The sequence below is a fragment of the Corvus cornix genome, chromosome 1 (assembly GCF_000738735.6).
Source record: "Corvus cornix cornix isolate S_Up_H32 chromosome 1, ASM73873v5, whole genome shotgun sequence".
In the NCBI taxonomy this organism is placed as follows: Eukaryota; Metazoa; Chordata; class Aves; order Passeriformes; family Corvidae; genus Corvus; species Corvus cornix.
In genome coordinates, this window is record NC_046332.1 from 47,331,469 (window position 1) to 47,392,416 (window position 60,948).

At 44.5% G+C, this 60,948-nt stretch overlaps 2 protein-coding genes across 5 annotated transcripts; one reads left to right on the forward strand and one right to left on the reverse strand.

The window, feature by feature from the left end:
* The first annotated feature begins 29,946 nt into the window (after positions 1-29,946).
* GTF3A (general transcription factor IIIA) lies at positions 29,947-34,821 on the forward strand. Of its 3 annotated transcripts, none has more exons than XM_039565657.1 (9): positions 29,947-30,108; positions 30,348-30,448; positions 30,843-30,939; positions 31,128-31,216; positions 32,145-32,218; positions 33,451-33,534; positions 33,910-34,139; positions 34,232-34,291; positions 34,545-34,821. In XM_039565657.1, exons 1-9 carry the CDS (start codon positions 29,959-29,961, stop codon positions 34,701-34,703), a joined length of 1,044 nt encoding a protein of 347 aa, XP_039421591.1. In that variant the 5' UTR covers positions 29,947-29,958; the 3' UTR covers positions 34,704-34,821. The 3 variants fall into 3 exon arrangements, with proteins under 3 accessions (XP_039421591.1, XP_039421598.1, XP_039421606.1); XM_039565664.1 differs by having other exon boundaries at positions 34,235-34,291; XM_039565672.1 differs by lacking the exon at positions 34,232-34,291.
* MTIF3 (mitochondrial translational initiation factor 3) lies at positions 34,759-39,836 on the reverse strand. 2 transcript variants are annotated; one of them, XM_039565684.1, is made up of 4 exons: positions 39,754-39,836; positions 37,307-37,770; positions 35,910-36,055; positions 34,759-35,043 (listed from the first exon to the last, which is right to left on the reverse strand). In XM_039565684.1, exons 2-4 carry the CDS (start codon positions 37,767-37,769, stop codon positions 34,831-34,833), a joined length of 822 nt encoding a protein of 273 aa, XP_039421618.1. In that variant the 5' UTR covers position 37,770; positions 39,754-39,836; the 3' UTR covers positions 34,759-34,830. The 2 variants fall into 2 exon arrangements, with proteins under 2 accessions (XP_039421618.1, XP_010398564.1); XM_010400262.4 differs by lacking the exon at positions 39,754-39,836 and adding an exon at positions 38,177-38,724.
* Positions 39,837-60,948: the final 21,112 nt, after the last annotated feature.

Sequence of the window (60,948 nt, forward strand, 5' to 3'; positions counted from 1 at the left end):
GCTTGTACAGTCTCTACCACTGCCTCACCTTACCTAAACACAAATTATATGCCAGGTGCCAAAATAATAAAAAGCTTAAAAATCACAGTATTTGAAAGTATGAGTGTTGTTTACTTTCTATTCACCTTTGAATTTGACCCTTTGAGTGGTGTATTTACCACTTTTTTCTTTATGGCTGCATTGATAAGAATTTGCAAGGTTCAGTCTTGTGAAAGAACCTCATGAAAGGACATGGAGCAATACTGCTCCAGCTCCAGCTTTCCAGTGCCCACAGCCAGGCACTTGGTGAGTTGTATTCAGCCAGGGCAGTTTGTTGAGCATGGATCCAAGTGTTATAACCTGGAGCTTAACTATAATATTTCATCCAATACCAATACAGCAAAAGCCACCAGCCTGGAACTATTTCTTTTAAAAAGGATACAAGTATTTAATTTTTGAAAATATGTGTTGGATTAGTTATTATTCTGGGGTTTGGTCACAGCTAGGCAGGTGGTTTCTTTTTTTTTTTAATTTTACCTTCTACTCTTCAAAAGATAAAAAATATTAGAGAAATGGCCATTATTTTGCCATTCTCAAATAAATCCTAGGATGAGTGGCAGCAATTTTCTTTAAAGAAAACTTCACTAATTTTATTTCATATTCTTAGTTTCGCTGTGGACTGGTTGTGAATTTTCAATTAAAGAAACAGATCCAAAATCTAATCTTAATTTCAGGGGAATAAAGTACAGGGGAATAAGCTCCATTCGTGTTTAAAGATTTCCTACGGCTTTGCACTGCTTCATTTGAAGTCTCGGCCTTTTGTCAAACCCCAGAGAAGGTCCGTGGCATGGGACGCACAGCCTTCACACAGTTATTAAACTAATGTATTGGCTTTGAGCCTGGCGCAGTTAACGAGCAGTTAGAACAGCCTCGAGTGGCGCTTTCTTGGCACCGGGTTTCTTAAGAGTCGTAAAAGCACAAAACGAAGCTGAAGACACGGCCGGTAGATGTCACCCATGCACCAGGCACCAAGCGCGCAGACCTCGCTCCGTAGCCACCCAAAGAGCCTCCCAAGGCAGGCAAGGAGGCTTGAAAGGATGGTTTTCCTCAAATGCAGTCCATGGCTGCGGCAGGGCTGTTCAGAGGGCAGCCGCCATGGGCATCCTGAGTGGGGACAACTCCTGTGACCCATGCTGGGCATGGGGAGAGCACCCAAACTTCTGCCTCCACTGCCGGCATCTGTGCAAGGGGTGAGCCCTAGAGGGAGGAGGTGTTACTGTCAGCTCTGCTGGGCACAGGGAGACGTGCCCCAAGCAGAGTGCCGGCACCTTGGGGAGCTGGTCTCCACCATCACCTCGTCTTCGTCACCATCTTCATCCCCATCTCCTGTCACCATTCTCGGGCTGGGGATGTCCCTGGCAGAGTGTCCTCTCCTGCAGTCCTGTGTGTGTGCTGAGAGACTTGTGCTCCCCAGCATGGCTGGTCGAGACAGCCAGCCCCTGTCACTCCTTTTTAGAATTGTGTGTTATGGAAATGAAGATTCCAGCTTGTTTTTTCCACTCTAAAAATCAATTGAAAGTAGCTTGGTGCTATCCAGCTTAATCATTAATTAGCACTGAGCTGACTAATGGTCCTTGTTCAGGTCTTCTATAAAACATCTAAAACCAAAACCCTGCAACCCTCCCCCAAACCCTGCACCCAAGAGTCTTATTAATCCCAGACATACTGACACTGCTCGTCCCTGCATTTTTATTGCAAAAGGTTTAGAAATAGTCAAGCTTACAGCCTAATCTTCTTATCAGTAGGGCATTTGGGCACAGCCCAGGGTTTTGCTGCTGCTTCTCTGCTCTGGTAGAAGGCAACTGCTTTGGCTGAGCACCTCCTGCCTCACACCAGTGTCTGGCACTGGTGGGGAACTTGGCTGTCTAACCCACTCTCACATCTTACCAGCGAATAGTGATTCCTGAACAAAAGACTGGGAACTCCCAGCCTGGACAATTGGGAACAACATCAGATATACCAGTGGCTCTGACTTTTTGTGTGCTCTGGAGCTCTGTGCTCCAGTGAGACAAGTCATGGGCTTCTTAAGTCACCTCTGTGGTTCACAGGAATTTGGGCACTGAAACATAGGATAGAAAAATATGAATTTAAGAGAGAAAATCAGCCAAGCAGTGAGAAATGTGATCATCCCTAATTATGGCAAATGGATCAAAGAACATCACTGATGTTTCTAGGGGTTTTTGTGTGTCAACCAAATGAAAAGAAGAATTTTAACCATGCTGACTCTAGACAAATAATCCCTTCATGATCCCTAACCACACACACTGAGGGCAGCAGCCACAGTTACGTGTTGGCTGCAACAGGTAGCTAAGTATAATTTTTTCTAGAAAGAGTAACAGGTCTTGGAAAAAAAAAAAAAAAAAGAGAAGAAAATGAAAGAGAAATATCACTCTTCTGACCTGTCTGCCAGATTAGACTTCATTTTCCAAATCAGAATCTTTGGAAGGGGGCAAGTTCACTTTGTTTTCTTGACAGGAACAGAACACTGTCAACAGAAATCAAATTAGTCTGATGGAGCAGCTTTAATCCTGTACCTCTTCACACGGGTGCAGGAGTTCCTGAATGGTTGTGTTACCTGTGGGTGCCACTGAGTAATTATTTCAAAGCATGGCACCCTTTGCTTCAGTGCCACAGGACTTTCCTGGGGGGCTTCCAGAAGGTGGAGGAAAATGAACTGTTGTTAGTATCACACTCTGTGTATGAAAAAAGTGGGTAGATATCACCTTCCCTGAGTACAGGTGGGAAAATGAGGAGAGGGCCATTTCTACAGAAACTCAGCAAGTACCGGGGGGTAGCCAGGGTTCGAAGAGCTGCTGACTTGTAGCCTCTCCTGGGCCATACCCTCCTTGCTTGCTGAGCAGCTCCCCCAGCCAGTGCTCCCCTGGCAGCTGACCTGGCTGTGGGCGACCCCTTGGTCCTCGAGGCTGCTCTGCCTGGTGCCTTCCCATGGCTGCCTGGTTGGACCACTTAAAAGGCCATTTAATTTCTTTGCTTCAATGGAAGATGCTTGGCCTGGCCTTCAACCAGCTCTCCCACTGTCTCTAAATCAGAGATCTGCTGTAATGAAAAAACCTTTTTTTCTTTTCAATAGTAACACAAGTATCACTACCATCCACATGGGCTGCACAGAGTATCTTGAGCTATGGGAGAGGAAGACCCAGGCACCACCCCGTGCCTGTGCTGTGTGTGGTGTGACTGTGACAGACACTGAGATAAAACCTCTTATTAGACTAATTAATGTAGCAGCAGGCAGGATATGAGGCATGAGGTCCTGCTGGGGCTCACAAGCCAACCCACAAAAGCCTCTGGTAAGCAGGTCCTGAGATCATTTCCACGAGGTGGGGCTCTGTCCCCAAATTTTGCAGGTTTTCCTGCTTTCCTGAAGGCATGTGCAGATTTCCCCTCTGAGGTGCTGAGGGTCAGGGCAGTGGTGGTGGTTCCTGGAGGTGGGAAGGGAGAAACATGGTATGAAATTTTGATGGGACAGTGGTTTGAGGTGCTCAGCATGGAGATGCTCAGTGTCATCCCCCTGAAAGATGCTGATTCCCAGGAAGTGCTCAGCACACCCCACCTCTGCAGTGCAACCCTGGGGGCAGCTCAAACCTGCACCCAAAATCGAAAGCAATAATATTTTTGCAAATAACCACTGAGCTGGTGCTTGGAGGGGGCCTGTGAAGGCCGAATCCTGCTACATGCTAAACACCTTCTCACCCCAGGTATTGAGAATGTTCAGTCAAGGCAAGATGCTTTTGTGAAATGGTTTTCCTAGCAGGAATTATTTGCTTCAAGTGGCAATCTCACAGACACAGGCATTTTCCCCATTTCCCTGCACTTGATACGAGTCATGTTAACATCCCAGTAAACGTGTTTTCTTTTCAGCTACATTGCTTGTAACAGTATTTACCTGAATTAGAGCGAGTTTGCTCTGCAAACGGCATTTACCTTTCCCAGATACAGCGCAGCTGTTCCCTGGACATTCTCGCAAGGTCCTTGTTTGCACAGACTTTTGTCAGCAAATACACCCCCCTGAACAAGCCACTCACTCTGACTGCCCAGCGCTGATAGGGGAGTTGTAAGTCCTGCAAGACACCTTCACACTTGTCTCCTCCTTTCATTAATAGGCACCTGCCTTCGAGACGGCGCCAACAAGGCTTTGCTCACGCCATCAATCACAGCACTGGGGTTGAGTGGGTCCTGCAGAAGTGTGAAGGAAAGAAGCAGACATTATTAATCCTTCCTGCAGTGAAAGCTCTTCGATAACTCAGTGCTGACACCCACATTGTATCCCCATGAGCACAAACACAAAGGTCACCACCTCCCGTCAGTACTCAACAGCAAACATGTCCCACAAGCCTCCCACATGCATGACAGCATGGATGGCCACTCAGGTGGAATCATGGTCTGTGGAAAACAGCAAAGCAGTGGTGCCTGCTGTGATGGTGGAGGCACAGGGAACTGTGCAGGGGCTGTCCTGATCCCGGAGACCAGGACTGAGGGCAGAGCCAGGGCAGCCTGCAAGCTCTGCAGTGACAGGGGTTTCCAGGCTTGAACGTCAATCTGCAGGAGTCAGAACATTCAGCAAATACACTCATTTCAATGATGTGTGGGCACACATCCATCAAATCTGACTGTGAGATGCTGCCTGCTTGTCTTGCAGGCAGTAAAGCAGCCTGGGCTCCCAGAATCTGCTGAGCCAAGGCTGTCTGTGACGCACCAGGGAATTGGTGACTTCCAGGGCTTGTGGTCCTCTGTTGCAGAGCTGTAAGGTGGAGCCAAGGCTCTGGGTGAGACAGAGCTCTGGTGTCCAGGAGAAATCATCTTGAGCATGGATCCTTCATATAGAAGTGTCGGTGTGACTGTGGGAGGTATGGGAATGCTGACATGTTGGTGTATGCTGGGCTCCTCATTGCTCCCATGGTTCTTGCTGTGCTCACAGGAGCCTGTGCTCTTGGTTCTCAAACCGGCTTTCCAGTCCTCTTCTTGTCTGCTTAGACTTCAGCCTGACTTTTAGCCTTTGAGGAATGTATTGATAATTTGGATCTGATGGGAAGGTATGAATCGCCAGAGAGTGTCGCTAGCTTCAGACAAGTGTCATCTTTATACAGCTCCTGAAGAGAAAAAATGTCATGGATATATGTGTGTAGGGAGGAAGCTACAGAAAAGTGAAGAGGGCAAAGGCAACCACCAGGGGCTTTTCACCATCTGACATGTTCTGAGATACACACTGGGGGTCCCAGAGAAGGCCTTCTCCTCCCTTCCACCAAGGTCAAGGACTGCTGTTCTGGACATCTCTGGGAAGAATAGCTCTAGCTTTGCTGACAAGTAAAGTACCCAGCCACTGGTTTCCTTCATTTTTCAATCTGCCACTCAATTCTTACACAGAATATTCCAGTATTAAGGTGGACAAAGCTGAAATACCAAGCAGGGCTTCATATCATATACTGTGGGCATCCCAAACTGAAATTCACAGCATGGGTTGGAACCTGTTTCTTACAAAGTCTAGGATATGGGTAGCCAGCTGGGGATCTGGATTTCATCTTCCTAGCCCTAAAGAGGTCCACACCAACTGCTTCTGCTCTCAGGGGCAGGTACACCTACAAACTTACACACCTGTGCTCCTCTGACCTCACCCAGATCTTCTGGATGCTCAGGCCAGGTCGCAGGGTTTCTTTGAACTGTATTTAAAAACTGAGTCTTCATCACAGCCAAGATGTTGCCTAAAATAAGAATGCAGTTTGTTACAGCGTCCACATTTTCATGCTTATTGCAACTAATTTAGTTGCTTTCTCAGAGAGCAAAAGCAGGTGTCCTGGCAGGTGAGCGCTTGGGAGAGATCTTCAAGCATGGACCCAGCTTTCAGGCATATGCAGGAGGTCTGCACCAAGCCTGACAGAGTTCAACAAGCATTTGGACAATGCTCTCAAACATATGGTGTGATTCTTGGGGTGTCCTGTGCAGAGCCAGGAGTTGGACTCAATGGTCCTGATGGGTCCCTTCCAACTCAGCATATTCTGTGATTCTATGGTTCTAGGTCTGCCATTCCACATAGTCAATACCCAACCAATCTTCCCAGAATACATTATTTTCCTTGCTCAGAGTTTCTTGTCACAGGAGATCTCCACCTTTTAGCTGGAGGGCTGGCTGTAGCTGCCTTTAAACTTCAGAGGGGATAAAGGCAAGACATGGTTGTCTTCCTGGAAAGTGCCTGCGGCAACTCCACCCTCTGAGCTGGCTTGATCCTATCTGCAGTCATTTAAGCAGACATTGAATGAGCAAAGACTCTTACACATCAACCACACACTAAAAGACAGAGTCTGAGGAATGGTATTTTACTTCATTGCCAATTTCTTGAACTGCTGTTTCTGACTTATCCTGGTCTGGGGACACATCCCTATCTCTTTGAAAGCAGTCAGGCACAAAGTTTTTTCTTTAGTGATTCATGACCTCAGCTAACTCCACAGTCATGTCCAGGTCCAAGAGTATTAATCTGGACTGCTTTTAACTGGCCAAGGCTATTTGAGACACCCCCTCTGGCCAGGATTCATTGAGAGATGAGCATATGGGATTCATTACAGACCTGGATGCAGACAGTTCGCAGATAAGGGTTGTGATCTGTGATGCTGTGCTAAGAGTCGGGCTGCTGTGTTAAGAGTTGGACTGAGCTCAAAAGTGCAAGTGATTAGGGCAGAATGACAAAGGCTTTCTGTCTGCATTGATCATCCAATGCCGGGAGGAAACCAGTGGCAACTTTGCCCCTATTCAATGAGCTTGAGCTGGTATCCAGAGGCATTTCTCACTGGACACTCAAGGCTCAAAACAGTTGGGGTCAATAAAGAGGGATAATTTTTGCTATCTGATGAAAGCTGAGTAACTTCAATCCAGTTCCTCTGGGCAAGTGTGTACTACCACCACTAACATCTGCAGGTGATTCAGCTGGCTCTCCACACAGGTCAATTACTTGTAGAGGCTTGCAGCTTGCAGCTCAAAGTTACCTGGGACCCCCTCAGGGCTGGAGTGTTTTAGCAAGGACTCACTCTGGTTCACGTATCTAAATCTGTCAAAGGATGTTTTTGAAGCAGCACAGTAAGGTTGCATAAAGGTTGTGTGGCATCTCTTGCTGTCCTGAAAGGTTAGCTCAGCTGCAAAACTCTGACTTGGTGCATTTCCAATTAATACACTTCTGTGCAAGACATATAACAGTCCACTAGATGAAGTCTAACTTGCTACATATCTTGGTACATTTTCAAGGAAGTTTGAGTTCAACATTAAGAGAGATTCTGTCTATAGTTATTATCACTGCATTCTGACTATGCAGACTGAGCACCAGAGAGACATTAAAACCAAATGACCATGACGTATGGAGCCAATCATAGTTTAAGGTTGTATCACTTGAATCAAGCATTCTGTGAAAGAAGCACGGAACCTGCTTAACATGCTATTGCTTCTTATCAAACTGGGATTTGCTTTGATGCAGCAACTCAGTTCATCATGATAGTCAATGGTGGAGAAAGCTGGGAGAATGTGAGCATAGTCACATTAGCCTAGGAAGGTATTAAGATAAACCAATGAAACCAGACAAGGAGGATGGCAAACTAGGCAAGTACAATGTGGAAACATGAACTGTTTGCGTGGTCTTTAGGAGAATTGTATTTACCAAGTAATCCTGGTTAGCTAATGCACATGGGCAGGGCACGTCTCTTATTATGTGTCTGTACAGCAACTGGCTAAATGACACATAAATGTCATTGATGATAATATTATATTAATAACTGCAAGAATAAAAGCAATGGAAGATGAGATCTTCATGCAAGAAATCTTTCACAACAGCAACAGGCAAAGTTCAAAGTTCATGTGGATGTAGTCAGCATTCAAAAGAATATATGGAAGCTGTGCATTGGTGTTAGCTTACAGCACAGCTGTAAAAAACTTAAAATGAGTACCACAAGGTTTCAGTTTAAAAAGGAATAGGATTCCCATCTAGAACAGAAAGGAAACTAATCTTTTTTCACTCATTTTTGGGAAGAAAAAAAAAAAGAAAGATTACATTTTTCCTAGTAAAGGGAAATTTTGCAGTTCTGAATTGTGAATGTTAACACAGAATCATTTTAGTCCAGTAAAGGATTTTAATGACCAGACAAATGCCAGGCAATTTTTATCATGTAAGTGTAAAGACAGAAAGTCTCAGAAATATGACTATTTTTTATTCTTTTCTTGTGTTTTTATGACATCATTTGTAGAGAGTGACTAGCTATCAAAGGATGTCTTGGAAACATCACAAGGGCAATATTCAAGCTCATCTGTTGATCTTTAGCAGTGAACAAGTGTGGTAAATTCACTGTGTAGCTTTCTGAAAGTGGGAAAAGCTTTCTTGGGTTTTCAGTAGGTAAAGAATTGCAGTTGCCATGCATAAATTCCTCCAATCTCACTTCACAGAGTTTTTAAACTTCCAAAGTTATTCCTGCCTAAAAACTTATGGTTCGTGCCAAAAGGAGACAAAGACACAACTGAGGGGTTTGAGTCTTTAGGGCTATGGTGAAAAATCAAGAAACTTAACATTTATCACCCCCCTCCTTCCAAAATCTGACATATCCACATAACAGCTTGCATCATTCTCAGATATGCTGGTTTAAAGAGAAAAAACACCAATCCATTCTAAATACAGCACTGTGTCTATTTGCTTTCCCATGTAACAGGAGAAATAAAGTAGTGCTTGGGTGATTGAAGAAGTCTAGGGAGATGCTTCATAAGAAAGGGAGCTAGATAATGGAATATCAGGCTGGTTATGTATGACTGCTGCCAAGCAGGCAGAGATATGATGCTTATGGCCAGAAATAGCCTGATTTCTTCCATACAAGAGCTTGAAAAATGTAGGTCCTGGATATTGTCATCTAAAAGGTGAATGAAATGGTGGCAGCCTGCAGTGACAATCACATAATCACTCAGATTGGAAAAGACTTCTAAGATTATTGAGTCCAGCCCAGCACTGCCAAGTCCACCCCTAAACCATGGCCCCAGGTGCCACATTTACATGGCTTCTAAATACCTCCAGGGATGGTGACTCTACCACTTCCCTGGGCAGCCTGTTACAGTGCTTTACAAGCCTTTAGGGGAAGAAATTTTTCCTAATATTCAATCTAGATCTCCTCTGGCACAACTTGAGGCCATTTCCTCTTATCCTATCTCTTGCTATCTGGAAAAGAGACCAACCCCCACCTCACTAGAACCTCCGTTCAAGAAGCTGTAAAGAGTTTTTTTACTAGCTAATAAGTGTTAGCCCATGGATTTACACTTCAGTTTGAAATTAGGTTCTTAACTTTTAGATACTGTGGAGATGGGACCTCCTGACATGGTCTGAGTGCCCCTCACAGGCCACCAAACCACTTTTCTGGAAGTGGAGGCATGGGGCAGTTCAAGGAGCCAGGTCCATGGTGAGCTTTGCCTCTGAGATGCAGTGCTTCATTCCCTGTGTGCTGTGTCAGATGCTTGATGCATGCAGAGATCATAAAAGAGATAAGCAACTTGCCCAAGGCACAGTAGAGTCTGAGAGGCAACATGACTTTTATGCAATTAATTTGCGTCCAAACAACTAGTAAACACTGGTAAATACTGGCCCAAAGACAGCAATAAAATAAATGCTGTGACTTGAACTGTGAATTTTTGACTACTGTAATCCTGCAGGAAGATCACAGATGGAACTGTTCACCAGCTAACATCCCACAGACAATTTGGAAATGCCATATGATTCAGTGTGGAATGGTCTCTCGAAATGTATTGATCCATCCTTTTTCTTCTTCTCAAATGCATTTTTGTAGCAACTCCAAAAGCAGCTCATCCTGTATCATGCAAACAAGAAAATAAGCATGGCCTGCCCAACTTTTCACTGCAGAACTGCTTTTGCTGAGTAACACCAGATCACTCTGGGGTAATGTAGTGAGGGAATCACACCCACAGGAATAACACACTTTATTTGAAGACAGCTGTGGTAAGTTACGTGAGCTCTGCTCTTTGTGCATGCCAAGTCTCTGTGGACGGCACACAGCCAACAGTTCTGTGGTCTGCTCCCTCCCTCCTGCACACCCATCTTCTGGCTGCAAGCAGGGACTTGACTGCTGCAGGAATCTGGTCCCATCCTGCAGCCCTGGAAGTTCATTCCCAAAAGTTTCTTTAGTTGTAGCACTACAGAATGAAGCCCTTATACCGCAAGGTGACTTAGAGTACATTGTGAGGCACTTGGAGTATATTGATCTGCCCAGGAAAACAAGATAAAATGGAGACTTGTGGAAGCTGGCCAATGTGGCAGCTGCCTCCTCCTCTCAAGATACGGTTAATACAGTAAAGCTTCTGTTTGAGCATAAGAGAGCTGAAAAATAGGAACAAAGTCTGAAAACACGTAAATTGAGAAGCTGTTTGAGAACAAGCTATGCAAACAGAGGATTTTTATTACCTCTGATTGCAAATACAAGGTAGAAATTGTTAATTTAAAGAGTGTGTGTGTGCAGATACAACCAGAAAGAACAAATAAGCAGAGAGAAATCCCAGAAGTGTTGGAAAAGCATGAACTAGGAAGAAAAGTGTAGACTGCAGGCTGGAGAATGGCCAAAGAAACACCAACAGAGGTCTTGTTCTCTCAGGCACCTCAGTCCCTGTGCTGATCATTGGGTATTGTTTTAGCTTCTTTTTTCTAAATTTAAATTAGTCAGGAGAATTGTATTGCAGAATTACCTGACTATTCCTTGTCCTAGTGACTGTATGAAAATGCCCTGCTTGGAAGTGGCAGCCTGATTCAGGCTGCATTTGGTATGCTCACCTGAGAAGTTGTGGACAAGAAAATTCTGCTAAGTGATGTATGTTCAGGGATATCACTTTATTAGGGACCACAAAGTTTTGGAGTCATGGTACTTCAATATATTTATCAAATAATACTCAATCACTTTTATTGCCCTTATATATTTGGGTCCCCATGTCAATCAGGACATCACCCTTACCAGTCCCTCCTACCCCTGGGAATGGTGCTCCTGCAATTTGCATTACCAGGGCTCCAAGAGTACTCAAAAGCTGGAGATGGCTGTAAGGTGCATCAAGTCAACTTGGCCTCACCAAGCCACTTTTTAAGCTGCTTTGGCCTTTTCCTGGGAGAAATCACAACCACCTTTCACAGACTTTCCCACCCAGGGCAACACCTCAGAAAACAGGTTTCCTCTGATACAAACAACAGTAGAAAAAAGAATCACTACTGTACATAAAAGCAGACATATAAAAATCCACATAGAACTAGGATGAAGGGAAAAAGCTCCTATACATCCAACTTCATTAGATGAATTTTATTCTTAGCAGAATTGAAAGTCAGTCGGATGAGCTTGCCTAGAACAACCAGCAAGCAAACAGCTCTTGAGCTGCTCCAGCAGACGTCATCCCAGTCAGCAGCTTTCCTGCCAGCCTACCTGCGGCAGCTGCGTGCAGCTCAAGCACCTCTGAGGATTGAGACCTGCAGAGTAAATAGCTGTCCACAGCTGCTGGGAATGGAGTCATCACTTAATGGTGCTTGAAGCCACCATCATCTAGAGCGGCCAAACATGATTTTTGGACATGTGGAGTTGTGTAGGCATTTTTTTTTTACTTAGTGTTTGTCATTTTACAGGTTTATACTGTTCTGGCAGGTTCACTTGTTTGCACAGGGATTGAGGCCATTGCCTGTGATTTGTGGGGTGCACTGTGGGTCTTTCCCCCTCCCACACTCTCCACCACCTTCTCTGAGCACAGCACAGCTGGAGTTATGATCCCACACATCTTGGGGAAGGGCAGGCAAAGGAGTCATGCCAGGAATTGGGTACTGCCACTCTAAGCAGGGCTATGCCTGAAGGTTATACGTTCCCCTTCCTTTAGGAGGGAAGTCATGCACCACCACCTCACCCCTGTGGCTGAGTTTTGGCCACTCCGCAGGAAAAAGTGACATTTCAGGAGGACAAGCAGGGCATCTACATAGAAGCCTGACACTGTAGCCCAGGGTGAAGTAATTTTCCTGAGGGAAGTGATGGGTTTCCAGTATGACTTGTATCAATCTGCAACCCTCTGAAGATGGTCTGCAGGACCAGGGAGCAATGAAGGGGACCTGAAAGCAGTTACATTAATATACCCTTTTTGTACCCTGTCTATGGTTACAAAATGGAGATGATACATCGTGTCCCCAAGAAGTCAACTTCTTGCTGACATTTCATTCAAAATATTTGTTTTGAGTATCTCTTGTGTAGTTGGAGGCAGGTCTGATGAAGGTGTTGACAAACACCAAGAAGAGTTGTGTTCCACTTCTGAAAGTGGAATTTGTGCACTTGCACAAAAGCATGGGGCTAAAGCTGAAACTAAGGGTAAGAAGCTCTGAGCTGTGCAGTGCAGGTCAGTCTGGGTGGTCTGCATCATTTGTCTAGCCTTGAAAACCTGTGAGCATGTCTCGGGAGAAAGGTGGAATTAGGGTTTGTCCAGTTCATTGCACAAAAGCAATGATGATAATTGTACTGACACCCCAGTTTGCACTGGAAGAGCCGCCCAGTATTGCTTGTTATGAGAACCCACCTCATGAGCCAGTTAATGCTGAACTGACCCACAGCAGGCTTACGTGATGGCAGAGAGGCTGCAAATGGCCTCGTGCCCCAGGTTCCTTTGTGATGTCTTTCCTTGTATCCACTGGATCAATTTTACCTGAAATGTTTGCTGCCCCTGAGCACAGAGGAGGAGGCAGGAATGCTAAAGATAACTCTGTAAACAGAGAAGGCACGGAGGGGTCAGAGCCCAGGGGAAGGATCAATACGTTGTCTTAGCCAAGGGGATGAGTGAATTGTAACTGAGGGACAGACATCATCAAAAGAAAAAAGAAGGTGCTTTCTTTCTTTAAGACAAAGCACAGATGATTTTCTTGCCTGCATGAGGCAAAAGTCCAGATTCCTGGGAAAATCAGGAAATAATAATAATAGTAATATTATTAATAGCAGTACTACTATTACAACCAGTAATAATTACTTTAATAGTAATAGTAATCCAGACATGCCCCCACAGAAGAGGTGAGTAGGGTGTGGGTTCAGCTGCCTGTGCCCTTTGGCGTTGAAATGCAGTGTGTCTTCAGGGACATGCACACCAGGGATGTCCCGTGCCGCCTGCAAAAGCCTGGCACAGGAAGAAATGCTGACTTTCTGCAGTACTCAAACAAGCTCCCCAGCAGCTCTTTCTGGCTGTACTTTCTCCTCCTTTCAGGCACCTCTTTGTTCTGTTCCCTGGCATCTGTAGCCCCAACTCCTTTATTCCCTTTGCTGCCTATCCTTCCCCTCGCAGCTCCTGGTTTCCTGTTCTGTGTGGGTCCCAGGCTCTCACCCAGCCATGATTAAATGGGGAATGTCAATATCATGTGAGGTAGGAGAGGCTGCAGGGGCCAGGGAAGGCACCCCTGATGCCACCCAGTTTGGTGTGCAGCATTGTCCCTGCAGGGAGAGAAGAGAGCAGGAAGAAGAGTGGAGAAGCAAGGTTGGAGGGTCCTGGTCTCACTGATCAACTCCTGGGACTGGGAGAAAAACAAAACATCCATCTCTTGGCAGAGTAAGGATTTCAGGTTCCCCTTTCAGTTAACTGGGTACTAAGAGGTCCTGCTGTCTGATGCTCGGAAATGTTGTGTCTTCCTGGGCTCCTCTTCATTGCAGGGGTCTCTGCATCTCCAGAACTGTGTCCCCAGTCCAACCACCTTTCCCAGACCTTGTTGAAAGCATTCCTAAAGTTTTCTTTCATAGCCTCTCATCTTTCTGCAGCCCATCTCGCCTCTCCCTAGGAGCTCCACTCCTGACCAGTGCTTCTGTTCCTCCTAAAAGCCCCAGCTCTGATGGCAAGGGAAGCACAAGTGCCCCGGGGCACTGACAACAGCCACTTCCCAGCTCATTTAGCCACCACTAATCCATAGTGAAATCACTGCTCTAATGCCAAAAGGGTCTGTGTTTTGCATTTTGTATTTAAGAACTTGATGAAATGTCAAAGCAACAAGTGGCTGGTTCCCCCCTGACTGGGCATGGACTCTCAGCTGTGAAGTCATCATCACTGTCCTTGCTTCCAGATTTCCAGCTGTGTCTTCATTTTTTGCCCCTCCTGCTGCTGCTACCCCATGCAACAACAAGTCAGATTTTCCATCAAGGATTTCTCCTGCCCATCTGTCAGGTCCTCCTTGCCCTGCTCCATTTGATTAATTGGCAAGGCACCAGCGCTTGTAGCAGCAGACATCACAACCACTGACGCAAGAACTTTGTTTATCCACTCTCAGCTCTGTAGTATGACACTGAATAAACAGTCTGGGCACAAAACTGGGTTAAGGCTCCTTTCAGATATCAAGATGCTGCATTGCACTCCAACATTAAACTCTGTGGGAGGGGGTCCACTAACACAATTCTGCAAGGTACACAGTCATGGGTGGTGGGAGAAGGGACTGTCTTGCTGAAGAAGTACTCAGAAAGCCTGTATCCATCAGCTCTCCAGCCCTGGCTTGGAGAGTCACCCTGACATGCCTCTGACAGGTTCTGCCTCTCCAGGCTCTGGTTACCCAGAAGAGGAAAATCTTTCCCCAAAGCTTAGTCTTGCTTAGTTGAATTGGAAGCTGACTGGGTTCAGTGGGCTCTGGGCTCTCAGCTGGCTGAAGAGCCTCAACACATTGTCACAGCATCCTGCTCACTGAGCTGTGTGTGCAGGTTAATGCGCCTGCTGGTGCCTATGCTTCTGTGAGTGTGTCTGGTCAGGAGCACGTCTCCTCCTATACCCCTTTCCCTCAGCCCTTCTCCACCACATGTGGAAGGAGGGAGTGGACAGAGAGCACCCCAGCCCTGAGACAACGTATCTGCATCGTGGCTCACAGCATGGAAAGACTGTGTGCCAGGACTAAAAGATGAAACCTTTAGTCTGGGGGGTACTGTCAGAGGCCATTTAGTGACTGCTTGCCTAATCTTCAGCTCCCACTTTGGGGGGTGTTTTGTGCCTCATCAAGTAAGAAAAGTGTGCATTTGGGATCTGTCCATCACCCTTATACAACCAGGCAGCAAAATACTTCATTCAGGAAGAAAGCACCTTCCAACATCTGACATTGCCTCTCCAGAGGAGAATGAGAAAACACGTGAATATTTTAGATCAGGCATTTGTTTTATCTGTTGAAAATTGTGGCTCTTCCTCTGGTGGAAAAGGATCTCATACAGGGGATTAAAACCAGTTGTGCTGCTTTTAAAGTCATCTGGAGGCAAGTAAACCTCTACTTCAGGAAGGATTCAGGGTTGCCTGTGCAGAAGCCAAGAGACCATGGATGGCAAAGACCTTTAAGAAAAACCAGCCCTCGGAAACAGAAGAGATGTGGGGCTGTTCACTTCCACAGCAGCAGCAGCAGCCACGCTGCTCAGAGAGCATCCAGGTGATTCCAGCCCTGGGAAAATGGGGACGTTATAAGCTTCTGTGTAAAAGTAGCGTCTATCTTTGCTTCCCTTTTAACAAGATTAGTCTTGCTTTTCTCTCCCTCTTTCTTTTGCTGTCTGCTGGCCACCTCCTTGCTCTCCCACTAATGTGATTAGCGGTGCATGGGGACCATACTGGCAGCAACTGTCACAAAGATCTCTGCTTACTTGAGTGCACCTCTTTCCTCAATGAAACATCTTGTGTTTATGGTCACAGGGGGTATTGTTAACTCCTGGATTCGAATAGAAAGGGATATTTACGACCCTCCCATAAAACTTGATTCAGGGAGACATTTAGGAAAGAAAGGGACAGAAGACAGATGTGTTTCCTACCACAGATGCTGAGGAGGTTCAATTGTTCTGCATATGTAATGACTTTTTATGGTCCCTTACAAACACTTTCCACACTGCTAGAAAGGTGCCTAAGTCAAATACGCGTAGTTGCTTACAGAAGACAATTTAGTGATCATACAGGACACTACAGCTTTATATCTTGTTAAATATGTCAGAGATGGGCATCACTACATGTACAACACGAAGGGGAATCTCTGCCTGCACTGAGTCATGGCTGCCGTGCTGCCTTCCCCACTGCAGCTCTGCTTTCATTTAACATTTCCTGAGGCTTTCTGAGCATGTTTGCTGTCATGCCCATATGGTTAACACTTACAGCACCTATTGATTTTTTTCTAAGTGAGGCACATTATCGGTGTTATGTTGACAGCTGCCGTTTGTATCTTCCCAGAAGAGCAGAAAAAGAAGCCTAAGTCTTCCTAACGGGGCAAACAAATAAGTACTTATAGGTGACAGGACCGGAAAGGTTGCCAGATTAAAGGTCTGAAGAGAACAGATGACCAGTGACTAAAGCATAATTACAGACAAGAGAGGAAAAGGAAGATGGCAAATTGCTATGTTATCCTAATAGCAGCCAGAGGATTCTTGGTTACATGGTGCTTCTGCTGCAGGCTGGCTGGTTTTACTTTGTGATGTGAGCTCCTGCAGGGTGATAAGAGAGTTAAGGTGAGTGTACAGGGGGAAATTTGTATCTCAGGTGGTGAGATGAGCTTGTGAATATTTACAGCAGTGGAAGATCTGGCTGAAGCCACTGACTATGGTTCCTCTGTGCTCCTGTGACAGAAACAAAGACATTTCCCAAGAAGTCTTATGCCAAAATGTTGTGCATAAAGTGGCTGTGCATTGAGATGTCTACAGAGAGAAATGCAGCTCATCCCAGCTGCACCCACCATCCTCCCACTGTCATCCAAGGGATCAAGACTGACACTGACTGAGGACAAAGTCCTCCGGTCTTGATGCAAACAGAAGAAATGGGAAAGATTGGCAGCATGAGATCATCAAGGAGCTTGTGCACCTCCTTTTGTTCTCAAACACAAATATTTCCAGCTGGCCTGGGGATTTGCAGCATAACAGAGCTAAGGAGGGTTTCACTGGGATTGACTCACACACTTACCAAGTTAGCTGTGAACTTAAATCCCAAGCAGGACAGGCTCGCGTTGGGAGTGGATGGTTAATTTTCAAATGTCCAGATGGAGTCCAGCTTGTTATAATTAAGAGCTGAACTGCCACTATGTGGGCAGTGTTATCAGGGTATCTGTACCTGCCAGACTGATTTCCTGCAGTGTGCAATTCTGCATGGCAACATCTCAAAAAGGGTTATGACCAGGTTCCCTGCACAGACAAGTAATTTCTAATGATTTTGTATCAATGGATTCATCTTTGTCTAGCAGCTGGGAATACCAATGTCACTCCTGCATTCTCATGTCATTACTGTCCACTCAGTACCCTGGGAAAATATAACATTCCCAGATGGGGAGGATTTCTTTGTCTGGTAAATAATTAATAATGAAACTACAAGCTGCCGCTTGTCTCATATGCTCACACAACAAATGGTATTTTCTTTGCCTGTGAGCAAGCAAGGTAAAAACCTCATGGGATACACAGCATGTCTGCAAAAGCCAAACCTTACTTGCTAGAAAAATCTGCTAAAATGACTGGGGAACAGCCAAGTTTGGTAAATGCTGGAGTAAAAAAAATGTTATGACTCACAGAAATCCCTGCTCAGGGGAAGGCAAGCTCAGCCACAGCAATCTCATCTCATCTCATCTCATCTCATCTCATCTCATCTCATCTCATGTCATCTCATCTCTCAGGAGAACTCAGGTATGCTCCATCCAGAATTTCCTCTGACATGGATAGTGGGCATCCACTGGGATTTACCTAACCATGTGAGTAGTGAAGGCAAGAGCAGAGGTTTGCAGTCCCCCTACCCCATGAAGCTGAAGCGAGACATCAGTGGAGCCTGGATAGAATGCAGAGAGCATCAGACTCCTCCTGCCAGCAGCACAGTGCTGCTTAATGTGACCTTTGTTAATGTTTAACTGCCTTGGGAGAGAATAAGGTCTGGCATGTGTTTCTGGTTTCCAAGCATCTTGCATTATTTCTGGAACTGTAGGGTCTTACCTCATCCTCCAAAATGCTGCATTTTCATTACCAACTCTTCCCACCACAAGCTTTTCAGGCCAGACCCTGCCATTAGGTCCTCTACCAGTGTTACTGACTTTTTAGGAACAAATCCCTTTATTTGAGAACGTATTTCTGCATTTCCTTCCTTTTGATGTGAGCAGAAGTATTATAAAGTACCTACTGATAAGGAAAACCCCTGGCCACCAGCCCAGGAAACCTGACACTAGGGATACCAGTGACAGCAGCTTTGCATGCATCTGCTGGATGTACCTTTGCAATAGCTCTAAAGACGGTACCACACAGGGCAGCACTGGTCTGGAGCATATCAGCTCAAGCACTGAAAGCCATAGAGACCATGGTGTCTGTCTGTGTTTGATCATGGTCCCAGCCCCACACTGATGGAGCCCTTCCCAGCGTCTACTCAAAGTCACTGGTGCCCTGCCTAGGTGGCTATGTACCTTGATGATGCTGGCTGTAAGAGGAAGCTCTCAGTTGTTACCTTGCCCAGACTAGCCTTGTTTTAACTCACATAGGGTTTTGAATCCCAGCTCTCTGCTGCGCCAGTGATTCGACTGAGTCCAGGATGTGGCCTTGGGTGTTGGGGTGAGGCACAGCCCTGCCATAAAGAGGGAATGCTGTGAGCAGTGAGGAAATGAAGCCAGGAACGCTGAGAGTTCTTGGCCATAAAAAACATGCTGCAGGCTGTGTCTTGCTGGGCAATGTTAGTTCCCAAGGTTTTTTTCCATTGTTGTTGTCATAAAACTTCAGTGAAATCACCTACAAGCTTCAGAAGTTGAATGTGGGAGGGGGTATAAGTGTAGAGCCCATTGTTAGAGCCTATAGAGACTCTCCTGCTTAAACTGGCTTGTACTGGTATGGCTTTTCTGGGCTCAGTGGGATGGTCATCAACTCAGACCCCAGGAATTAATTAATCATAATTTTCTTCCTTGTAAACAGATGACTCTGCTGAAAAAGTTTTGAAAAAGGGAGCCTGTGCTGGGCTCCAAAACCTTGCTGTTTCATCCCTCTCATTAGGGACAAGGCATCTATTTAGCAGGACTGTTTCATGTGGGAGGCAGAGCTGCAAGCTGGTGGCAAACCAATGGGCCAAAGCACAGAAAACAAACAAACAAACTCAACCAACAGGCACTTTTACAAGGGCAACTGCAAACACCGCAACACATCACTGCGCACACGTACACGACCCTGCACCTTCTGAGTATGGCAAATATGTAAATGTGCCTCCCAGTGAATGCTTAATGATTCAACTGACCCTCCTGCTTATCATTAGCTAACTGATGCAATCTGTCCTTCTGCCTGCAAACCATCCCCAAGCTGATAGTAGCTCTCCCTGTCCTGATGCCATCTCTCCCTGCCCCTCCTGGGCTGCACATGGCTCAGCATGTGTTTGACACTTGACACTAGAGCTGCAGAGAGCATTGGTCTGATGGGCACCCAAGTGACACAGATGTGTGTGTTTTTGGATCATTGAAACATAGAACCTTAGAATGGCCTAGCTTGAAAGTGACCTTAAAAATCATCAGTTCCAACCCCCATGCCATCCACGAGATCAGGTCACTCGAAGTGCCATCCAACTTGGCCTTGAACACTTCCAGAGATGGCACAAGCAAAGACATTAGGCAGGACTGAGGGGCAGCATGGACAACAGGAGAGATGCAAGAGAAAAAGGATGTGGTCCAGATGTGCTAATTACAATTAAAATCTGTAAAGAGAGCTAGTTCTCTTAATGAGGAAAGAAGACTTCTTCCAAAAGCATGAGCTGAATAATTCAGCCCTCTACTCCCCAAAATCTGCTACAGCAGGGAAAGGCTGTTTCCTCTGAGGCAGATGATGTATTTAAGACACCTATCAAAGGTGTGGCAGCTGCTTGCTATGGAGCAGAACAACATCTTTTAGGTGAGCAGGGAAAATGGAGGCCAAAGTAGGGAGGCAGAGAGCCTGATGAGTAAATCTGTTGGTGACTTATCATCCAAGTTGGTTGTAGTTGGACTTATTAACAGATATGAGGTAGAACAGTGAAAAGCATTTGGTTTTGCCAGTTTGATGCAGAGTGAAGAAGGGTTTTGTATTTTTCTCTTTACTGTGATGGAGATACGGAGACTTTTGAAATTAAACAGAAAACTGTTTTGTTTGGAATCCTTTCCAGAAAGCACAGTGCATATTTGCCCAGCTTCCAGCAGCTGGGGGGTCTGGTGGACTACATCTTCACGGAGAGCTTTCTGTTTAAATTCATTCAGAATTAGGCCTTTAAATTAAATGTTGACCTGACTAAGTGTCACAGTCAGCACTGTGAGACAGCTACAGTCTTTGCACCTGTCTCTAAAGTGATTAAAGTGACTTGACTGAACGGACTTGTCACTCCAAGGCTCACAATCGATTAACCATGACCGGAGTAACACCTTCAGATGAGATGGTAAGGGAGAACCATGCACTGCTGAGGCCCTTGTTCTGTGTTTCTAACAGCCCAGTGAAAGGCTGGAATCCCTGCTGGGGGATGCCAAGGGCTGGATGAACATGTAGCACAGCCTCTTGCCCCACACTTTAGTACGCAGATTTATGAATAAGTACAAAATGTGGGTGAATTTTTCATCCACAAATGGACAAAGGGAGCTGAGAGGATCCGGGAAGAGGAACAGATTACAAAACAAACAAAGCAAAGATAGAGATTGACCATAATCAGGTAATAATTGTAGGGAATTCTTGTTTAAATGATAAGCCTACACAAAAGCGTTTTTCTTTCTTTGTTGACTGCATTGTCCTTGTTCTCCTTCCACACCCTTCCACGCTCTGGTAGCTTATTACATCTACTCATGTCACCTTAGCTTTATTAGGGATGTGTGAAACAACCAGAATGTTAATACTGAGTTTCTGGCTGGGACTGGAGGTATGAACAAACCAGTAAGTAGAAAATGTCCAAAACCTGCCACCTGATAGAAACAAACCTTTCTGTGGGAACAACAAAAGCAAAATTTTGGCCTTTATTTTCAAAAGAAAAGCAGCAATCAGAAGCTAATCCAAACAAGTAGATTGATCCCAAACAGATTACTTTGCTTTGGGGTGTTTCGTGGTTCAGACAGTGTTGAGTTTTTTTCCATTCTGAGTCAAACCAAACTTTGTAGCTGGAACTTCCCCACAAAAATGGAGTTCAAGTCCTTTCCCCTCCCAGCACAGCTTGGTATAGCTTAGTCTGTCCTTACTTGCCCCAAGCTAGTCTGCTGCCGTTTCAGTGCAGACCAGGTGTGGTGGTCCCAGCTCAGCATCTTCAGACAGAGTCATGCCACACTCCCACAGGTATCTCCATCCTCATGCTATGAAAGCACCACTCCAATGGGCTACCGTGCACCCCTCATCCATTTCAGGTGCTTGGAAGTGGTTTCTGCTCCCGGCACAAGGTGACAACCCTGTATTTTGTTCATGGGGAAATCTCATGGTGTAAGGAGACGTGAGCTTGAGGGCTTTGTGGTTGGAACACAACCATTTTACTCAGGGGTCCATCCCTGAGAAGCATGGATACAGCCTAAGGCATACAAACGATCTGTGTTTTGGCTCTGCTTTCAGCACACATATGGTCTCTCTCTCTAATCTGGGGAAAGTGGCGTCACCTCTGGGTCTCCAGTAGGAGAATCCCTTTCTTCCCAGAAGTGCTAGGAGACATGGACTACGCTTGGGAAGGGTAACATAAAAGCTATGGCAGCTACCTTATCTCCCACTTTATAAACTAAGTGTATGGAAATTACCCAAGGAACAAAACCTGCAAAGTAACCTCATTATCCCTTTCTTTGTGGAGTTTACTGTAAACCGGCAGGCTTTGGGTCTTAATGTGCTGGGAAGTGCAGTAATGTAATTAGCTAAACTGATAACAAGATGAGTTATGTGAATTCTTCAGAGGAAAGGAGAAATGTGCTAGACAAAGAGAGAACTAAAAGGAAGAAGAAAAAAGCTTCCTTTGCCAAGAAACAAATTTTTTTCAATATGTTAATGATATTATGGAAGACTTTTGTTTAGGTCAGAGGGAATGCCATATACAAGTACTTTCTTACTTACAAAGGACACAATTTCTACAATTTCTAGAATCTCTAAATTATTTTTAAGAAATAAAATTCATGCATATTTTGAAACAAAGTACTTTTTTTTTTTTTTTTCTCCTAAGGAACATCTTCCCCGCCCTGAATTTTTCCTTGCTTGCCTACAGCAGTTAAAAAAAAAGTCTTGGGGAAACTACCTCCCAACAAACACAAGAGCCCCACTTCCCACTGTCAATCCCGGGTCAAGCTCTGCCTGCGCCTGGCCCCCTCTACTGCCTGTGAGGCACCACGGGCTCTTCCCAAACACAAACCTTGTCAGAGATCCAAGCATCATTCTGCTTGGCACTGCCATCTCTGCTCGCAAAAGCTTTGCTGAGCACCATGCAAAGCTCCAGCGGTGTGACCCTCATGAGGCTCAGCCATGCACATCCCTGGGCGAGGGGCTGCCCGTGCCAGTCCTGGGGGCCAGCACAGGCTTACGTGGGCTTGTGAAAGGAAGAACGGAGCGAAGAACGGAATGAAGAACGCGTTTCTCTTGTCACTAGATGGCCCCATCTCCTTTCACTAAGCGCACACGGTTTTCTTTTTACAGCTTCACATCTGCAGCCCTACAGCTGTGTGCTTGCAGGGTCATCAGCCACATCTGGGAAGGAAAACCTCGAGGAGGTGGAAAAATTCACCTGGGCTTTTGATGATGATTTTCATCATGTCCTTGGTAACTTCCCTGAGTAAAATGAATACTATTGTAAGAAAACTCATGCTTTGAGATTTGAAAATATGATGATATCCTGATATGAAATGATATCCTTGAAGAGAAGTTCTGTGATTTCCTCCTCTCAGACTCCTCCAGCAGCTATGCTGTGCAGATTTAAACCAAAAAGGGAGGAATCTGAGTAGCTGCTGGGCATTTAACTCGGGTGCAGGCTGGTGGAGGGACAGGAACTTCTCTTCTTCAATCCTTTATTAGGTGGGAGACAAAGAGGGGCTGTTTCCCAGCACACTCCTGAGATGACACAAACTGGTGGGATGAGGCTTTCCAGGTTCCTTGTGCACCACCAGCCACCCCTGGGGTCACCTGGCCCCTGCCCAAGGGATGCTGCCCCCATGTCAGCAACTGCCATCCTGTCCCACACTCAGCCCCTGGGACCTGCTTCTGTGCTGCATCTCCTTGGGGGCTGCGGCTTCAAGGCACAAATTTACCTTCTGAAGATGCTCTTGTTCAGGGACACGGAGCTCACTGCCACAGCCCATGCACAGCAGCCTGGAGGAAGGTCTGAGGCGATGGAGGCAGTGGGGGACAGAGTGTTGCAGGGAAGCCATCCCATTCTTTGGCCCGTGACAGTGGCAGGACATTCTTCTGGGATTTTGGCTTCCATGAGCTGGAGCAGGCAGGCAGCTCTGCCTGTTGGAGCAGAGTGTTGGCATTTAAGTGAAGGGACACTGAACCCTGACTGTGCAGTAGGCAGAGGACATGTGCTAAAGCCCTGTGGACATCTGCTGCCCCAAACCCTTACACTGACAGCCACATTTTCATGTTTTGGATGTCTCTAAGTAGCTGAAAAGCTACTGCAGGTCTGAATCTGGACAAGCAAGCAAGTCAGATTGTTGCTTTCCCCAGGAAAAATACTCTTATGTTGGAAAAAAACCCAGTATGTTCAGGGATTTCACTGTCTGTATTGGCTTAAGGCTGAGTATTTTATGAACTGCCAGATCTCCCAAGTGTATTCAAGCGATGTTTGAAACAAAATTCCTGCCTGGAAAAAGTTATTATCTGAGGGTATAATCCAAACCTATGAAAGACTGGGAGCATTTTTCTACTGATTTCAAAAGGATTTGGATCAGGCCCTGAGGAACTAGTCCGGCATCTCTCCCTCGTATTAGCAGCCTCTGTACTTTGAGAACACAACCCTTGTGATAACAACTATTTGCAGGGGTGTTTGAAGGATCACAGCTTCAGCTGCACAAATGACACAAGACATGAGTGACCATGGTGGGAAAGGAAGCAAATTTGCTTATTTAGATAATTAACAGGCATTTGAGACAAGTGTTGCTGTCTAACACATTACTGACAGACTAATAATTCTGTTTGATGAAGCAGCAATTATAACAATAGTTATGGTCCACCAAAACAACCATCTCTCCTAGCCACTGCTGCCAGGAGAGGAGGGGTAAGACTGTGCTTCTCCTTCATCTGAGTGAACAGACCACGTGCCAGAGAAGCATCCCATGGGGCCTGGCTGGGAGAGGAAGGGGCTCACTGAGCTACTGAGTGGCAGCTTCCGAGGATGCCTTGCTTTTATGGCCTCAGATAGCTGCAGGCATAATTTTGGACCTGCAATTTTGGTCAGACGGATAATTGCGTCCCTTATTGACCCACATCATGTGATGCCTCAAGAGGCCAGTACTGTGAGCACAAATAGTTGTGGCTTATTAGGAAAAGCACTGTTTGCAGAGCAGACATAATGCTGGGTGTTATGTCCCTTCTGAAAACTGGCTGTGCCATGAGTCAGTACAACCCTATCAATCACAGAATCACAGAATGGGTCAGGTTGGAAGGGACCACAGTGGGTCACCTGGACCAAATTCCCTGCTCAAGCAGGGCCATCCCAGAGCACATGGCACAGGATGGCATCAAGACAGTTCTTGAATGTCTCCAATGAAGGAGACTTCACAGCCCCTCTGTTCCAGTGCGCAATCACTGCACAGTAAAGAAGTTCTTCCTCATGTTCAGCTGAACTTACTGTGCATCAGTTTCTGCACATTGCCTTCTGTCCTATTGCTTGGCACAATGTCCTTCCCGCTCCTATCCAGAGCTGAGCTGGGGAACTGAGGAGTAACTCTACTCACTTCAGAGGACTACAATGGTGAAAAGGAGAACTCAGGCCCGTTTGTTTTAACCTGGTTTTGTCTGACCCTGTGTAATGGCTGGGTGAGCTGAATGTATGGGTAAGCAAATCCACCAGGGTGAATGCAGGAATGGGGTGAAGAGAGGTGTTTTCTAGAAGAGGGTCCGTCCATTATCCCACAGCCCATGGAGGGGTTGTGCCGAAGTTCTCCTTTCCTCCATCCCGCCCAGAAGGAGCTCATGGGGAACCAGCTTATGGAGTCAGGTTTATCCCTTCTTTACATGCAAGTCATGGGAGATTGGTAGAGATCCAGGACCCAGGCAGCAATATGAACTGACTGGCCTCAAACTGTGTAAGGAACACCTGGGACTTGGCTCTAATTTGCTTCGTATGACATACAGAAAATTTTATTAAAACCAAGTGGGTCAGGATAGTCGATGGGGGGGTTGATGGGCAGCAGAAGGCTCTGCATGTTGTTCCCCACAGCTCTGCTGTGGAACTTCACCATTGCTTATACCCCATGCTTGCCGGAGACAGGAGGAAAAATCAAGTAATGCAGATTTTCTCTGTTTCTTCTCTTCAGGGAATCAGTCTATTGCGAAATTCATTAAAATCCACTGTGCCCAAGATAGAAAAACATCACCTGACAAGAAAATGCTCTTACGGAAAACAAGTCTTGATAGCTTTACATGCTTCTTGAACACAGTGAAAGCCAGTCAATAACATTCCTTGTGGCCTAAAAGCAGAAACATCTGTCAGAGGCGGCTTGCTGGGCTGAATATAGCAGCAGGAAAGCCCAACTGATTAACTCCATCCTCTTCCTAACATGTTTTTGTGGTTCCCAGAAATCCCTAGAAAGGGCTTCTGAGGACACTGGCACCATTACAAGCCAGCTATAATTCAGTAAACAGAGAGATGAAGAAAACATTATCCTGGCTGCAGTTCACCTCTGGCATCCAGGTTGCATAATTCACATGTACTTCATCCTACTCTCTCTTAGCTGTGCGGCAGGCTGGTGATTTAGGGAAAATGAAGAGCGAGCCCATACTTGATGAAGGAAAGTATAAATCCATTGTTGTGAGGAGGAAAAGAGCTGGGGTCCATACAACCTTGCAAGTAGACTGAAACAGGGAAGATTGTCAGAGAAGATCAGAGCATTAATACAGTAGACACAGGAAGTACTTCCAGTGTGCCTAGGCTGATCCTTCTTGGTGCAACCACCCACCAGGGCCCTTCTCCCAACCCCTGCTCTTTTCATCCACATTTATAGATTCACCTCTATAAAAAAAGCTAAAATTACTTCTTTGCTATGTTTTACTTCTGTTTTACCTTACATCCACTGGTTCGCCATCATCATCAGGGACTTCTCCAAAAACCGTAGGAAGTTTCCTGGCAACTCTTGCCAACTTCATCACGATTTCTCCCCTTACTCTGGAAAGTAGAAAGCCCTTATATTTTTTTAGACATGTGTCTGGTCTTCCTGCAGGATTGTTGAACCACTAATGCAGTCAGGGTCAGAAAACTTACTGGGACCAGCTCAGAACACATAAATAGTAGTTAGTGTCATTCTTAAGTCAGTCTCTCTGCATCCGAACTCCAGTGGATGGGCCAAGAGACCTCCAGATATGGTGCCTCAAGCAAACAATATTCAGCTTGCCACAAATCTATAGGAAAAAGTAATCTTTCAGTTTCCAAAGTTTCTCCTGCAAGGGAATAATTTCTGCAATCACAGAGCTACTCTGGAAGCACATTTAAACATATTTATCTTCATTTTAGTACACATTGAAATAACTTCTGTGTAATGTTCATAAACATAAGAACTTTGGGCTTCAATTGTGCTGCATAAAGAGAAGCAACTTACATTGGAGATGAAGTAAATACCACTACTTACAGCAGAAGGGTGGGGTGGGAAAACAAAACAGCCTTTGATAAAAAAGGATATGTGGCCCATTCACTCAGCAGTTCTTCAGAGCGATATGAGTATTCACAGCACTACGTGAAGCCTTTCCCAGATTGATACTTAATTCTGAGTAGATCCTGGTAGCTTAAAGAAAAGTTTCAGAGTCTGACGGATTTACTACCCTGTGGGTGTTTTATGTGTGTGTGAGGGAGTTCAGTGTTTTTTCCTTGAGGGAATAAACTGCCTCCTTTTTCTGAGTTTTTGCTCCATTTCAGATTACAGATTATTAAAATTTATCAGCTGCAGTGTGGACCTTGCTCCAGAGATGTTTACCTTCAGATTTAATTTTTCTCCATTGCGTATGTCTACCTCTTAGAAGGTTTACCTTTCACCTCCCACAGTGGAAAATTATAACATCAAATCTGAAAGGCAACCCACTCTCTTTCTAGCTCTCCTAGAGGACTCTTCAAAATCCTCCCTCTCACTAGTCAAGTCAGAAGACATCAAAAATACAACACAATGAGAATCCTTCTGGCCTTGAGTCACTCACCATTTATATATTTCCAAAACTGGATTAAAATTCTCAGAGGACTCTGCTGAAATCTCAAAATGGCATTGCATAGCACAAAACCCAATGTGATGAATATTTGTTCTCTGTCTAGCCAGTAGCAACATTTCCAAAGTTTTCTGCCTTGCATGCTATTTCCTCACCTGTTTTAGAGGGGCCTGAGGTAATAGCAGTTCACAGGAAACAAAAAAAATGTTGTCAAAGAGGAACATTTATAACTTCTTTTTTAACTTTCAGGTTTGTTTTTTATTGCAATTCCCAGACCAAAAAAACCTACAAACAACCAAAACCGCACCAACGTTTTCTTTTTATGTATTTTGGTTAGTATTTGTTAGAAGCTGAGATTTTTTCAGACTGACTACCCTGCCGAAAAGAAGCTGATTTCTTGCCCTTGCTTTGTGAGGGTTTGACAGATTCAGCCCTGAATCCTGCTACAGATGAGTGAGATGAGAGACATCCCCCGGGGCCATGGGGATCTGGGGGATCTGCTCCTGGCCGGCATGAACTCCTCACTCTGCCGCAGTGTGCTATGCACAGCCATTAGGTTCCCCATCCTTTGGCATTCCTGCCACCTCACTTCATGCATCCCTTCCCTCATCCAGTCCCCACAGATTGGATTCCTGGCCCTTATCTTCCCCCAGTTCCCAAAGCACCACCATCTGCTCAGGCTTTACAGCTCTGAGGACACAAACAAGGAAGAAGCATTGGGAATTTTTTCTCCACAGGATGGTTCCCTTGTCACATCATATTCCAGCTTTCTTACCCTGTTCCTCACACCCACTCTGCAGGAAGAATTGCAGCAGATGGAGGATGTCACCTAAAATAAAGCTCATGTGACAACTCAAATAGAGCAAAACAGAGCAGATGATGTCATCATAGAATCATTTAGGTTGGAAAAGACCTTTAAGATCATTGAGTCCAACCATTAATCTAATACTGCCAAGTCCACTGCTAAACCATGTCCCCAAGTCCCACATCTGCACAGCTTTTAAATACCTTCAGGGATGGTGACTCAACCACTTCCCTGGGCTGCCTGTTCCAATGCCTGACAACCCTTTCCTGAAGAATTTTTTCCTAACATACAATCTAACCTCCCGTGGCACAACCTGAGGCCACTTTTTCTGGTCCTGTCACTTGTTACCTGGGAGAAGAGACATACCCCTACCTGGCTACACTCTCCTTTCTGGCAGTTGTAGAGAGCAATAAAATCCCCCTGAGCCTCCTTTTCCCCAGGCTAACACCTCCAGCTCCCTCAGCTCCAAGTCAGTACCAGGAAGGTGCTGAGCAAGGTATCACAGACCCTCAGCTCAGCTTAGCCTCATGTCCTCTTCCTCTGGCTGTGCCCTCAGGTGCCCTGGGGACACAGCAGGACCACAGGCAGAAGCTGATGTCAGGAGTCCAAGAGGTTCCCCTGGTCTGGACCAGAGGCTGCCCAGCACTATGCAGACTCATCCTTGGACAAGGCAAGGAGCCAATCCGAACCTGCTTGGAGAGCCTTTGCCCCAGGACACACACAACCTGGCACCTGCAAAAGCCATGAAATGCTTCTCAGAAAGGCAGCAGAGCCCCTATGTCCCTAAAACCACAGGAGGGTTGTTACATATGGGCAGGGACACAGAATTAGACTTGTCGATCTCAGACACAGAATCAGACTTGTCATGACCCGATCTCCTCTGCCATGTGGTGGATTCTGTGCCTGGGACAGGGCAGCCCTGGATGTTTGTACAGTCTGGAGAATGAGATGCTGGAAAGCAGCGCCGTGAAACAGGACCAGGGTGTCCTGGTCTGTGGCAAGCTGAACATGACTCAGCAGTGTCCTAGCAGCCAGGAGGGCACACTGTGTCCTGGGGTGCATACAGGCACAGCCGGGCAAGGGAGGGAATTGTCCTGCTCTGCTCTGCACTGGGGCAGCCCCACCTCAAGTGCTGTGGCAGTTTTGGATGACACGATGTAAGAAAGACATTAAGCTGTTAGAGAGCATCCAAAGGAGGGCAACAAGGATGGTGAAGGGTCTGGAGGGGAAGCCGTATGAGGAGCAGCTGTTCAGCCATTGGTCTGTTCAGCCTGGAGAAAAGGAGACTGCGGGGAGAGCTCATTCCAGTCTAAAACTTCCTCATGAGGGGGAGAGGTGGGGCAGGCACTGATCTCTTCTCTGTGGTGACCAGTGACAGGACCCGAGGGAATGGCCTGAAGTTGTGTCAGGGGAGGTTTAGAGTAGGTATTAGAAAAAAGGTTCTTCACCCAGAGGGTGGTTTGGTACTGGAGAGGCTCCCCAGGGAAGCGGTCACAGCACCGAGCCTGACAGAGCTCAAGAAGCGTTTGGACAATGCTCTCAGGCACAGGGTGTGACTTGGGAATGGTCCTGAGCAGGGCCAGGAGTCGGACTCGGTGGTCCTTGTGGGTCGCTTCCAAGTGAGGATAGTCTGTGTTTCTGTGCGCGGGCTCCGCGCACGCAGCGATGGGGGGGAGGGGCTCTGTGTGGGTCGCTGAGGGCGCGGCCCCGCGCGCGCAGCTCCCGCGGAGCGCTCCGGACCCGACCCCGCCCCGGGCCCCGCGCGCGCCGCCCTCACCGAGCACGCGCCGCCGCCGCCCCGCCCGCCCGCTCGGTCACGTGGCTTCCGGCATGGCCGGCGCGCAGGGCGACGGCGGCGGCAGCGGCGGGAACGGGAGCGTTCTCCCCATCCGCCCGTACATCTGCTCCTTTCCCGGCTGCGACGCCACCTTCAACAAGGCCTGGCGGTTGTCCGCCCACCTCTGCCGGCACACGGGCGAGGTGAGCCGCGCCGGCTGGGAAGGGGGCGGGTCTGTGTGACCGAGGTGTGGCTGCCGTGCTGGGACCCCGCGTGGGCCCGGGCAGGCCGCTTCGCCTCGGGCGCGCCCGAACACGGCGGGGGCTGCGGGTTGTGTCCGGGGCCCGGTGCGGCCGGGGCATCCCGCTGACAGCGGCCTCCCGGGAGCGGGCGAGCCCCCGAGGGGGTGGGTTTGTGCCCTGGAACAGCTCCTCTCTTTCAGAGGCCGTATGTTTGCGATTATGAAGGCTGCGGCAAAGGGTTCACGAGGGACTTCCACCGCGCCCGACACCTCCTCACGCACACCGGGGAGAAACCATTCGAGTAAGGCCCAAGTTTTTGCTTCTCAAGCTGGAGTGCGGTTGTCCGTAAGGAAAGGGAGTTAAAACGGGGCGGGGGTACAGGGCATGCATGCCTGGCTTTGGCGTCATGGGCAGTGCCATAACAGTGCACACAGGGCGGGACGTGGGGATCAAACTCTCTTTCTGGCAGTGATCTATAACAGATGCTTAAAGGAATGGGCAGATCTCCCCCAAAGAATACATTATTAAAAGGCTAACTTAGCCTCTGGTTTTTAGTGTCTTCAAAGCAAACTTTTGTATTTGAGTTGTGAGTTTCAGTAATTCTTCTGTGTTCCTCTAGTACAGTGCTTTCTGTATCTGCCTGGGGAACAAATCACTGTTTGACAGCAGTGATAAAAAACGCGGTTCATTTACAGGTGCACAACTGATGGGTGCAATGAGAAATTTGGAACAAAATCAAACATGAAGAAGCATGTTGAGCGCAAGCATCAAAATCAGCAAAAGCAATATGTGGTGAGTAATTACCTTTGTACTGTACAGTGGAGGCTAAACAAGCTCCTTTTTGTGTATCTGGTGAAATACTTCAACTTGTTATTATGTGGTACTTATACAAGTTCAAATACCATGACTGGAATTTCAGCAAACACGTGAACTGAGCTGTCACTCTTTGGCCTCTAATAATAACTTAATTTCCTCAATAGTGTGACTTCGAAGGCTGTAACAAGTCTTTCAAGAAGCATCAACAACTTAAAGTTCATCAGTGTCACCACACCAATGAACCTCCTTTCAAGTAGGTGGATAATTTTAATACTGAACTTTAATGATTCCATTTAAACACTGTAGATGAAAATAGGTGCCTTTTTTCTCAGCCTTTTCATTGATGTGGCAGTAAAAAAAAAGATAAATCAATTTGTAGTCAGCACTGCAAGTTTATTTCTTATACTAGTCCTTTTCTCAGTGATCCGTTTTGAGCAACAGTCTTGGTGCTCTGTAACTTCAGCATTCCAGCAATTCCAGCATTTTTATAAAAAAATAACACAACACCCCCCCCTCCCTGCCAATTTTTAGTTCATAGTTTGAAATACAAGCATAAGAGCTTGCACAGTAAGGAAAAATACAGCTACCTTTATTTCCCAGTAAAATGCAGTGACTTGGCTGACATTGAAGTGAGTAGTACCTAGAAAAAGAGGAAAGACTTGGACGTTAATCTTGGCAGCTGTGCACTGCAACTCCATTTGGGTAACACATCACTGTAGATCTGCTGAAAGCAAAGTTCAGTCTTGTATTTCTTGCACGTGGGTCACACTTAACATGAGTGTTCATTCCACTGAAGTGAAATGCACTACTATGGTTGGACATAAGGAGTCAGTGCTCTGCTGTGGCTCTGGCTGCTGGTTCTGTACAAGCCACTTAAACCTTCCACTTTCCATCCTTTTATGTTTGAAGAACCTGCTGTGTAGGCATGATACAAGGCTTGACTTTTTAGCTAAAGCTCAACTTGCTGTATACATGGAAATTATGGTATAATCCTAACTCTCAAAGGCATCCAAGTCTATTAAAAAAATACTATGGAATTTACTTTTACAAGGTGGGGACACACTGATCTCTAGGCAAAGGGAAACTTGGATTATTTTGTTCATTTTAATTGCTCTTGACTTAAAGAACAAAAAATACATGGATACAGTGAAAGAAATGAAACCACTGTGTTTTGTACCTAGATGTAATAAAGAAGGATGTGGAAAGTGCTTCTCTACTCCAAGTCGGCTAAAACGGCATGAGAAGATACATGAAGGTAAAAGTGTTTTTCCTTGCTGCTTAAGTTACGTTTTAGCAAAGGAAAAAGGACTGCTTCCAGTGCAGAGTATGCACAGATGCATGACAGATGTGAGTGTTCTGGGCCTAGTGATCCAGACAGACAAGAACACCCTTTTTGAGTAGTGAAGTGGGATACAACTGCAAGGCATTGCAGTGTTCAGTTACTGTGTGTTTGTGGCAGGCTGAACAGAGCTCAGGATTCCTTATTTCTTCTCCTGAGGTGCTTCCTTGTCAATAATCCATCTTTTGGAGATGGGCTGATGGTTAGGACATTAGCCTAGACCTCCAGAGCTTAGGATCAGTTGCTAGTTCTGCCACAAACTTCCTATGGAGCCTTGGCAGAACCACGTGTATTTTTAGTTATTAATGAACCTATGTGAGAGGTTTTTAAGTGAAATCATCATGACATGGCCTTGTATGTTTGAGATAATCCTGCTACACTCCTATCTATTCTTTCATTGACAGATAACCAGCTTTCCAGTGATAGAAAAAATCAAAACCAAACCAACCCAGCAGACTAGGAAGACTACTCAGAAAGCTGTGATTTGTACTGTGATTTACTTTTTTTAAGACAGGGACTTTTTCATAGTTCTTTGAGCGCTCCAGTCCTGGGATTTAAATAGTGTTGACTTTTGTGGTTCCTGCCTGCTTGATAGAATGGTAGAATCTCTTTACACTCTGGAATATTACTGTATGGTCAGTGTTCTATTTTTTTAATATGCAGGACAAATATTTATATAGAAGTAATATATATTATTAGTTATTTTCATCTATTTGAGAGAAGGTGTATGGCTGGGAGGAAGTCACTTTACTGAAGCAAGGAGAGAGAGTTTCACAAAATCATTTAGGTCAGAAAGGATCTCTGGAGGTCATAGGGTCCAGGTCCCTGCTCAAGGTGGTGCCAGTTAGACCAGGTTGTTGAGGACTGCATCCAGTGGTGTTGAATGTTCCCAGGGCTAGGGCTTCCACAGCCTCTCTGGACAACTGGTGTCAGTGATACAAAGTTTCTTACTTAAAGCTGTCAGGATTTTCTCTTGTTCTAATTTGTGTTGATTGTTCGTTGTCTTTTACCCCATTCCTGTGCAGTATGGGAGGAGACAAGGAATAACTGGCTTTTAATTTTCAAACACTGAAAGTGGAGTTCCCCCTTGTAAAACTTGACTGTTTGCCAGACCCTTTGTGCTTGTAAACATCTGTCCTGTCCAACAGGCTATGCATGCAAGAAGGAAAACTGCTCATACATTGGAAAAACTTGGACAGAGCTTCTGAAACATAATAAAGTCAGTCATACAGGTAAATTCCAAATGCTTTAGTAAACTTATGATACAAATATGAAACCAACTGCTAATCTGGAGTCCTTGCTGAACTCATCAACTTGTCATTGTGTCTCAACTTGTCTAACTTTATTGGTAAAATGGTTGTCACTTCAGATCTTTGATGAAAATTCTGCTCAATATACTAACTTAGCTTTGTGATTCAGTTAACAAAAAATTGTTTAATGTAGGATTTCAGATCTGGATAATTCACATTGCATTATCCTCCTGAAGTCTCTAAGTTCCTTGCATTTCATGTTGATTTTAGCATTGTTCTAATGGACCACTAGGGTTTGATTTTGAGCTTCTGTAAGAAATCGTTAATTTATACTCTGCCTTTCTTTCTCCCACTCAGAGCCAATAGTTTGCAGTGAGTGTAACAAAACTTTTAAACGGAAAGATTACCTCAAGCAGCATCAAAAGACACATGCTGTGGAGAGGGAGGTCTGCCGCTGCCCCAGAGAAGGATGTGGAAGAACTTACACAACTTTATTTAACCTTCAAAGCCATATTCTCTCTTTTCATGAGGAGAAAAAACCATTCTCTTGTGATTATCCAGGCTGTGGAAAAGTGTTTGCAATGAAGGTATGTATTTTTTTAACTGTTCTTATCTGAATCACATAATCTGAAATTATAAACTTCTTTCTTTCTTTCCCCCCTGCTCTTTGTAACTGTAGCAGAGCCTAGCAAGGCACGCAGTTGTACATGATCCTGAAAAGAGGAAGCTGAACTTGAAAGTAAGTTACACTCTTGGAGAAGTCTTCTCAACCCTACTGTGTCGCTGTAGAGGAGAGTAAACATTATCTATTACAGAATCAGACTTCAGGCAGGAAAATAATATCTAGTTAATTTGTGAGATCCTTAATTTATGAAGCTCCTTTAGCTAATGCAGTCCTGGCCTGTACATTGATTTCTTCTCTCCCCACCACAGCAGTGATCTTTACTCCACAGATACGTTAAGTTTATTGATTCTGGATCTTCTTCTGCCAGGCAAAGCGTTCTCGGCCCAAGAGGAGCTTAGCCTCTCGTCTCAGTGGCTACATTCCTCCTAAAACGCAGCCAGGAAAGGATAAGGTTGTGACGGAAAGCAAGACAGTGGATAAGGTCACAGAAAATGGAATACCAACTGTTGAAATTCAGACTCTGTAGCAAAGGTTAACCGAGACAACGTTCTTCATGGAATGACCAATGCAAAACTCAACAATGACTTTATCTAAAGATAATATTTTTATTTTGTTTTTTAATAAATTACTGTTGTTTACACCGCTTCAGAAAGTCACTGATGCAACTCATTTGACTTCAGATCTTCATTTTCATCTTTCTTTACTGTATTGTTTTTCTTGATTTCCATTTTCTGGTGTTCTTTCAGCTCTTTGTCAGACATGTGCCTCAAAATACAGGTACTCACTCCTTCTCTAGCAACTTTTGGCTTGGAAAGATAAGTGGCTTTCTCAGACACAGTCTCCAAAATTTGATCAAAAAGTTCGAGCTAAAAAAGAGGAGAAAAATGGAACTAAATGAATACACAAATACAGGCAGAAAAATATTTCAAGCTGCTCTGTAATAACATGATCTCCTGCTTAGTTTAGCTATTAGCTGAAACAAACTAGTCCTGGTTTGAGCACTTCACCTTTTCCTTTCTTAACTGTTTGTTCTTTACTCATAAGCAGGTTTAGGCAAGTCACTAGAGGGGCATTCAGCCATTTCCTAACACTAATTCACTATAGACATTACCAGGAAAAAAAATCTTGCATGGAGTATTTATAAAAAAATCCATTTGTGCAAATGACACTGAAGTCTCAAGGCCCTGCAATTATACTGGTAAGTTGCCATCAACTCCTTAACATTTTTAGAGATGTTCATGTTGCCAGTCTTGGAACACCATTCCAGCAGTTTTTTACGTAGCAATGGACAACTAACCTTAGCCAAAGTTGCACCGATGCAGCTCCAGAAGAACAGTTGGTGAAATAATCCAGCTAAAATGCAGACAAATTTTTTTAAACCTCACTTTTAAAGTTTTCAGTGGGTGAGCCGGCTAAAGCCATAGATAACAAAATTGCACCAGCCCCATTAATAAGGTGGTGCTGCCTAGGAGTAGGAACTACTACTACTAGGACTCTGCTGTCCAAGCCAGTATTGCAGCTGGATTCTTAAGGAAGCACGATGTTTGAATTGTCTCTCTGAGCCTACTTCTCTACCCGTGTTTGAACAGGAGCAGCTTAAGGCAGGCAACCATTACTTGCACAGGACCTGGATCTTCACTGAGATGCTAAAAATGGCGGCAGTACTGAATAGGGAAGGTCAATACAGCTATTTAATGACATTGACTGGTCCAGCCTTCAAGAGTGCACTTACCATGTCTGTACTGCTACCTTTTGCTTGCCGGATGGTAACCTTAACATGGTGTTTCTTTTCAATCCACTGTGCTACCTGTTTAGTCTTGGTCTCCAAGTCGTTCCTGGCAATAGCTGAAGAAAAGGATAACTCCTTCTGAACCACCCCTGTTTAAAACAGAATTGAAACTGCGTTGGCTTAACATTTGACAAACTTGTACTAGTTGCTCTCTTATCAGCTTAGGGTGCTTTGTCTGCTTGACTCCTTCCTCCCATGCTGCTTTCTCAGAGCACCCCGATCTCATTGTCTCAGCATGTATCACTCTCACCTTAAAGGGTGCCTACTTGATACTCTCACACTCACTGCCACAACTGGGAGACTGAATGCATGTTTGAGGCACACCAGGAAATCTCTTCAGGGTGAGAAGGCTTAAGGTATTTTTAATGACATTCTTGTTCATAGTTATAGTCTTGTTCTTGTTCGTAGGTCTAATGAACAGGTAAGCATTGGATCTGGAATTAAAGACTTAGCGTGCAAATTCCTGTGTTCTGCACGTAGGACAGCTGAAGGTAAAAGCTTTGATGTTAGATAGCTCTTCATCTCAAGCCCATTTTATTGAATGCTGAAGTGCAATATTCAGTTGGAAGTGCGACAATGCCTTGTAATATATTTGAACTATCCATGGTCTCTTCCTCCTTGAAGTTTCTCTAAAGTAGTCACCACCTAAATAATATTTTTGTGGTTTCTTTAACAGAGCAACTCATTGCCACAATATGCTCTCCTCTAAAATCAGAACTCTACCCAAAGCACAGCTATCTTTGGTAGCCTGAGGATAAGAGAGGATACAAGGTCACACGCCTTTTCTAAAGCCAAACTCAGTTTGTTAAACTGCTGGAGCAGGTTGTCTTAAGAAAAAAACCAAACTGAAAAGTGTTCAATATTGAAAAAGTTTTCTCTTACTCTGTACAAGAAAGGGCTCCAGATTTTGTCTTCCTAGAAGCAAATAAGGAAGGGAGTGTTTCATGACTACTGGTGACAAACTATGTAATTATATTGGTGTATCTGGTCCTTAGTTTGTAAAAACTGCCTGTCACTCTATGCCTTAGTAAAAGAACAGAAATTCAGTGAGTCTCATGGAACCAGAGCCTAGTTATATTCTCTCAAATAAAGGTATTTTTTTTTTTAAAGTCAGCAGATGCCAAAATAGCAAATCCTGAGAGGGCAATAGAAGGCTTCTCTGGAAGACTGGACTAATCCAAAATTTTATTTTCACCACTGCAAATCCTTAACAGCACAGACTGCAGTGACATTACTTTGGATTTACACAAATACAAGTAAGAGGATTTAATCTGCTGAAACCACTTTTAATGCAGCATTTTTCAAAGTCCTCAGTGTTGTAGTGTTTACAATGTACATACCTGGCTTTGGACTTGCTTTTTTCTTCTCTGCACGTTTAAGCTGTTCTTCGTGAATCTGCTGCCCAGTCATTAGTCTGTAAACTGGAGGTTCTACATTCTCACGAAGTAGAACTAGTTTCAGGCCCTGTTGATCCATAAGTCTGAGTGCCTCTGCTCGGTGCATGTTTCCTAAGCTCTCTCCATCCTGGTTGATTACGTGCAAAACACGATAGGGAATTCTTCGCCCGACACTTCCAAATGCTGCTTTCCTTTTTGGTTGTGTGTGAGATTTTTCATCTGTACAAAATGGTTGAGTAAGCCCAAACACAGCTGACTTCCTAGGGTCGGGTACCAGTATCCAGAATGGAGAAAAGAGCCACTTTTGTGCTGTCTGTGTCAGAAGAGTGCCAAAGAACCTTTTTGCATATCTGTTCTCATTTCTGGTTGTTTGACATAAATGTTTCACCATGCACAAGGCAGTCATTCTGAGGAAGAAGAAAAAACAAGTTCTGAGGAAGAAGAAAAAACCCCATCAATCAGATTTTTCTAGTTATATTAGAAAGACTTGATTCCAGGTCAGTAAACCCTAATGTTTGTAAATACTCTTTTAAAATGATACATGGTGTTACTAAACAGAATGAGCAATCAACAGTCATTTTACAGTAAAAAAGGGATTAAACCCAGAGATAAAATCTGACAAATGAGCAAAATTTATGAGTTGATGTTACCTTCAGCATCTTAATATCTGAGCCCGAACACCTTTAAAGGATCCAGGACTTCTAGCTCCTTTCTTGTCACTTTCAAATTTAAATTTAAATGAATTGTTACAGGTATCTATCCTGACAGGGTACTCATGAAGCTATAAACTTTCAAACAAGCTTCAAAATATACCCGTGCTTGAAGACTAGTGAAACTCATCTTTGAGACATTTTGTCCATTGGATTTTTTTTCCCCCCATTCTTCCCTGGCAATTTTGGTGCAGCTGACCATTACTTGCGTTTTGTTCAGACCTTCAGAAATCGTCCGTTTTCTAACAGCTGCAAAAAACTTTAGAAATAAAGAGCAAACTGTGAGTATTCTCTGCAGGTTTTGTATTCTATGTTTAAAAGGGAGCAATTGCAGGAAAAGCCAAGGACGATGGAGGGAACCAAAGACGTGTCATACCAGAGGAGTTGGCAAGAGTGTGACCTCTTTAGCCCAGGAAGGAACGTGACTCCACTCTATAAATACGTGCATGCATACACATACACATACATACATACATGACATTGTGTAAACATGTATCCATGTGCATACATACACATGGAAAAGGCATAAAGCATCAGCAAGGATAAAGAGCTGTTTATAATTCTAAGCAGTGCTGGCAGAGGAACAAGTGAAAAGACCTGCCTGTGAATAAACTTAGTCTGAAAAGGGGACTGTCTGGAGCCTGGGATGGACCTCATACCTCAGCAGTAGGGACAAAGTCCATGCAAACTGCTTGAAGAAGGAGCCAGATGAGTTCATGAACAGGGCAGCCTGATAACAGCTAGGTGCCACAGCTGGATCCAGAACTCAAGCTAACCACAGGACACAGAAGAAAAGTAACAGGATATCCACAGCAGTCTAAAACCAGCTAGCAGAGCTACTGTCCCTTCCTGCCCCGGGCTCTGTCTCTGTCCAGTCCAGACCCCTGTGAAAACAGCTTTTTGTCTGGCTGTGACAACAGCCCTACGACTGAACACCCACTGCCAATACCCAAGTGTCTTTGTGCATCATCAGTGCAGCCACACAAAAGCCTCGATGTCCTTATTTTTTAAATGTTTTCATAAACCAGCTCTGGATCATGCATTGCAGACTTGGTCTGCAATCCAGGCATCACTGCTGCATTATTAAATGATATAATTAAATTTATCTTCCTTTCAGAGGAGCCTGGCTTGCCTTTGAGAGCTACTGATTTATAAAACTAAGTAGCAGTATCAGCAATGGAATAGCAGCTTATTTGAAGGAAATGTCGATCTTGCTCTGCTAAACACATGGTGTTGCCTTTATACTCCTTCATTCTCTGCTGCTATTTAAATCTAGTAAATCCAGCCTTAGCTGTCTGAAAGAAAATAACCCTCTTCTTTATGGAAGGGTTTTTCTTCGCGTAACACGGCAGGTACGAGTGTTTCGCGTCGTGCATTTCGGTCATCCTTGTATTGGCAAGGACGGCTGACGTCGCTGGGTGGGAGCTCTAAGGAGCGGGCAGCTACGGGCATACTGGGAACCGCAGGAACAGCCGCGCTTCCTGCGGGAGCAGCCGCGGTTCCCGTGCTGGGCGGCCGTCACGGGAGGTAGCCGCTTCCCGCGGGTGTCCGTCCTGTGAGCAGGGAAGAAGGGCTGTGCGTGGGGCTGTCGCCGTGCCCTGCCGTGCCCGCGTTCCCGGCTGTGCGTGCCTGTGCCGTGCCCGTGTGCGCGACCCGCGGCTCCCTGTGACCCTCTCTTACCTGCCGGCCGGGCCGGGCCGGGCCGAGCCGCCGGCCCGCCGCAGCAGCCGAAGGACCGGCCCGAGCCGCCGGGAAGTTGCGGAACGCCCCACCTCTCCCCCTTCCTCTTCCTCCTCCTCCTCTTCCTCTTCCTCCTTGCGCGCCTCCGCCCCCTGTCCCCGCCCCGGGCGTCCGCGCGTGCCCGCGGGCGTGAGCGCGCCTGTGCCGGTGCGCGCCCGTGTGAGCGCGCGTGGCGGGTGCGGGGTGCGGGCCGGGGCCGTGTGTGCCTGCGCCCCGCTCCCTGTGTGCTCCCAGGCCGGCACACGCGGTGTGCCCCGTTCTGTGTGTGCGGCTGTTGGGAGCTGCTGTTCCCTGCATCGCTCTGTGGACTCCCGGTGCGCCTTTGCTGCGCTGCGGTGGGTGTAAGGACCACGGCTGGGACAGGGTTCCCACTGTGCCCAGGGGCCGTCCCAGCAGGGCGGTTTGTTGCTGTGAGCGGGCATTACGTGGGTGCTGAGTGCTGTGTGTGTGTGTGCTGAGGCATAGAATCATAGAATTTGGGTTTGGGTTGGGAAGGATTTTTAAAGCTCACCTACTCTAATCCCCCTGCAATAAGCAGGAGAGCAGAAACATCTTCAACTCGATCAGGTTGTTCAGAGCTCTGTCTGACCTGATTTTGAATGTTTCCTGGTATGGAGCATCCACCACCCCTCTGGGCAACTTGTGACAGTGTTTCGCCACCTTCCTTGTAAAAAACTTCTTCCTTACCTCTAGTCTAGATCTAACCTCTTTTAGTTTAAAACCGTAACTCCTTGTCCTATCACTACAGGCCCTGCCAAAAAGTCTGTTCCCGTCTTTCTTACAGGCCCCCTTTAGGCACTGGAAGGATGCTGTGAGGTCTCCCCGCAGCCTTCTCTTCTCCAGACTGAGCAGCCCCAGATCTCACAGCCTGTCTCCATAGGAGAGGTGCGCCAGCCCCCGGAGCATCTCTGTGTCCCTCCTTTGGAGTCGCTCGAGCAGGTCCATGTCCTTCCTGCGCCGGTGGCCCCGAGCTGGATGCAGCAGTGTAACACAGCACCCGTGTGCCGTCCCCACCCGCGGGGCTGCAGGCAGGGCTGTGTGCGGGGAGCTGAGTCTGCAGGGGTCAGCAGCGTGTGCGGCTCTGCAGCTGCATCAGTCACTCCGAAAGCGGCTCGGATGCTTGGATTTGTTACCTTCTTTGGGAGGCTCTGCCTTGGGTTTGTGAGCTCCTCCATCCGGTTTGGAGACAGAAACCTTTGAAAGAGAAGCTGAAATTCATGTGCAAGCGTTATATCCCCAGCTGTAAGGAGCACGCTATGGCAGTCAGCCGCTGGACAGCATGGGAATTGCTGTTCCTGTTGCTCTGGAGACACTGAGGTGTGCTGAGGACCTCTTTCCAGAGCCCAGGTGTTCGTGTCTATCGAGGGATGCTGTTTAGCCAGCCGGGCAGGAGCTGGAACAACACTCAAAGTGTGCTTGTGTTCGGAATGTAGTACAAAATGGAAGCAGGTGGGGGGAAGGCCTTGTCTGCTGTCCTTCCTGCTTAAAACCAGAACTTTTTAGCTTACATGCTTTAGGCCACACCTAAGTGACCCCTCTTTCCTGTCCTCATTTTCTGCCCAGGAGAAAGAAATGCAATGCAAATCTGATCTTTATCTTTTCGGGTTATCTTTCTCTTTCGGTCTATCTGATCTTTAGCTTTCTGTTCTTAACTGTGGTCTTAGGATGGTTTAGTTTCATGTGCTTGCTGTTTGTGTTTTGTCATTGTGGTACACACGTGAAAAAAGGGTCTGTCATTGCTTCATGCTCTCCATCTTCACAGAAGACATCATGTGGTAATTGTGTGCAAACCCAGAAAACTTTACTAAATCAGTTCACAATCTGAAGTTCATTCATATCACCTTAGCCTCATTAAAACTCCTCTCCTGCAGTAATGAATTTGGAAAAATGCCAGTAACAGAATTAGCCAAATAGATGGTGAGCTGTGTTAAGAGCCTGAATGACAACTGTAGCTTCTCCTATTATATGCAAATGGAGCCAGGTTTTTCCATCCTGCTCTTTTCTGCTTTTTATTATTTCAATCGGGCTTTATTTCTTTAGAGTTGTAAGCTCTTTGGGAGCAGGGATTACCATCACTTACATCAGTAGAATGCCTAAGAAAACCGGATCTCAGTTTGATGCTATTGAAACATGCATTATTGAAATTCTACAGTATCCAGATGTGGAGAGAGAGATATTCCTCAATAAGAAAAGGCGAGACAAAAGGGGTTTTTACTGCTCTTTTCATGGTCTGGAAATCAAGTGTGGAATTTGAATAAGTATGAAGGGAAATTTTGGCAGAGCCGAAGCCTGGAGAGATATTTTTTCATCATCAGCTCTGCAATGTGCATTAGAAGAGAGCTTGTCAGCAGCCCTGCTTGCAGTTAGCTACTATTGCCACTCCGAGAACCATCCCCATAAGACAGATAATTTTCAGCAGTGTTAGTAGCAGCAATAAAGCTAATAATCCTCTTCACTGTGATAAAAACTACCTGCATGAAAGCAAGGTACTTCAGAGCATACAACTCACATTCCTTCTCTCCCCGTTATTTAATTCTGTTAAGTTTAAACCTGATGCTTGTTTTACTTCATCCCTTTCTAATTAAATTTAGTGTGCCAAGAAATAGTGCAGCCTTCTCATGCTGTTTGTCCTCAATTAACTTGATCTTTCTGGGGGTTCATTGTACTCTTTCTCCTTGTTCTTTGTCTCATGTCTGTTTACACTGTAATTGCCCTGGGGCCATGTTTTTGTATGTGCCTTCCACAGCAAGACTGCGGTCTTAATTATTTGAAAGACACTATCATAATGAGTGCAGTTAATAATAACTTTCTTCCTTCTACTTTGCCTGATGCACATCATCCTCTGCCCACCCCTGACAATACAGTCAATCATTTGTTTGCGTTTTAATTCCTAAATCTTCATCTGCCTTTCTTTTTTTTTTTTAATTTGACATTTACTTACAAAGTTGTTGTTTTCACTTTGTTATTTTTTGAGCCTATTAAGGCCTGTTCTGCTAGACCTTGTGCCAAACCATAGACATTTCATTCCCCAGATAATTTTAAATGCAAATATATGAGAAGGGGGAAAGGATGGGTGGATGGAGAGGTTTCTTGTCCTCGTACATGAGCAGTGCAGTGATCTGCCAGTTTGGATGTTATTAATGTTAGTAAGTATTGTGAGGCTCTAGATGCTACTGAGAAGCTTCTTCCACATTAACAACTGATCTCTGGGGGATGGTTTCTGTGTCAGGATGTTGGAAATTGGTTCCAGGTCTTCTAAGTTTTGGGGTTAATTTCAAAATCAAAGAATCACAGAATCATCAAAGTTGGAAGAGACCTTCAAGATCATCTAGTCAGCCATCAATTCAGCACCAGCATAGTCCCCCCTAAAATCTCCCCCAAAAGCTATTCATTGTGGGTACAGTGAGCAGTTTGTGATGCCCAGCAGAGAGTGAGGATGCCTTTAGCTAGATGACAATGTGTTCACCTGGAGACCCAAGGCTATAGTTTACTGTCATTCAAACTTCATCACTCATTTTGTGGGAACAGGAAGCAAGCTGCTGAAGTGCCTTACACCTGCAAGGAGCTCTTACCTGCTGGCTCTGGGTGGAGGACTGGTCTTTCCTTGGTCCACAGTGAATATCTTGCTGCTGCCTAAACTGGAGCTGTATTTAGGAATATCTGGTCAAAAAAATTTCAAATGCCAAACAAGATAATCAGGAATTTATTGCTGATATTGTGGGGTTTATGCAGTGCCTGGGACCCTTGGACATGGAGCAGTAGCAGTGGGTGGGACAGCAGGTTTTTTCCAGTCTTATTACTAAATCTGTTATTAGTCTCCTGCACACTTGAGCTTACAAAAGTACTGAGCATCTGGAGGGCTGCTTACCCTGTGCACCTCTGTTTTCCTGTTTTTTCTGTATAATTCCCTCCTTCACATGGCATTTCAGTAGGGAAGCTTTGGGGAAGACGTGGAGAGAGTCTCCTACTCCTCCCCACTCCCCACTCCTGCTGGCAGCTGGCATAGCCCCCCTCCACCTTCCTGCTGGTTATAATCGTGGCTGTGTTTCTGCAGACCCCTGGTTCAGAGCGGGGCCGTAGCCTCCCCTTTACACTCCTTAGTATTCCTTTTCCCGTTAGTGTTTATAAAAGACTTTTGCACATAACTCAGATGAAAAACTCCCTTGTGCTGAGCTGAGCATTGCCATATGGCAGAGAACACGTCAGAGTAAACATGTATTTAAAGGACACAGAAATTCTGGGTGTGTAGTAGGTCCAGATTTCTGGATCTGCAGTAGCTCATTTACTCCTTTTCCATCCACAGCTTTTGAAAGTTGCTTCCTACACAAACTTCTCTATTTTTGTTCTAGCAAGAGACAGCAAAAAATTAAAGCCCAAAAATTTTGTTGTAGTGAGTGGTAAATGGTCACTGCTAACTGATGCTCTGTGCAGAGTATACAAATATAGTTGAAACAGATAGTTTTGTTTGATTTCTGAGATCTGCCCCTGTTGTGGGAATTAAAACAAATCTTTCGAAGATGCATGCTCTGCCATTAAATTGCTTGGGCTGAATTACTGAATCCAGGCAAAGAACCAATTTTGCTCCATGAAAAGCAAGGCTGACTGAATTTATTAAAATGTTAATCATAGAGCAAGCCTGTGGGTCCCTGGGGTGAGATGCAATTAGAGTTAAAACTTCAGAGTATAGAAAGTTTTTTAACTGTCTAGTTTTACATCTTGACTGTAGGGAGAGGAGTTTCCACTGTACATTGAAGACATTGTTCTACAGCCTTTGCAAGTTGCTGGGTTCAGCTGCGAAGATTTTAAAAGCTGCTTTTGTTGGCAGCCTAGGACACATCCGTGACCTTATTAAAGTGGAAGTGAAAGCTCTCTTCTTTTTTTTTTCTTTTTTTTTTTTTTTGCAACAGTAAATCTACTAATTTTACAGTCAGTTGAACAGCAATAGATTAATTTGTTTAAAGTCTGCATTCACAAAGAAAATGTGAACTTCGCTGCCTTGAATACCCGAAACTACAGTGCGATATTTAAAGGGTAGAAACTATTACAACTTGCCCTAGAATGGTCCAAGCAGTTCCCTGTCACCTGCTTCTCAGCACAGGTGCTGACCTCCCCGTCTATTCTATCCCTCCTGACAGACTAGCAGCCAGGCTGGGGCTTTGTGTGCAACAGAGAGCGCTTTTCCAATGACTGGGCCAGTTTTCTTCAGCAACCACAGGAAGCAGAATAAAGAAAAGGTTAAGGGCCACCACAAGGGTCAGAATGGGTTAAATTTAGTTAACATCAGAGGTTATAGCTTTTAACAAGAGCATGAAGGAAACTTATTCGAAGATGCAATTTGTTTCTTCTTTGTCAACCATTATTTTTTTTTACTCTATTGATAGTGACAGCTTAACAAAGTTTTTATACGCCAGGGTTTTCATCCTTTAGAGGATAAAGAACTGTGATGCAAAAAAGAGATGCAGGTGGAAGACTTTATAAAGCCTCCATGATTTTCAAATTGAGGGTTGAAAGTAGGCTCCCTGCGTGGCTAAGTCAAAAATAATTTGTAAATGTTAAAAAAAATACACATTACGGACAGAGGAACTGCTTTTTTTTTTTTCCTCCAGTGTAGCTTGCCAAGAGTAGTGCTTTATCAGAAGCCTTACAATCTGCCTGATTCGGTATGTATTTTTTTCCAAGGTAATCTTATTTTCTTTTTTATCGCCCTCTAAAGATGATCAAAGTCAAATGCCTCTAACAACAGTCTTCATCATCTCCCTTCAAGATATTTTAGTCTATAATGTACAGTCTTGGTGTTTTTGTGGTTTTTTCTCCCAATTTAGTGAAGAAGCAGAAACTAGAAAATGCACCCAGTGTAGTTGCAGTATCAGGTTCTCAATCAAATTCTTGGAATGCAAAATGAGGAAAGTTTAAATTTTTCTGAAAATTATTGAAGAAAAATAATTTTTAAATGGTGAAGTAGCATTTTTACATTTTTGTACACAAGAGATCATCTTCTGCCAGTCATTTTAAAATCAAAATAAATTAATAAAATCACTAAATTTTTTTGTTGTTTTATACTGGTACAAAGTAGAAACCTGAAACTAAAATTTAATTAAGTCTGATAATTCATAACTACAAACAATGCATTTTGGTGGGTTTCTTTTTTCTTTTTAACATGTTTTCCTCAAGGGAAGAAAAAAGCTAATGTGATCGTCCTGTCTCCCTAACCATCTGTCTCTCTGCAAGTTCTCTCAGCAGTTTTAATTGCTTGGACACTTCAGCCCAGTTTGGCAAAGAAATGGGAGCCTCAAAGATATTGTACATTTATAATAACTATATGTATTTCTGGCAAGTTTTGTGAGAGCAGTGGAGAGACCTTCGAACTGGTGTCTTGTTCTGGCAGAAGAGTTCATCTGCTGACCAGACTGCATATGTGTGTGGGCTGCCCAGGTAGCACACAGGTATTACCAGACCTGATTGTGGCCTTTCAGTGCTTAAAGGGGTCGTCCTCTTTAAGTAAAAAAGAGCAAATTAATTTTTTACACTGGCAGATAGAGATAGGACATAGGGAATAGTTTTAAATGAAAAGAGGAGACATTTATAGTAGATATTAGAAAGAATTTTTTTGCTCAAGAGGGTGGTGGGGCACTGGAACAGGTTGCTCAGAGAAGTTGTGGATGCCCCATCCCTGGAAGTGTTCGAGACCAGGTTGGTTGGGGCCCTGAGCAACACAGTGTAGTGGGTGGCATTCCTGCCTTTGACGGAGAGGTTGGAATGAAATGATCTTTAAGGTCCTTTCCAACCCAAACGAGTTTATAATTCTATGATGCCATGATTATCTACAGTCCACAGTATCTTTTGCCTTGCCAGCTGCTCAGGGGCTGCATAGGTGATGTAAGGCTGAGGGGGATTTACAGACAGGAGAAGGAGCCAGAACATTTTGGGAGACAGGAGAAGGAGCCAGAACATTTTGATGGCAATGGAGAGGTGTAGGGAATATGCTGGGGTGATTTGGATCTATAATCCTGGTATTTGATACTGTAGGTCTGTTGTAGAAGATAGGAAGACTGGGAACTGACAACACAAGCCTCAACAATTCAAGTGTCAGTTATTTCAGTGCTCACTTGCTCACAGGAGAAATTTCGTCTGATTTGTGGTGTCATTGCTATCAGTGTGACAAAGGCTTGAAGCTTCCAATTCACTTGCTGTTAACTCATGCTAGTGGTGGGTTCCCAGCTGTAGAACCAAGAGCTGGTTGTTCTCTCCAGAGGGCTGGATTGGGCCTTTTGGTGCAAGTGATCACTTTGACCTTTCTGGGAGAGTTCTGTTTGGAATCAGTTAGTATGAACTCTTTTGTTGGTGTAGAATTAATCCTTCCCTATGGGACAGCTAGCACATCTAGAGAAAGTCTGTGCAGATCATAGATAGAAGCATTTGCACTGGTATGAGGTACAGGCAAGTGTATGGACTCTTGAGAGGCTAAGGACTAGAGAAGGGGAAGGGGGAGCTGGAGAAATACAGGGTCTTCTCTGTTCCCGAAGATGAGGGAAATGGCACAATCCAGCCCAACCAGTTGAGCACTGTGTACCCCCTCTCTCTTCAGTCCACATGGGACCAAAGCCTCTGCTGAGGAGGTGACTTCGAAAGGCCTAACTGCAGTGAAAAACAAATGAGAAAAAGTATGGATCTCCACAGCCCAGACAGACTGGCCTGGAAAAACACAACAAAACCTCCCACTTACTATTCTGCTCACAAGCTGCCACCAAAACTCAGCTGTGAGGAGAATAAGAGCATCTTTTTAAAAATGTAAAACTGTCTTTTTTTCTTCTTCTTCTTCCTCTGAGCTGGTCTTACAGGCTTTTAAAGCATTAATTTCAAAAGCTTCACAAAAGCAGCAGGCATCAAACAGTCCAAGCTGAGTGGAAGCTCGGGGAGGAGAATTGCAAAGTAAGTTGTGAGGGTGATGGCTGCAGACACGGAAGCAAGGTTGGTTGTTTGTTACAAGTCAGTGATCATAGCTTGCTTTTAATGATGGAGCAGCAGAGAAAGAGAGTTAGAGCAGCCCAAAGAGCCCTGGATTCACACAGCCTAAAGTTCAGCTACATCTTTTGTCTCATGCTTCTGTTGTCTGGGTGATTCTTGGATTGGGAGTCAGGAGATGTGAGTTTTGACTGCAGTGCTGACGTGCCCTGTGACCTTGGACAAGTCTGTTCATCCCCGTGCTTCTCCTCCCCTCTTTTTGCTCACTTAGAATCTCTCTCCCTTTTTCCTTGCAGTGTCTTCCCCCAGTTATACATCTGGACCATGGCTATCAGAATGCAGCTGTGCTCTCAGGTTAGGCACTGCTATAGTCTGAGTGAACCATAAAGAAATACTGCACTGAGCACTTCACTAGGATTCTCCTGTTATCTCAGGGCTTTGCTGACAACCTTAATAAAGTAAAAGTCCTTCAAAAGACAGTGTTCCTGCCTACTGCCCAACTGCCTGCTTTTTCTGTAGCATCTTGAACAAGAAAAAACATCAATTATGATCCCTGGGTTGTCAGAAAAAAAATGATTTATACTATTTCATACTTCCTGATTATTGGTAACATATTTTTTGTTCCTGAAATCTCAGCAGTAGCTTCAGTACTTCACTGTGCCTAATTTTCTTCAAAGTGAATTATAAACCAGCATGCTGCTATATATCTTACTCATTTTTATAGGTTTTCCTTAATTTTGCTCTTTTGTGGGGTTGCAGTTCATGTGCCTGAGACTAGAGACAAAGCCTCCTTCAGAATTAATAACACAGTACCTCTGAAATGTACTCCATTTTATCCCCATAAGGATGGGGTCCAGTGCCAGGATAGCTTGCTCTGCAATGTGATCTCAGGAAAATTGAGTATGTTCTTTAAGTTCAACTTCCCGTGTATGTGCTTCTCTACCTGGTCCACGATGTCAACATCATATAAATAAACCCTACTGTGCTCTTGGGAAAAAAAATTTACATCCTTCAGCAACAAAGCATGCATACCAATAATCCATATCTGCCCTTGCATCTCTTTCTGTTCCAACCAGAATTCAGACTGGATTTTTCCATGAGATCTGTAAGGAAACTCATCATCCAGAGTTTTGTGTTTCATGTTTTCCTACAATGTTGTGTCTTTTTTCTTTATATCAGGTGTGCTCTCAGACAGCGTCTACAACAAACCTCTCACAGCTTTCAGTGTCCTGCATAAATTGTCTGATCCCAGAGTTTGTGCAGTTGTGATTTCAGATCCCACAGTGCATTACCTCATGCTTGACTTTGATAGTGTCCCTCCCCCTTCCCTTCTTCCCTCCCTCCACATGATATAGGATTATAAGAACAAGTTTATGGCTTCAGGAGAAATGGCTGTCAAAGATAATTTAGTACTTTGTGATAGAAGTGCAGAATTGGAGAATAATTTGGGTTGGAAGGGACCTCAGGGGGGGTCATCTGCTCCAGTGGTATACTAAGAATTTTGGAGTATGACCTCAACTTGGGTGAAAAAAAACCCCTTACTTATCTGTGAATCAGTTAAGGAATTAGCAGGACCTGAGTGGTTCTTCCCTTTTACATTCTAATGAAGGGTGGAGACCCTTATGTATACATTTTCTTAGAAGCAGTTACAGTCCTACAAGTTCAGTACACTTGAATATAAGAAAATAATCTGTATTTGAATAGAACATTGAAAACTTTTTAATAATTTTAAAGCACTTTAGTTGTGCTGGGACATCTTTGCATTCCCAGCAGTTTATGAATTTATTTGGATTCATATGCTAGTGATGCTTACATGGTATCAGACCATAAGTTATTTACATAAATTAAACATGGATGATGGAGCCACAGAAATGAGTCATAACTTTTTCTTTAAAGAACAGCAGGAGGTAATTGTTTTCATAAGGAATTCAGAAACCAGTTCTGCATCAGAACATATAATTGTACTCAGAAATCAAACAGATTATTCCCATATTCTGCTAAGATCAAGTAACCATCCAACACAGATGGCATTAGAAGGACTGAGCAGAATTTATTCATGCTGTAAAGGCTCATATACATTTATTCTGTTTAAATTTGTAGAAGGGAAATCATTCTGCAAAATATGCTTATAAAAAGTTCTGTAAGTAGTATTGACCACAACACTATCTGAAAAAATATCTGAAAAAAAATTTATTAATCTGCAGCTATATAGTGTTCCCCTATGTTCAGTGTAGTATAAATTTAGTGTCTGGCCCTAACAAGTAAGGGCCTGAGCATATATAGGGAAACTGAAGTTTCTTGTTTGTCTGCTTACTTACAAGGAAATAGAGCAACAGAGCTGGAATCATATTTTCAAGATGCAAATCTCGTTAATCTGAAACAACATGTTTCAACATGTCTCTGAAAAAGATAAGAGTTCTTGTTAGCTATTTCATGTCTGGTTAAAAATAAAGTGGGAGAAATCACAGTATCTTTTCTGAAATGGCCAAAAAAGGGGAAAAGTTAAAAGCAAGCCTAGAAACCGGGCCAGTTGGTGCTTTATTTAGTGGTTCTTTTTCCATTAGCTCACCCTACTTTTGTAAACTTTGGACAGGAATGCTGTGTTATAACAGTAGCATTTGCTTTGCTTTTACAGTTCCGTATGCGGATAATGAAAAACAACTGTAATTTGTGAGCTCGAATTATAATTAACTGATGCCCTAGAAGGTAAAGAGTTTCTTCTAATTATGTTCAAAAAAACCCAGTCACGAGCCAAGCAAAGTGATTTATATAAAGTAAATGTATCAAATGTCTGAATAAATATATAGAGGCTATCCCACTGTTTTTTATTTTGTTTTAATTGTATTAATTGTAGATCCTTTGGTGTATTTCTGATAAAATTAAATATTGTATATAATGTAGCAGTTCATTGGAGCCAAAGGCTTTGCTCAAGAGGAGCAAAAGGCAGGTTCAAGTTTTCACTCTATCAGCTTCCTATCAAAATTTTTGATCTCTCATTGCTCCAGGCTAGGTATGTGAACCTAGTTTTCCACGTTCACATGCAGTCTTCCCCAGATGTTCACAAACTGAGTGCAGGAGAAACAGAAAAAGCATACAGATTTTCCAAATTTGGATGTATTCAATGAGATTAAATAATTAGCTTTTGATTGGCAATCAGTATATTTTTGTACAGTGGACAAAGCTACTGATCTTTTTGTCTCAAACAGATTTTGTCCAAGTGTAGAGCCGGATGATTTTATATGGAAATGCCCTGAGGTTCTTCATACCTTCATTGCCCTCTGCAGGCTGGGTTTTCTAGCTGAACTAAATTTCATTAAGTACACCAAGTACTAATTTTAGTAAATTGTGCCTCAGTAATTAAGCTGAGCTCTGAAAAGAATAGAAGTAGGAATAGAAATAGAAATAGAAATAGAATAATTTCAGTTGGAAGGGACCTTCAGCAACCATCCAGTCCAGCTGCCTGAGCTCTTCAGGGCTGACCAAAAGTTAAAGAATGTTATTAGGGGCATTATCCAAATGCCTCTTGATCACTGACAAGCTTGGGGCATCAGCCACCTCCCTAGAAAACCTGTTCCAGTGTTTGACCACCCTACGGTGAATCAACCCACTCAGCTCAAAGGATGCCCACTCTGAGTTCCTCTGAATATTCTGAATAGCATATCCCCATGGAGATGTGCTTTGTTTGGGACACAGTTCACTGGGACAGAAGGGGGACAATATTCCACAGACAGGAGACATCCTTTCAATTAGAAAAAGAAAAGCTGTTCAGTTTTAACTTGACGTTTTCCATGAAAACAGTTTCAGTGGAAGATCTTTGGACAAGCCCTAGATAATAACTGCTCACAAAGTTTGCCAGGAAAAAGGGCAGAACATCATTGTTTATTGACCATATAAGCACTTGTCTTTGTTGAAGACTGTATGGGTTGGAAATATCTGCTGTAGATTGAACAAATGTAGAGTCCTAGGGTGGTGTTAGTTCAGTCACTGGAATTGCATAATGTCATTTGCATAATCACTCCTGTAGCAGTAACTACTCAATGCCTCTGCAGTTATGGTGGTAGTTTTGTTGAATGCATAAAAGAGGAATTAAAGAACCTGCTTCTCCTCCCTTCTCGGTTCCCAGTTGATAGGAAAAGGGCCCATTATCTGGGGCAGGCACATAGGGATGTGCACTTCAGCAAAGGGTTATGATCTGTGTTCATTATATGCAAATTTGCTGGAGCATTAATCTGCTAGGCATTAACATAATATCACTTGGTGCATGGGAGTAATTCTCATCTGATCTAAAACATTCCTCATGTAAGCAAAACAGTTTGGCTACACAGAGAAATTATGAACTAACCATATCAAAATCAGCAAATATGAACCAGAGTTGAATGTGACCTGATTATATGTGCAAAACCCCACTGCCTTACAGGCAGTTTATTCACTTAAATAATCAAATTAAACAAGATAGTCCTAAATACATCTTGCTTAACTTGGTTAGTTAAGTAAGCAGCCATCTGGCATGAATGACACAGATTAAGTTCTTCCTTAAATTTTTCTTCTTTTCATTTTTCAACACCAGAATTGTTTTGCACCTTGTGCTTATTTCGTGTTACTTCTCTGCTGGAGTATCTCCACATAGAGATTGGGGGCAGAAGTTAATAGAAATTATTACACAAGTACAAGCTGAACTTACTGTCTCTACAACTTGATATTAATCAGCTGAAAGGAGTACATTAGCAACCCTATTTATACAATTATTTTAGCCACAGGGGAATCAATTTGTTGCTAGAGGAATACAGCTGAAATCTGTCAGTATTAGAAGGCAAGGAAGTGCAAGTGAAAATCCTAGCAAGTTTAAGTAATCCAATTCCCTCTTTGAAGTCAGAGACCTGATTTCATTGAAAGTATTTTTGTCTCATTGAAATGGAAACACTTTTTGCTAGTCTTTATTAAATAGAAAATGCTTTTGGGTTAACAAAGCATTACTTAAGGTCTGATTCTGTGTGTTAGAACTGCTTTACACATAGGGACTGTCCTACTGACTTTGAAGGCATAAAAGGCTTGAGATTGCTGAAGAGCTGGGACTGCTGAGGGGCTCATTGTCATGTACCTGCAGAAATCTTTGCTTAGAGCTTTGGATAGTCATAGTTACAAGGATTGTACTACAGTGAAATTAGTAAAAGCAAATGATGTTTAATTGAGGAATGTTTTTTACAGTGACCTCATATAGTCTCTTGCTGACAAATGTGTGCTGTGCTCTGCAGTGTCTGGAGAAGAGAGGATCCTCAATTCTGATCCTTGTGTAATCTATGGATAGTATGACCAGCAATTAATTCCTCTCTCTTGAGGATGCAGGCCTGCAGAGCTTGACCTAGTTCCCAGCACATACACCATTTCTGACATTTGGGCCTCTAAACATTCACTTTTACCAAACACATTCAGATCCCACCCTCTTTTTTTACGTGACTCTGGAAAGCCCACATGTGAGGGTATTGCTGTGGTGTTCACACCAGCTGTGTCCCGGGCCTGTCAGCTGGATAATGTGCCCATCTGCCAGCTGTATTTTGCTGTGAATGATCTGATTGTTGCCATTCCCCTCCCAACTGCTCCCACTTTGCAGGTGGAGGGCTGTCCATGTGGAAAAGTTGCGGGCAATGCTGGCAGTTACAGATGTATTTGCACTTACACCACAAGAGTGTGATGGAGAGGAATTGTTAAAATTCTTTTCCCTTTGTATCCATGTGCAGCATAAGGTGAATTTCTAAAAAAGGGAAAAAATTGTGAGATGCTTAGAGTGGGCAACTGTGTCTGCTGGCAAGGTGGCTGCTGTGATTTAACCCCAGCTGACAGCTAAGTACCACACACCTGCTCGCTCACTTCACACACACCCTCTCCCCCTCCCACATACACACACACTCTTCCCTGTGGGTTGGGGAGAGGAATGAGGAAAGAAAAGAAAATAGAACTCGTGGGCTGAGATAAGAACAGCGTAATAATTGAAACAAAATAAAATATAATGATAATGCTAATTCTATTAATAATAGAAAGGAGAGGGAGAGAGGGTGATAAAACCCAAGAAACGCAAGTGATGCACAACACAATTGCTCACCACCCTCTCTGGCTGTTGCCCAGCCTGTCCCTGAGCTGCAGTCAACCCCACTCCCAGCCAACACTCCCCAGTTAATATACTGGGTATGATGCTCCATGGTATGGAATAGCCCTTTGGCCTGTTCCGGTCAGCCGTCCTGGCTGTGCTGTCTCCTGACTTCTTGTGCAGCTCCTCCCTGGCACAGCATGAGACACTGAGAAGTCCTTGACTTAGGGTAAGCACTACTTAGCAACAACCAAAACATGACCTCGTTATCAACATTATTCTTGCACTGAATCCGAAACACAGTGTTGTACCAGCTGCTAAGAAAATGAACTCTATCCCAGACTAAACCATGACACTGACTCAATGAGAAGTTAAGATTCCTGGATTTAATATTTGCCTCCTCTTACCCGAAGACCTTTAAAAGTAATTTCATTTCTCTACACTGCCATTTCCCCCTCACCTGTTACCTTGTTGGGTTAGCCAGCAGGCTCCCCAAAGAGTTTTCACTGTGTTTCACTTGATGTTCATACAGTGACCTTCATCATAGAGATACACAGCTGCCATGGCATCAAAAAAGACTGTCTGTCAACTGAAGCACGGTTCCCTGACTGCACAGCTGCTCCTGACCTGTGGGACACACAAGGAAAATCTTTTAACACAAACCTCAATGAAAAAGGTTCAAGTCAGCATTGCTGATGGTTCTGTCATGCCAAGATCTTACTACATTCACCCCTGGCTCACATCACAGGAAGAGCTGGGCAGATCAAGATAACTCTGTGGGATGTTCAAGTCCTCCCATCCAGCCAGGTTCTTCACACAAGCAAGCAGGAAAATATCCTGAGCAAGGGTATCTGTAGAAAAAGACCTGAGTAGCACTGCTGTGGTATCGAACACAAATTAGTATTACACAAATTCAGTTTCCTTTTCCTAGGTCAAAATACACTTAACATATACACAGAGTTACGTAGGAATGGGTAGCTAGAAGATGGTCTTGTTCCTTCTCGTTTATCAGCTTCAGAAGATTTCTGCCATGCTTTGAATATATTTTTCCACCTACAGCAAAGATTCCAGTATGGAAGGAAAATAAAATGACAGGTTTATCTCATTCCAATGTTATTCTGAATTTAAATATTAATGTAAATGTAAGAATGAGGTGTCCTTTCCATTATTTAGTTAGAATAACCTTTCCTCCTCCCCACCCTGCACACACACACCCACTAGTGCTGTTAGTTGTAGTAATTAGCTCAATGTGCTAATGACAGTTTCCAGGGAAAATGCTGACAGGAGTAATTAATGGGTGAATTTCACTTTAGTAAATGTATGGGCAATTTTCTAAATGCAGATGGCATGGTCCACCCTAACAGGGGCCCAGCCTAGAGCTGCTTAATACACCAAGTGTCTGGGGAAAGTGGTTAATTTGTAATATGCTTCAGGATACTGTGTTGGGTTTGCATGGCGAGGTTTTGGTAGTGAGGGCCTACAGGAGTGGTCTATGAGAAGCTGCCAGAAGCTTCTCCAATGTCCATGAGAGCCAATGCCAGCCAGCTCCAAGGCAGACATGCCACTGGCCAAGGCTGATGCCCATCAATGATGGTGGCAGCACCTCTGGGATAACACAGTTAAGAATAGGGAAAAAAGATGTTGGGCAGAAGTAAATGGCAGCCGGAGAAGAGGAGCAGCTCTGCAGACACCAAGGCCAGTGAAGAAGGAAGGGTAGAAGGTGCTCCAGGCACCAAAGATTTCCCTTCAGCCTGTGGTGAAGATCATTGTGGAGCTGAGATCCACCTGCAGCCCATGGAGGACCCCCCGCCAGAGCAGGTGGGTGCCCCAGAGAAGGCTGTGACCTGTGGGAAGCCTGTACTGGAGCAAGTTTTTTGGCAGGAGCTGTGACCCCACTGGGGACCCACACTGGAGCAGCCTGTTCCCGAAGGATTGTACCCCATGGAAGGACCTATGCTGGAGCAGTTTGTGAAGAACTGCAGCTTGTGGGAAGGACTCACATTGGAGGAGTTCATGGAAAACTGTCTCCTGTAGGAAGGACCTCACACTGGAGCAGGGGAAGAGTCAGAGGAGTGCTCCCCCTGAGGAGGAGTCAGCAGCAGAGACACCAAGAATTGACTGCAGCCCCCATTCCCCAGCTCCCTGACCCACTTGCAGGGAGGAGGTAGAGAACATCAGGAGTAAGGTTAGGCCCAGGAAGAAGAGAGGCGTCAGGGGAAGGTGTTTGAAGATTTGTGTTTATTTCCTATTTTCCTACTCTGACTTGGTTGGAGTCTATTTCCCCCCGCCCCAGCTGAGCCTGTTTTGCCCGTGACAGTAACTAGTGAGTGATCTCTGCCTGCCCTTATCTCGACCCATAAGTCTTTTTTTATATTTTCTCTCCCCTTCCCAGCTGAGAAGGGTGATGACAGAGCAGCTTTGGTGGACACCTGGCATCCAGCCAGGGTCAAACCACCAGATACTGATTAGAAGAGAAATGATGCTTATACTTGCTTTCCAATGCATTATTCATTTCTCGATAGTATGGAAATGCAATGTCCTTTTTTATGTTCACCTTTTCCAGCCCTGTCCATTGAATCATGAGAAAGGAATGAACGTGCAGTGTCATTAGAGCAGTCTCACATGTTTTTCCTGCCAGCTTGCACCTCCCAGTCACAAGGTTTATTTTGTGTCATAAAAGGATGCTCACTTTGGCTATAACAGAAGCTGAGAGTGTGACATACACTAAAACATTTGTTTGCAAGCATCAATCCTGCCCTTGCAGGCCCAAGGAGATTTGGACCCTCCTCCTGATGTTTGCTAGCTCTTATGTTCCAAGCTCCCCTGTAAACATGGTATTTATTGACTTAATTTTGTCATACAAGATTCCAAATCTCCGCATGAGGACAGAAAAGCAATGTTCTTACCTGTCAGATCCCAGCAGAATTCAGGATTTTGCCATTCAGTTTCCTTCTGGCAGGGTTAATCAGCAAATGAATAAATTGTGGGTTTTTTTTCTTTTTTACCACGCCCTTCTTATTTACGCACAGATGCAGTTCTGTGAACAAAGATGGTCACACACAAAAGCACCTTCTCTTGCTGAATGCTCATGACAGCTGCCAGTGTCCCAGGAAGCAGTTGTATGTGAAGAATCAATTCCAGTGAGAGACCTGAGGGCAGAGAACAGTGCTTGACATCTGTGACAGTGACCCTGAAAGGAAGGGGAGGGACACAGGAATGAGTCTTGGGAGAGAGAGGCCCCTGAGAGTGGTCAGGGTGGATGTTTACAGAGGGACGTACTGACAGAGTACGTGGTGTTTCTTCCTTGGTGTACCCTTTTGGCTTTGGAATAGTTGTGTTTGTGAGCATTCATATTCATGTTTGTACTTACACATCCATTCCTGTTTGTGGCAACGTGTATTTCTATTTTTTCGAACTAAACATTGCATTCCTTTTTTTTTTTTTAATAGAGTTTGGGGGTTTTTTTTAATGTTATTTATACTTTATCCCTTTTACAACTTATCTGTGCCTTTATCTCATATCTTGTGGCAATTGCCAAATGTAAGTGCTTTTCTGCTCCTTTGAAAACCTGTTCTTTGAGAAGCAGCAAATAGCCATTCTCTTTTGTTTTCTCAATGTTATTGATAATATATTATTAATAATTTATTGATAGTAATTATTAATATCAGTCTTCATTCTTTTAGTAAATTTCAGAGTCCTCATATTTGTAGTCACTTCCCATAAAAGTAATTCCATAGCTTTAATGTCCTTATCTCATCATTTGTCAGCTCTAGCATATGCTTTTAGGGTAGTGAGACAGAACTGATAGAATATCCAGGGTCTGAGTACATCCATACCAGGGCATAATGGTGTTTTCTGTTTTGCTCTCTCTTTGCTTCCTAATAACTCCTGACATCATATTTACCTTCTTGACCACCACTGAGTAATAAGCTGTTATTTCAGAGAGCTGTTCAAAGATCTTTTCCCCACTGATAGTACCTAATTTAGAGCCCATCATGGAGCATCCATAGTTAGGATTGTTTTCCCTCATGCACATTACTTGGCGTTTTTCGGTGTTGGATTTCATCTTCTGTTTTATCCTCAAAGTCACTGCACAGCATAAAATCCATCTGCAGCTCTTCATACCCAGTTGTCATTGTTACTCCCAGGCAATTTTGCAACATCAGCAAACTTTGTCACCTCACTATTCACCCCTTGTCCAAATCACTTACGAAAATCTTGGCCAGCACAGCTCCCCGGTGGCTATCTCCTTCATTGTAAAAAACTGTCTCATCTTTTTCACCTTTTGTTTCACATCTTTTAACCACTTTAGATTAGTCATTAATCCTCATAGGAGGATCTTTCATGACAGCCCCACTTCTGTAAGATTCTCCATAAGGGACCTGAGTGGGAGCTTTTTGGAGAAAATAAGAAAAAAAAAGTAACAGCACAAAGTTCCTTGTGCCCAGAGGGAAAAGTACTTATGAAGGTGGGTGAAATAAAGCTCCTACTGGCCTTGTTGTACCTGAGGTAAGATGAAAGCAAGTGGGAAATGAAATATCTACGGCAACTCTTTGGATGAAAAGATTCTCCATGGAGGCAGGATGTTCTCCCAGGCAGCCAGAAAGTCTCAGTCCTTGCAGAGCTTCAGACTCTGGCTGAAGAAAGCCCCAAGATATACGTTTTAAATCCTACTTTTCAGCAGTCAGTGCAAAGTCCACAGGCTCCCTCCACAGCAGTTGCGACTCTGAATGTTTCATTTGTCAGGTTCTCCTGTAACTGTCCTGACCCAAGATAGCATTGGCCTAACCTGTGATGGTCCCCATGAGCAACCCAAATCATATCTTTGAGCAGCACCTACATAATAATTCATTTCATGTCCCTCATTTTAGATAGAAAATTATCTTTCTCCCAGTCAAATCTGATATTAATTGTCATTTATTACCACAAATTATTGCAATTAGGGATGGCTTGCTATTAATGGGCTGTAAAAAAGTGAATTGCTGTTTAATTCAAGCTGCCATTTCATGATTTAGTCATGACTTGCTTGTGTCCTTCAGGCCAGTGGTAAAGGTGCTGTGCAAAATGCTCTGTCTGGAGACTGCAGTGAGTTCCCCAGGTGGGACTGAGGCTCTGGGGTGCAGTTCATCACCCTGGTACACCTGGTAGTGGAGAAAGGGATTTATTTCTTAACTGAAAGGACACAGCAGTGTGAGCAGATAGGCCCACTGAGGAAAGAGCATCAGCTCTTCTCTCATTCTCCATGGACTGCAAGGGCACAGCTGCCTCACCATGGTCTGCACCACAGGCTGCAGAGGAATCTCAGTGCCCGCACCTGGAGCACCTCCTCTCCCTCTTTCTTCACTGACCTTGGTGTCAGCAGAGCTGTTTCTTTCATATATTCTCACTCCTCTCTCCTCTGGCTGCAATTGCTTCTGCAAAATAACTTCTTTTCCTTCTTAAATATGTTATCACAGAGTCATTACTACTGTGTTTGATGGGCTTAGCCCTGGTAAGCAGCAGGTCCATCTTGGGGCTGGCAAGATTTATTTATTAAGCCCTATTTATTATATTAATTTCTTTATTAAGCCTTATTATTTATAGGGCTTGATTTTTGAGATAAAGTTCATGGAGCACAATATCACAAAACAATTTATATTCCATGTTTATCTCTTCAGTCCCCGTCATGAAGTGTGACAATGTACCTCCCCTGCTTCCTTTGTTTTTATCACACCAGTCTTAAAAGAAACACAGACTCCTTTAAGAAGCCTTACATCATTAGCCATTCAGCAGATTGCACTTGCTAAGCTTAAAGGGGTGTGGGGGTGTTGAAGAATATTGTGATTATTGTTGTGAAGTCTTTTGTGGACCCACACATCCCACTTTGGTCCTGACTTGGAGTGCTCAATGGTGTTACTCTATGAAGCAGTCTCAGCAGCTGCTGTAAATTGCATTTCCCCGGTTCCAGCCCATGCTATGTCACACCACCCCTTGAATTGAGTGGGAAACTTACGTCTGTGCTGGGAATCGTGACTGAAAAACTGATCCCGTTTAAAAAGAAACATTTTGCGGGGTTTTTTTAGAGATGAGGCCAAAAGCACCAACTCGATTCACAATGTGGCTGCAAAATGGTTGCTCCAGACCCCCAATGTACCAGGGTACCAGGTGGGCAAAGGAATGTGCTGCAGGAGCAAGGGGGCAGAGATGCTTTGCTGCTCTCCACAAAGCCGCAGCCTCATGTGGAGACAGCTCTCCATCAGCCACTGCTCTCCTCTCCTTGCCCTGCCCTTTCATGCCCACCCACCATGCTACCACCTGTGCTGTACTGGCACAAGCAGCTTCATGACTGCTGAGCCAAACAGCTGAGAAATGACTTTGCAAAAAGGTGGGTTATTTGTCATCCAAGTAAGTACAGGGATCCTGTTCACCCTGTGTTGCACAAGTGACCGTGCTGGCACAGTTGGTGGGCAGCCTAGAAGCAGAAGCAAATGCTGAAGATGGATTTAGGGGGAAATATGGATTGACTGTCTTGTTAGTGGCAATGTGAAATGTACACAATACAGGCACATTTGAAATGTGTACAGCCCAGGAAACATATTCTGTGCTTTCCATGTTTCCAAGGTCCTACCATGTCTCACATGGAGACACCAGGATCCCCCACGCAGTGCTGGTATCAGGAATGTTTGGGCTTTTGATACTGTCAGGTATCCCTATGGCCCCATCCCTGCTCTGGAGACCAAACACACAGGCAGAGTGTCAGCGGCTGCTCCTGACGCCTGAGAATCTTTGTGCACAGGTACTTGTGTCCCACAGCTGCTGTGTGATAAAGTGCTTTGTTCAAACACCACAGTGGCACACTGATGTGCTCATGCTAATGCCTTTCCCTCTGCTCTTAGCAGGTTTCCATGTCAGCTTTCTGTGTGTGTGCACCTTTCCTCTCCTCAGTGTGGCCAGAATAGGTTGGTGCTCCAGCCCTCCCCATGAGCTCAGGCACACACACAGATAAGCTGTGGAAGTTGACAGCCTGTGGGTGCTCCTGAGCCCTCTGTCTTGGCAAGGTGTCTGTACCCTGCGTGCCAGCAGAGCTCTGCAGGGATAGGGACAGCAGGTCC

Coding starts and splice junctions, on each gene's coding strand:
- GTF3A (XM_039565657.1), top strand. CDS start 29,959: ATGGCCGGCGCGCAGGGCGACGGCGGCGGCAGCGGCGGGAACGGGAGC. Junction 30,109..30,347: donor TCTGCCGGCACACGGGCGAG/GTGAGCCGCGCC, acceptor CCTCTCTTTCAG/AGGCCGTATGTTTGCGATTA. Junction 30,449..30,842: donor ACCGGGGAGAAACCATTCGA/GTAAGGCCCAAG, acceptor GTTCATTTACAG/GTGCACAACTGATGGGTGCA.
- MTIF3 (XM_039565684.1), bottom strand. CDS start 37,769: ATGACTGCCTTGTGCATGGTGAAACATTTATGTCAAACAACCAGAAAT. Junction 36,056..37,306: donor AAAAGCAAGTCCAAAGCCAG/GTATGTACATTG, acceptor TGTTTTAAACAG/GGGTGGTTCAGAAGGAGTTA. Junction 35,044..35,909: donor AAGGTAGCAGTACAGACATG/GTAAGTGCACTC, acceptor CCTCTTTTTTAG/CTCGAACTTTTTGATCAAAT.